Below are 72089 nucleotides of genomic sequence, written 5' to 3'. Positions count from 1 at the left end.
GTTACCCTCACCGTCAGAGGACTACACGTCCTCGCCTTGAGAGGACTACACGTCCTCACCACCAGAGGGCTGCACGCCCTCACCTCCAGAGGATTGCACGTCCTCGCCTTGAGAGGGCTACCCGCCCTCACCTTGGGTACTAGTTACCCTCACCGTTGAGAGGACTACACGTCCTCGCTTTTAGAGGACTACACATCCTCGCCAACAGAGGGCTGCACGCCCTCACCTTCAGAGGACCACATGTCCTCGCCTTGAGAGGGCTACACGCCCTCACCTTGGGTACTAGTTACCCTCACCGTTGAGAGGACTACACGTCCTCGCCTTGACAGGACTACACGTCCTCACCATCAGAGGGCTGCACGCCCTCACCTCTAGAGGACTACATGTCCTCGCCTTGAGAGGGCTACACGCCCTCACCTTGGGTACTAGTTACCCTCACCGTTGAGAGGACTACACGTCCTCGCCTTGAGAGGACTACACGTCCTCACCATCAGAGGGCTGCACGCCCTCACCATCAGAGGACTACACGTCCTCGCCTTGAGAGGGCTACACGCCCTCATCTTGGGTACTAATTACCCTCACCGTTGAGAGGACTACACGTCCTCACCATCAGAGGGCTGCACGCCCTCACCTCTAGAGGACTACATGTCCTCGCCTTGAGAGGGCTACACGCCCTCACCTTGGGTACTAGTTACCCTCACCGTTGAGAGGACTACACGTCCTCGCCTTGAGAGGACTACACATCCTCACCATCAGAGGGCTGCACGCCCTCACCATCAGAGGACTACACGTCCTCGCCTTGAGAGGGCTACACGCCCTCATCTTGGGTACTAATTACCCTCACCGTTGAGAGGACTACACGTCCTCACCATCAGAGGGCTGCACGCCCTCACCTCTAGAGGACTACATGTCCTCGCCTTGAGAGGGCTACACGCCCTCACCTTGGGTACTAGTTACCCTCACCGTTGAGAGGACTACACGTCCTCGCCTTGAGAGGACTACACGTCCTCACCATCAGAGGGTTGCACGCCCTCACCTCCAGAGGACTACATGTCCTCGCCTTGAGAGGGCTACACGTCCTCACCTTGGGTACTAGTTACCCTCACCGTCAGAGGGCTACACGCCCTCACCTTGAAAGGACTACACATCCTCGCCAGCAGAGAGGGCTGCACGCCCTCACCTCCAGAGGACTACACCTCCTCGCCTTGAGAGGGCTGCACGCCCTCACCTTTAGAGGACTACGTGTCCTCATTTTCAGTGTGCTCGACATCCACACCTTAAAAGAATTTAAGGTCCTCTGCCCTTAAATGCTTAACCGAGACTTGCACTCCCGGTTAAGGGACCAGTAGTTTCCTTTTAAACGGTTCCTGGGCCACCCCCTGATATTGGAGGAGGGCCAACTGTGCGAGCACAACCAGAGAGGGAGGCTATCACACAGCTACTATGCATACTGGGGCAAGATTTCACCCGTGCCGCTGCAAAGAGAAGAGTGCGGACCATGCGCACCAACATGACCACTCTTACACAGATATAGATGACATTGCTACTTAGCAACATTCTGCCCAGCGACTGCAATGCCAATCTCCCCCTGCGGAAGTATCAGTTGGTCTGTGCCGTCCCGACATGGGTAAGTATGCATATGGTTCAACTGATTTCTGATACCATTTATTTGTTTGTAGGGATTGCACCCACAAAGACACCTAGTGAACCTGAAGAAGTCCAACAGGGCCCTGGGGTTTCCAGCTCTGGTTACGGGCCTCTATCAGTCCTACAGGGTGCCCGTACCCCCCCGGCAAGGTCACGTCATCATAGGTAAGTCTGCACATCGCTCAACTGATTTCTGATTTCATCTATTGTTTGCAGGGATTGCGCCTGCAAGACACCCAGTGGAACCGAAGAAGTCCAACAGGGTCTTGGAGTTGTCAAGCTCTAATTACGGGTCTCTGTCAGTTCTACGGAGTACCTGTCACCTCCAGCAAGGGCATCAGGCCCCCTACTAATCGAGCTTTCATCAAGAAGTACTGCGCCCCCAGGCAGACGCAGGGCGAGACACCACAGTAGCATTAGGATGGCCGGTAGCGGGCAATAGACACACCGCCATCACCACTAAAGTTCACCTCAGCTCATCCATAAAAAGGTTAGAGCGTTGCCTACGACACATGGCCGACCAATAGGCAACCAAGTCCAAAGCCAAAGGTAAGCAAAGTACTAGGTCAGTGACCGACAAGTCATAAGGCGTCCAGCTAAAGACGTTAAAGAAGCGCTACTAGGAGGCAACCTAGTACCTTTTGAATCTATGCTTGTTATTTGATCACTTTTTATAGTAGGATGCACCTAGTTGCTCATGATCCTGGGGATTTAAATAAAACAAGCGCAAGCTCGGAAGGTAGTCATACCTCACAAAATATATATATGTATGTTTAGGTAGTGAAAATACCTTAGATATGCATGTATGTAAACAAAAAAAAACACTTCACAAAATATATATGTATGTTTAGGTAGAAAGATACCTTAGATATGCATGTATGTAAACAAAAAAATACTTCACAAAATATATATATGTATGTTTAGGTAGAGAGATACCTTAGATGTGCGTGTATGTAAACAAAAAAATACCTCACAAAACATATATATGTATGTTTAGGTGGCAAGATACCTTGGATACGCATGTATATAGCAAAAATACCTCACAAAAATATGCACATGTTTAGGTAGCAAAATACCTCATGAAAAAAAAAGAAAAAAAAAACAAAACAAACAAGAAAAAAAAATAAACAAAAAAATCATGATAAAAATAAAAATAGAAAAGAAAAGAAAATGAAATAGAAAAAGAGAGCAAATAAGAAAAAAAAAGGGGGCAAGTAAGTAAAAAGGTGGAAAAAGAGAAAATAAGTTGTCAAGCTGAAAAACCAACATGCTTTTGAAAAGAGATGATTTCCAACTTTTCTTTGGAAAAATTCACTTATCATAACTAGTTTTTGAAAAAATGTGTATACACCTGAAGGGTGAATGCTGTGAAGATTTTCCCAGACGCCCAAAATGGACTCGGATGAATGCACAAATTGATAAAAGAACATATTTTGGAAACATTGGGTTGACTAAAATAGAGGAAATGAATCCTGAGCCCTAGCATCACATGACCATAAAAATTTGACACTTGAGTGTCCGCATAGGTGCATGCGTGGCCAGTTTTGCATAAAATTTCCAAATCATCATTTTTGCATTTGTGTCATGGAAATAATGTGGGGCATCCCTTTTTATCCTTGAACCAAACCAAACCCTGACATGTATCATGTCTAGCCATTCTACAAGCCTTGAGCCAAAATCCTGACTCACCATAAACCTTACCCTCGGAAGCAAAAAAAAGAAGGAAAGGGAATTTCCAATCAAAGAGAAAGCAAAAAAAGAAGGAAAGGAAATTCCCAATCAAAGAGTGGGAGAAAGAGAAAAAAGAAAAGAAAGGAAATTCCCAATCAAAGAGTGGGAGAAAGAAAAAAGAAAAGAAAGAAAATTCCCAACCAAAGAATGGGAGAAAGTAAAAAAGAAGGAAGCTCCTGGTCAAGGAAAAACAGAAGAAATGTGCAGAGAGGTCTTTGGACCGGACAATATCTGAACAATACAGAATTGTCACCAAATGAACAAAAAAAAAGAAGGAAAGGAAACCACGACCTAAAATGGTCTTCTCCCTTTGATTACCAACCAAAATCCCGTGCGCTAGCGACTTTTTTTTCCTCGCCCCGCACTAAACAAAAAAAACAGAAAAAGAAAAAGCCAGAAAAATCAAAAGCCAAAAACACACAAAAGCCGAAAAAAAACCACCAAAAGAACCCATTCCCAAGGGAAGCCCTATTGATCCATGATCACGCATGTAATTTTTGATTTGATAGGAAATAATTTGCAAAGTCAAGTCATGACATATCTATGGTTCGGAATTAGGATGAAACACTTACCTGTGCGAGATTGATACACTTTGAGTGGATTTATTCTATTTTTGTCGAACCCAGTGTTTCCTCTAAATGGTCATTTAGAAACGAAATGCTAACATCCAAAATCTCATTTATGGTTATGGGAGATTTCATCAGCAGACTCTCCTTCCCCGGTAGACGCATTGTTTTTCACTCAAAAAAGCATATGCTGCTTTAAATCAGTTGGAATATTTGTCTCTTTGCTAAAGCATGTTTGCATTTTAGTGGAGAAAACACCGAGACTTTTTCAAGTCTCACAAGTTATCCAGAACTACGTAGGTCTGAGTTCCTCATTGGAGGATACGTAGGAGCAAGAGCCTCGCTTTTGTCGACCACACCGCCTTTTCTTGCCATGACCCAAGAGCTGGTAGCCCGCGGAGACACCTTACGGTTATCCGCACCTCGTCATTCAGTCACCCCAAGTGTGATTGACGAGCAGAGGCCAATATGGTCATCTGCGCCCTTTCCGGAGATGTCAGCATTTTCCGATGGAGGCTTTTCAAGTCTCACAAATTATCCAGAACTACGTAGGTCTGAGTTCCTCATTGGAGGATACGTAGGAGCAAGAGCCTTGCTTTTGTCGGCCGCCCCATAATCTTTGTCATACTGACCCTGAGGTCATGTGACGTGCACCCTTGTATCATCCAGAGGCGGCGGGCCCGATGATACGCGGAGATACCTTACGGTTATCCGCACCCTTTTGTCATCCAGAGGCGGCGGGCCCGATGACAAGCAGAGACCAAGTTTGGTCATTCGGCACCCTTGTATCATCCAGAGGCGGCGGGCCCGATGATACGCGGAGATACCTTACGGTTATCCGCACCCTTTTGTCATCCAGAGGCGGCGGGCCCGATGACAAGTAGAGACCAAGTTTGGTCATTCTGCACCCTTGTATCATCCAGAGGCGGCGGGCCCGATGATACGCGGAGATACCTTACGGTTATTCGCACCCATTTGTCATCCAGAGGCGGCGGGCCCGATGACAAGCAGAGACCAAGTTTGGTCATTCTGCACCCTTGTATCATCCAGAGGCGGCGGGCCCGATGATACGCGGAAATACCCGAGTGGTTATCCGTATAAACATTCTTTTGCTATCTGTAAGACAGAACGCTTGATAGCATGCAGAGGCTGACATAGTCTTCTGCACCTTTTGTTCCTCCGGGAACAACAAGTCATTTACATGCGGAAATTTCATGGTTGCCCGCGACTCTCGTCAACCGAGAGGAACGAGATTAGTGTCATACACTGATTTTCGGGGACCTTTGCTTGATGACATGCGACCATTCTTTGGTCCTTGTGAGGTGCTTGGCATCCATCATTTGGCAATTTGTGAAATTCTAGGAGCGACAAGTCATGGTCACCCGCGACTCTCGTCAACCGAGAGGAACGAAATTAGTGTCATACACTGATTTTCGGGGACCTTTGCTTGATGACAAGCGACCATTCTTTGGTCCTTGTGAGGTGCTTGGCACCCATCATTAGGCAATTTGTGAAATTTTGGGAACAACAAGTCATTTGCATGTGGAGATTTTATGGTCACCTGCGACTCTCGTCAAATCGAGAGGAACGAAATTAGTGTCTTATCTTTACTTTCCTTTTATCTCCAATAAAAGACAAGTAAAGAGGGGCAACTGTCATACCCTAATTTCGTCCGGGGACCTTTGCTCGATGACGTGCGACCATTCTTTGGTCCTCGTGAGGTGCTTGGCACCCATCATTAGGCAATTTGTGAAATTCCAGGACATGCCGAAAAACCAAAAAAATATTGATGCACAATCCGTAAGTTTCCGTGACACACCGGAAATCAAATGGAAGCATCGTTGCATAATTAAGTGAGGTTCCGTAACATTCCGTAAGTCAAAAAGGGGATGATTATGTAATCCGCAAGGTTCCGTAACATTACGGAAAGAAAACAAGTATCGTTACGAAATTCGTAAGTTTCCGTAACTTTACGAAAAAAGAATCACCAAAAAACAGCAGAGGGGGGTGTACTTAGTAAAAATGGGGGTGCAAATAGCACCCAGGCCCACTTGGGCCCTCAGGAATATTCCTCCAGAAGGCGGTTGCTTCTGGAGGAAGCAACCCTGCTCGCCTGGGCGAGCTGGGCGGCAACCACCTCCCCTATTTTGCTATAAATAGGGGAGGAAGGCAAGAAGGAAGGGGTTCAGCCCCTTAGGCACTTCTCTCTCTTTCGAATTTGCTTGGAAAAATCGTTTCCGTGAAGAAAATCTAAGCCGAGGCGCTTCCGAAACGTTTCCGTAACGTTTTCCGTGAAGAATTTCGCAAAGGTTTCAACCGTTCTTCGACGTTCTTCATTCGTTCTTCATCGTTCTTCGATCTTCAACGGGTAAGTACCTCGAACCAAGCTTTTCGATTCATTCTATGTGCCCGTAGTGGTCCACATTGTGTTTCGTGCATTTTTATTCTCGTTTTGTTTACTTTTTATACCCCCTGTTGACGTGCTTAAGCCATTTTACTTAAGTCATTTCTCGCTTAACTTAAAAATAAAATAAATTTCCACCGAACGTTTGAATTGTATTATCCATTAACTTCGGTTAAAATAAATTCCGACCGTTCGGTCGTGCCGTAACCACGTTGGAAATCAAAAAGAGGTAAAAAATAATATAATAATCAAAAAGACATCTTTTAGTAAAATAAAGCGGAAAATCAAGTGGACGTTTTCTCTTTGGGATTTCTCATTCTTAATCGAATTGATTAATAACTAAAGTGAAACTAAAAGGCTAAAATCAATTCGCCTAGTCAAGCTCGTCCATAAAAAATAGGCTTTTGAAGTTTGTCATTTCATTTCCTCACTAAGTAAAATGGATCATTTTTAAGGTCCAACGCCTTAAAATGATCACCTCTTAAAGTAAAAAAGAATCACTTGATAAAAAAGAACTACGTAGGTCTGATTTTCTCATCCCAAATTGAGGAATACGTAGGAGCAAAGGGAAACACCCTTGTCGACCACAAAAAGAGAAAATATAAAAAGGGTATAAAGGATATAGAGACATAAAAAGGGAACATAAAAAATCAAAGTCATGTTTGCACATTCGATTAAAGGCTGCCGTCCCTTGGGGCGGACGTGTGGGGTGCTAATACCTTCCCCGTGCGTAAATACAACTCCCGAACCTTTCACTAAAAAGTTCGTAGATCGCGTCTTTTCCGGTTTCTCCGACGTTTTCCTCAAATAAACGTTGGTGGCGACTCCGCGCGTATTCCTTTCGTGGAACACGCATCCCGCGAGTCTCGCGTCGCCCTCCCGCCGAAGGGTAGGTTGCGACAGATCTACCTCCAAGAAGAAGGACAACCTTTAATGGTTAAGGAGGAGTGTAAGGAGGTAAGTGTCTCCTCCAAGAGGTTAGCTAAGAAGGAAAGACATTTTGAAATAAAGACAAATATTAAAGAAATTTCCCTTCTTAGACAACCTCCACATTTTCTCCTTTGTAAAAGGACACTTGTTAGCATTGCCACATCTCTTAGGCTTGAGTTTATTCCTCAAGTAAAGGAGTTGTTGGATGAGGGTTTGGTTCGCAAGAGATTAAATCCTTGTGCTTTGTCGGTGCCCAAAATAGGTATTATTAGGCACCAAATCCCTAAAATAGGTGGTGTGATGAATGTTTTGGGTGGTGCAACACTCTTTTGTAAAATCACTCGTGCACCCAACATCTCCATGATTTGTGTACATAGGGACTCATTAGGTAGGTTTGTTCTTATTTTTAGTTTCAATACAAACTTAGGCACTCATATGGGACACCTTAGGTTTGTCATACTTTTTGGTAGGAATAATCAACATGAAAATACAGAAAAAGGTATGCTCTATTGCTTTACTTTTCTTAATTTTTTTAAATTGTGATCAAGGGGTTCCCATGAACCCTAAGAGAATAAATGTCATTCCTGAGTGGCCCGCTCCACCAAGTGTAAGGAAAATTTGGGGCTTCCAAGACTTAACAAGCTTTTACAAAAGGTTTGCCCCATATTTTTCTATACTTGTAGCACCACTCATTGAGTTGGTGAGGAACCATGTTCCTTCATGGGAAGATGCCTAGGAAATGAGTTTTCAGACCTTACCTTACTTCAACATACTAAACACCACTAATACATATGTTTTTGTTCTTTTTACAGGTGTTGAGGAAAAAAGCCCAGAGTTTCAAGAACCTCGGGATTTGAGGTCAAATCCTTTTCAAGGGGGAGGGAATGATGCAATCATACCCCGCAAGGGCATTGGATAGAAAACTCCAAGTAGATTAGGCCAAAGATGCAAGAGAAGGCCCTAGGGTTCTTATGAGCCTTAGGGTAGATTTCGGGCCCATGGGCTAAGTACGAGCCCACTTATCTTTGTAAATATTAGATTAAGGTTTCATTATTTTTGGGCCTTGTATTTAGGGCTCCATAATGTAGGTAGGGTACCTTAGAAATTTAGGATTTTTCAGCCCTTGTATTTTAGGGCACCTAGACTAGTTTTTGTATTAGGGGTAGTTTTGTAATTTCACATGCACTAAGTGGATATTTGATGTGTGTGGTTGGAAATAAATTTAATTGAATTGGTAGAAGCCCAATCCAATTAAATTTTAGAGGGGGAGGTGAGAATTTGCTTACTACACCCCATTGCCACATCATATAGTCACACTTTGTGCATGTCCTTCATGCTTTTCATGCCTCATGACACCTAAGCACACTTAGTGGAGAATCTTGGAATTGATCTTGGATTAGTGGGCTGAACCATAACTAAAATTCACTAATCATAATTAGTGAAATTTTGGCTCCAAAGTTTGGCTCCACAAATTCAATTTCAAATTCAAGTGAAATTTGAATTTCCCTCCAATTTTGTGTGACACTTAGGCTATAAATAGAGGTCATGTGTGTGCATTTTTTTCAACTTTGATGATTTGAATATTAAACTTCAGATTTCAAAGCTCACTTAGAGCACAAAATTTCTTGCTCTTCTCTCCCTCTCCCTCTCCCTTCATTCATCTCCTTCTTCCTCCAAGCTCTTATCCATGGCCTCCTATGGTGGTGAGTTTCTTCTAGACTCATCTTCTCCTTGAAGTGGCGTCTCCTCTCTCTCTGCCTTTGTCCATTTCGCTGCCATTCATCTTCCAAGAAGCTAAGGAATCCATTGATGAAGAAGATCCTAGGCCTACAAGCTCCAATGGAGCTTGCATCAATATCTCTCTTGATGGTCTCTGGAGGTATCATCCCCTTCGAAGAACATATTGCAGCAGTAGGGACTACTAGCACCAATATGTTATCAAAGAGAAAAACTCTAGATGAGGGTTCACTGTAATCAAGCAAGTCGGAGACCTAGCATGATCATAGATTCACCTCCACTCCTTATGTTCCCACGAACCCGGGTATAGGGCCCTTTTTCAAATCCCCGTGTGTGCAAATACTGTTGGGGTTTGTATGCATCAAATGAAAATATTTACCTCATGCATACATTTTAAAACACACTAAAAGCATAAAAGAGTTATATACACAAGAACATAAGGAAAATAAAGGGAAACCAACAAATGAGGATGTCATGATAAAACTTTGCACAAGATTAAATGGCCTAACTCTTAAAAAATGGTCCCCAGCAGAGTTGCCAACAGTCGCAACCTACCCTTCGGTGGGAGGACGACGCGTGACTCGCGGGTGCGTGTTCCAAAGGAGGAAAATGCGCGGAGTCGCCACCAACGTTTATTTGTGGAAAACATCGGAAAAACCAAAGGAAACCGGACATGAAGAATATTCTAGATTCGGGAGTTGTATTTCCGTTTGAGGAAGGTATTAGCACCTCTCACGTTTGTCTCAAAGGACAACAGCCTTAATTTTAGAATTGTGTGAAATTTTGTACCTTAACTTTTATTTCTTTTTTATTTTTGAGGTCGACAAAAGCGGGGCTCTTGCTCCTATGTACCCTCCATCGAAGAGGAAATCAGACCTACGTAGTTCTTTCTAAAGGGGAAATCAAGCGATTCTTTTTACTTGGAAGGAGGTCCTTTAAAGGCGTTGGACCTTAAAATGACCCATTTTTACTTGGTGAGAAAAACTGAGGTATCGAACCTTAAAATCCTTTTTAGTGATTTTTGTGGACGAGCTTGACTTTGCGAGTTGATTTTAGCCTTAGTTTCACTTTAGTTATTAGTCAATTCAATTAAGAAAGAGAAATCCCAAAGAGAAACGTCCGATTGATTTTTTTGGTTTATTTTACTAAAAGATATTTTTTTATTATTATATTATCATTTTACCTCTTTTTGGTTTCCAACGTCGTTACGGCATGACCGAACGGTCGGATTTCATTTTAACAGAAATTAACGGATATTACAAATCAAATGATCGGTGGAAATTTATTTTATTTTTTGATTAGGCGAGAAAATGACTTAAGTAAATGACTAAAGCACATCAAAAGGGGGTACCGAAAGTAAATGAAATGAGAATAAAAGTACACGAAATAAATGGGGACCGCCAAGGGTACATGGAATGAATTGAAAAGTTTGATTTTGGGAACTTACCGGTTGAAGACCGAAGAACGACAAAGAACGAACGACGAACGACGAAGAACGGTTGAAAATCTTCGCGAAATCACCCATGGAAACGTTACGGAAGCGCCTCGGCTTGAATTTTCTTCACGGAAACAATTTTCCTCATTAATTTTAAGTGATTACGAAGTACCAGAAGGGCTGAACCCCTTTCACCTTCACTCCTCCCTCTATTTATAGGAAAATAGGGGAGGAGCTTGCCACCCAGCTCGCCCAGGCGAGCTAGGTTGCTTCCTCCAGAAGCAACCGCCTTCTGGAGGAACATCCTGGAAGGCCCAAGTGGGCCTGGTTGCTATTTGCACCCCTTTTTTTACTAAATACACCCCCTTTGCTTTTTTGGTGATTCTTTTTTCGCAACGTTATGAAACTTTATGAATTTGGTAACGATACTTGTTTTCTTTCCGTAAGGTTACGGAACCTTATGGGTCATGTAATTACTCTTTTTTAGCTTTCGGAATGTTACGGAAACTCACGGATTGCGTAACAATACTTCCTTTTGATTTCCGGCATGTTACGGAATTTCACGGATTGCGTAACAATGCTTCCTTTTGATTTCTGGCATGTCTCGGAACTTCACGTATTGTGCAACAAAGGGTTCCAAGTACCTCGAAGCGGTCAAACAAAGTTTGCATGCCATCAAACAATGGTCCCCATACGAAATTAGGGTATGACAACTTGATACCTAATTTTAGACCATAAACTATCTATAGATCATCATCCATTTCCTGAGCATGATTACTTGACCTCAGAGTGAAAATGTAGATAATGAGGTAAACTAACATTCTGTCCTATGTAGTCAGTGTTAGTCAGTCAATACGACTAACTTTTGTTTAAAAAGACTGTTGTAAATTGTATACAACTCCTCCCATGTATAGTTGTTTTTGGTAATATTGTAATTACTTTTTGATAATTTAGGTAATAGTACTTTGTATCCCAGTTTTGTGTATTTAATGATCATTCCACTTCAATTTCAGGTAAAATAGTCAAGATTGGTGGAGTGCAGATTTCATGAACTCACTAAGCCACTCATCATTTGGCTAAGCGCGTCATCCGCTAAGCGCACCATCTGATGGCTAAGCGCGGGGACAATTTTGGAAGAAGGATGAGTTGTATAGAGGTGCTGAACAAGCACAACTCGCTAAGCGCACTGTCTTCACCTCCAAGTTGAGCGAGTGTGACTAGCGCTAAGCCAGAAGTCACTAACGCGCGCTAAGCGAGCTCATCTTCCGCTAAGTGCGCACCCACCGACAGGATTGTCTATTTAAGATGAAATCACGATTTCTGAGGGGGAGTTGAGTTTTTTTTTAGTGTTTTTGGCTGTGGATAGACTGAGAGAGAACTAAGCTTGAAGATGAAGCCATCTTGCAAAGCTTTGAATGAGATTTTGAGAGTTTGTGAGATTTCTAGAGGTGGAGGAGACATCCCCACTACTTGTATAGCTTCTATCTTTCATCTTCTCTTTTCATTGTTGTAAAGGAAGCTTCCCTGCTCTGGAGAGATAAATCCTCAGTTGGTTCTTCCTATGGGGTACTTGATGTAAATACTTTCATATCTATCTAATGATGTTTTATGTGTTCACTGTGCTATCAGTACTTAATTCTAGTGTGCCTTTGCCTTGATTAGGTAACTGCATGCTTAGTTAGGGTCACTCAACATTGGGAAATGGTTTGATCCTTAGAACCTGATAAGACAGGGCTAGCTTATCGTATTTTCATGAGACATCGGGGTACGGTAACCTAGTTTTTGTTATGTTATGTCTTAATGTGGTCCTGGTTAAGTTTAGTCCAACAAGAGGGATCTGAGGGCGACACTTGAATAGGATTAGGCTAAACATGCACGAGACATCGGGGTTTAGCAGTCCAGGAGTCACGATAGAACACATGAACATTGTGAGGTAGAGAACATCCTTAATAACATCAGTCACCCAATAGGAAGACCAACATGTTGTCTATCTATCTTCACACACCACTACTCACGTGATTTGCTTTTGAATAGTTTAGTTTACATACTTGTCCATACCACACACCAAAATTTCATTCCACGACACTTATTTACTGAACCACAACTTTACCAAGAGTATTCACTTACTGTTTTATACTACTTGCTCGATCTGGTGCACTTGCCGACCATCGAACAAGTTTATGGCGCCATTACCGGGGAACTTTTTCTATTTGGAAAGTTTAGTTCAGTTCATTAAGTGTCCATTTGTTATTCTTTTATTACTTGTGAATACTTGTTTTGTTTACATTTGTTTTCTTCTTGAATTGGATAACCGTTGTTTCTGTCAGTGTTTTGTATGCATAGATCTCCTACAGGTCATTTAGTTCCTCTGGACAGAAATTGAAGCCACTTTAAGAAGGAACCAAGCCGAAAGGAGAAGGAAATTTTTGTAAGACAGGATAGTAGCTTCCATTCTAGAAGAAGAATCTCAATCCTCTGATTCTACATCATCTTATTCACCATCATCAAGGGAATCCACTACAGATTTACCAAAAGCCTTTGTCATGGCTAAAGAACATCAACACAGGGTTACCCTTGAGGATTATTCCAGTAGTTCAGTGCCGCAATTCTTTACAAGTATTGCGAGGCCAGAAGTCCAAGCACATAATATAAACTATCCTCATTCCTTGATTCATCTGATACAGGGGAACCTATTTCATGGATTACCAAACGAGGACCCTTATGCACACTTAGCAACATACATAGAGATTTGTAACACTGTAAAGATTGCAGGAGTGCCAGATGATGCCATCAGGCTTAGTTTATTTTCATTTTCTTTGGCAAGAGAAGCCAAGAAGTGGCTCCATTCATTCAAAGGCAATAGCCTGAAGACGTGGGAGGAAGTTGTTGAGAAATTTCTGAAGAAATACTTTCCTGAGTCAAAGACTGCAGAAGGGAAAGTTGTTATTTCATCATTTCACCAGTTCTCTGATGTGTCCTTGAGTGAAGCATTGGACAGGTTTCAGGGTTTGTTAAGAAAGACTCCCACACATGGATTCTCTGAGCCAATTCAATTGAACATGTTTATAGATGGGCTGAGACCGCAAACCAAGCAGTTGTTAGATGCTTCAGTAGGAGGGAAGATAAAGCTGAAAACCCCTGAAGAGGAAATTGAATTGATTGAGAATATGTCTGCTAGTGATCATGCCATTCTGCAAGATAGAGTACATCAACCCACCAAGAAAATCTTGTTGGAGTTATCATCACAAGATGCTTTGTTGGCACAAAATAAATTGCTTTCTAAGCAACTTGAGATATTAACAGAAACACTTGGTAAGTTCCCAACTAAACTGTCTACTGGTCAACCTTCCCATTTTTCTGTTTTGCAGGTTATAGGTTGTACCATTTGTGGTGAGGCTCATGAATCAGGTCATTGCACTCCCATTGAAGAACACACTCAGGAAGTTCATTACATGGGAAATCAACAGAGGCAAGGATACAACCAAGGAGGATTTTCAGGGTTCCAGCAAGGTCCCTACAATCAGCAAGGGCAATGGAGATCACACCCTGGCAATCAATTCAATAAGGACTAGGGTGGACCTTCCAACAAGCCACCTCAACATGGACCAAATATTTTTCAGAGGACTACCAAACTGGAGGAGACACTAACTCAGTTTATGCAAGTGACCATGTCCAACCATAAGGGTACCGAGTCAGCCCTAAAAAACCTTAAGATCCAGGTGGGTCAATTGGCTAAGCAGTTAGCTGAGAAGTCATTGTTAGATTTCCCTTGCAGTTACTTTTTGGTCCACTTTTTCTTTATACAAATATGTTCAAGGGAAATCCGATTTGCCAGAAAGCACACCGGATCGTCAAGTATTTAAAATTAAAATGGATGAATCTGAGTATCGAACTCAGGGAACTAGTCTAAGACAGGGTTAAATTCAGGAATAAGGCATTGTTGAAAGAAACATTGATAAATGATGATTTAGAACAAAATTAAACTAAGTCTAGTCTAAAAACAGTAAAAATGCAAGTAAAATTAACAGTAGTAGGTAAAGATGTTGGGTCTTTCTAATAAACCAGCTGATGCATATAAAGATGTTTCTCTAATCAATCATGATTTTGTGTTCTATGTTGTAGCCTAAATTACTAAACCTCGATCCCTAGTTAGACTGAATCAATCCAAGCTTCGTCCTCAGATCCCTCTTGTTGGACTAGGCTCAATTTAGACAGCGTTCCTAGGTTTAGACTAACTTAAACTAAGCTTCATCCTCAAATCCCTCTTATTGGACTAGACTCAGCTTAAATAGCTTACGAAAGTTTAGACTAATTTAGCCTAAGCTTTGTCCTCAGATCCCTCTTGTTGGACTAGACTTAGACTAAACAACATTATTGTAACAACATATTGAAAACCAAAACTTAATTCGCATATCCCTCTTGTAAGACTAAGTTTCAATTCTGCTTCATTCAAGTTGTAAGGCAAAAATACATTTCCCAATGCTAAAGTCACCTAACTAGGCACACAAATGGTTGATCTGACCAAGAGCATACAAAATTTAAGCACTGAAAGAAGCATTGAACACAAGAAACACAATCAATTAGATATTAAAATAATTACATTAGTTGTTCTTTAGAAATCCCTAACAAGGGTGTTTAGCCAACCATTACAAAAGAAACCCTAACAATAATGAGCTTACAAAACCTAGGTATCTCTGCAAAAGCTGCTCCTCTTGCTTCCCAAAATAGGCACTGTGGTGTGCTCTGGAATTCTGTACCCTGAGTATTGTAAAAGTTATGTACCCTAATTTTGCAAAAGACAGGCTTTAAATAGGCTCTGAATTTGTGACGTTGTGCTTAGCGCCACCCTCGCGCTTAGCATGCGTAAGTGGATTTGAGCTTAGCGCTAGATGTGTGCTGTGCTTGGCTGAAGACAACTGTTGTGCTTAGCACGTGGCCTTGATATTGATGCTCTTCCAGATTCTTCTATCACGCTAAGCACACTGAAGCTGCGCTTAGTGGTGGATGCACGCTTAGCCCACTAATGAGCTAAGCTCAACTGTCACTTTTAGCACTTCATGACTTGGCCTCTTTTTCACCTGAAATTGCACATATTTCATCATTAAATTCAATGGACATATTCTAGAGACAACTTTAACAATAAAACAAGATTTATTTACAAAATAACCATAAAATTGGGGGAACTATACAAGTTTTGGAACATGTTTTCTATACAAAAGTTAGTCATATAAGACGACTAATAGTCATCCAGCAGCTTTGGAGCAAATACCGAGAAGAATTCCAAAGAAGAGTGCAAAGTTGTTATGACAAGAAGCAGGAAGCTTATGGCGCCTGAGGATGAGGATGTTGTCGCTTTGAAGGAGCAAGTTGCTTTGAAGGACACTACTGACAAAAAGAAGAATGAGGTAAGAGATGAGAGGAGTCAGTGGAGAGAAAAACCAATAATTGTCGGAAGGGAAGAAATAAAAGACAATGAAAAAGAAATAGAGGGAGGAAAATAAAAAGAAAAATTTTAAAAAAATAAAGAAGAGGAAAAGAGTAAGAGTGAAAAAGCAAGAGAAAAGAGTAAAGAAACAGCTTCAGATGAAGGAAAGGAAGTGACATACCCTTTGGTACCTTCCAAGAAAGATAAGGAACGCCACTTGGCGAGATTCCTAGATATTTTCAAGAAACTAGAAATAACTATGCCATTTGGAGAAGCTTTGCAACAAATGCCACTCTACTCAAAGTTTTTAAAAGACATGTTGACAAGGAAGCACAAGTACATTCACCAGGAAAATATAGTTGTGGAGGGTAATTGCAGTGTTGTGATTCAGAAAATTCTTCCACCAAAGCACAAAGACCCTGGGAGTGTTACCATTCCTTGCTCAATAGGTGAAGTCACAGTTGGAAAAGCTCTCATTGACTTGGGAGCCAACATCAATCTGATGCCACTCTCAATATGCAGAAGACTGAGAGAGTTGGAAATCATGCCCACTAGAATGACTTTACAGTTGGCTGACCACTCCATTACCATACCATATGGAGTAATTGAAGATGTTCTGGTCATAGTAAAACATTTTATCTTCCCAGCATACTTTGTTGTAATGGATATCTGTGGAGATAATGACATTCCCTTAATCTTGGGAAGGCCATTTATGTTAACTACAAGGTGCGTAGTTGACATGGGAAGAAAGAAACTAGAAATGGGCTTTGAAGATCAGAGAATTGATTTTGATTTATTTGAAGAAAACAAGCATGTGCCAGAACAAAATGTTTGCTTGCAGGTAAGGGAGGTAGAATAGGAGGTCTTGAAGGTGAGTGCCAAATTTGATATCACCCATTGAGGTACATGCATCAAGCTAATGACGTTAAAAGAGCGCTTCTTGGGAGGCAACCTAGTTTTGATTTCTTTTATTTTGTTTTTCATGCATTGCATAAGTTAGAACTTGCTTGATGATTATTGAAAAAAGGGATATCAACTTATACTGAGTCATAGATACTGGGGGTTGTTTTAAATGTTTTGAGGAAATGGACTAAAAATCACTTAAAAACATTTTCATGAAAATATTCCACTCACTAAGCGCATGCCACCTCGCTGAGCACATCTTCTCCTTGCGCTAAGCGAAGATAGCCTGTGATGCAATCCTACCCTCCAAGGGCATTGGATAGAAGACTCCAAGAAGATTGGGCCAAAGATGCAAGAGAAGACCTTAGGGTTCTCATGAGCCTTAGGGTAGATTTCGGGCCAATGGGCTAAGTATGAGCCCACTTATCTTTGTACATATTAGATTAAGATTTCATTAATTTTGGGCCTTGTATTTAGGGCTCCATAATGTAGGAAGGGTACCCTAGAAATATAGGATTTTTCAGCCCTTGTATTTTAGGGCACCTAGACTAGTTTTTGTATTAGGGGTAGTTTTGTAATTTCACATGCACTAAGTGAATATTTGATTGTGTGGTTGGAAATAAATTTAATTGAATTGGTTGAAGCCCAATCCAATTAAATTTTAGAGGGGGAGGTGAGCATTTGCTTACTACACCCCATTGCCACATCATATAGTCACACTTTGTGAATGTCTTTCATGCTTTACATGCCTCATGACACCTAAGCACACTTAGTGGAGAATCTTGGAATTGATCTTGGATTAGTGGGTTGAACCATTACTAAAATTCACTAATCATAATTAGTGAAATTTTGGCTCCACAAATTCAATTTCAAATTCAAGTGAAATTTGAATTAAAATTCAAATTTCCCTCCAATTTTGTGTGACACTTAGGCTATAAATAGAGGTCATGTGTGTGCATTTTTTCAACTTTGATCATTTGAATATTAAACTTCAGATTTCAAAGCTCATTTAGAGCACAAAATTTTGTGCTCTTCTCTTCCTCTCCCTTCATTCATCTCCTTCTTCTTCCAAGCTCTTATCCATGGCCTCCTATGGTGGTGAACTTCTTCTAGACTCATCTTCTCCTTGAAGTGGCGTCTCCTCTCTCTCTCTTCCTTCTCCATTCCACTACCATTCATTTTCCAAGAAGCAAAGGAATCCATTGATGAAGAAGATCCTAGGCCTACAAGCTCTAATGGAGCTTACATCAGCCTGCGCTAAGCGCTCAAACCCCTGCATCTCAAGCTAATTTGGTTCACTAAGCCGGCCATGGGTGAGCTAAGCCCAATTCAATTCGATCTGAATTGGGCTAAGCAAAAGCCTGCTCACTAAGTGTTAGTCGATGAATACGACTAACTTTTGTGTAATAAATTTGTGCAAATTGTATATAACTCCTACCATTTATGGTTATTTTGTAGTGTTGTAATTACTTTTTGTTAAATATAGGTAATAAGTACTTAGTACTCCCATTTTGTGTATTTAATAATCATTTCCTTTCAATTTCAAGTTAATTAGGCAAGTTTGTGAAGTACTGATTTTGATATGCCCGCTAAGCCAATCCTTCGGCTTAGCGAGCCATCCGCTGAGCACACCACTCTTATGACTGAGTGCGAGGAAGAATCTAGAAGAAGGATGAGTTGGACACACGAGCTAAGCGAGGGCTCATCCCGCTAAGTGCACCGCTGGCATGCATCCACTAAGCGAGAAGCCGGGCGCTAAGCCGAACTTCACTTATGCACGCTAAGCGAGCCAGAGTTGCGCTAAGCTCGCAAGCACCAACAAGGCCACCTATTTAAGCCTGAAATCATAAATGAAAAGATTTTTTGGGCAATTCTCGAAGCTTTTGCATGTTTAGAGATTTGTAGAGAGAGAAAGGTCCAAGTTTCAAAGAGTTATTGAGAGCTTTTGTTGTGCGAAGACTGGCAGAGAACTGAGCTTGAAGAGGAAGCCATCCTGAGAGCATGAAATGAGTCTGTGAGTGATTGTGAGGTTCTAGAGGTGGAGGAGACATCCCCACTACTTGTATTTCTTCAATCCTTCATTTTTCTCTTCTCTTTGTTATAAAGGAAGCTTCCCAGTTATGGAGAGCTAAATCCTTTGTTGGTTCTTCCTTGTAGGTACTTGATGTAAATACCTGTATATCTATTTAATGATGTTTTATGTGTTCTCTGTGCTATCAGTACTTCATTTTAGTGTGTTTTTGCCTTGATCACGTAGATGCATGCTTTGTTAGGATCATTCAACAGTGGAAACTGGTCTGATGCTTAGATCTTGATAGGACAGGGCTAGTTTATCGTATTATCACGAGGGATCGGGGTACAATAACCTAGTTGTTTGTATGTTTGTCTTAATGCGGTTCTGGTCGAGTTTAGTCCAACAAGAGGAATCTGAGGATGATGCTTGATTAGGATTAGGCTAGACTATCACAAGGAATCGGGGTTTAGCATTTCAGGTGACACTATAGAACACATGAGCATTATTAAGTAGGGAATATCCTTATAACATCAGGCACCAAATAGGAAGACCAATACGTTGTCTACTTGTCTTTACACATCATTACTCACGTGATTTTCCTTTTTAATAGATAATTTACATACCTATTTGTCATACCCTAATTTCGTCCGGGGACCTTTGCTCGATGACGTGCGACCATTCTTTGGTCCTCGTGAGGTGCTTGGCACCCATCATTAGGCAATTTGTGAAATTCCAGGACATGCCGAAAAACCAAAAAAATATTGATGCACAATCCGTAAGTTTCCGTGACACACCGGAAATCAAATGGAAGCATCGTTGCATAATTAAGTGAGGTTCCGTAACATTCCGTAAGTCAAAAAGGGGATGATTATGTAATCCGCAAGGTTCCGTAACATTACGGAAAGAAAACAAGTATCGTTACGAAATTCGTAAGTTTCCGTAACTTTACGAAAAAAGAATCACCAAAAAACAGCAGAGGGGGGTGTACTTAGAAAAAATGGGGTTGCAAATAGCACCCAGGCCCACTTGGGCCCTCCGGAATATTCCTCCAGAAGGCGGTTGCTTCTGGAGGAAGCAACCCTGCTCGCCTGGGCGAGCTGGGCAGCAACCACCTCCCCTATTTTGCTATAAATAGGGGAGGAAGGCAAGAAGGAAGGGGTTCAGCCCCTTTGGCACTTCTCTCTCTTTCGAATTTGCTTGGAAAAATTGTTTCCGTGAAGAAAATCTAAGCCGAGGCGCTTCCGAAACGTTTCCGTAACGTTTTCCGTGAGGAATTTCGCAAAGATTTCAACCGTTCTTCGACGTTCTTCATTCGTTCTTCATCGTTCTTCGATCTTCAACGGGTAAGTACCTCGAACCAAGCTTTTCGATTCATTCTATGTGCCCGTAGTGGTCCACATTGTGTTTCGTGCATTTTTATTCTCGTTTTGTTTACTTTTTATACCCCCTGTTGACGTGCTTAAGCCATTTTACTTAAGTCATTTCTCGCTTAACTTAAAAATAAAATAAATTTCCACCGAACGTTTGAATTGTATTATCCATTAACTTCGGTTAAAATAAATTCCGACCGTTCGGTCGTGCCGTAACCACGTTGGAAATCAAAAAGAGGTAAAAAATAATATAATAATCAAAAAGACATCTTTTAGTAAAATAAAGCGGAAAATCAATCGGACGTTTTCTCTTTGGGATTTCTCATTCTTAATCGAATTGATTAATAACTAAAGTGAAACTAAAGGCTAAAATCAATTCGCCTAGTCAAGCTCGTCCATAAAAATAGGCTTTTGAAGTTTGTCATTTCAATTTCTCACTAAGTAAAATGGATTATTTTTAAGGTCCAAAGCCTTAAAATGATCACCACTTAAGTAAAAAAGAATCACTTGACAAAAAGAAAGAACTACGTAGGTCTGAGTTCCTCATTGAGGATACGTAGGAGCAAAAGCCCCGCTTTTGTCGACCACCCCAAGAGATCGTTAATGGTCTAATGCCTTAACGTTTCTCTCCTTTCAAAAACAAGAGATCGTTAATGGTCCAATGCCTTAACGTTTCTCTCCTTTCAAAAACAAGAGATCGTTAATGGTCCAACGCCTTAACGTTTCTCCCCTTTCAAAATCAAAAGACCGTTTAATGGTCCAACACCTTAAATGACCTTTTGTTCAATAAAAACATATTTTGCAAAAAAGACAAAAACAACTTAACTAAACACTTTGTTCCGAAAGAACTACGTAGGTCGGATTTTCTCATCCCAAATTGAGGAATACGTAGGAGCAAAGGGAAACACCCTTGTCGACCACAAAAAGAGAAAATATAAAAAGGGTATAAAGGATATAGAGACATAAAAAGGGAACATAAAAAATCAAAGTCATGTTTGCACATTCGATAAAAGGCTGCCGTCCCTTGGGGCGGACGTATGGGGTGCTAATACCTTCCCCGTGCGTAAATACAACTCCCGAACCTTTCACTTAAAAGTTCGTAGATCGCGTCTTTTCCGTTTTTTCCGACGTTTTCCTCAAATAAACGTTGGTGGCGACTCCGCGCGTATTCCTTTCGTGGAACACGCATCCCGCGAGTCTCGCGTCGCCCTCCCGCCGAAGGGTAGGTTGCGACAGTTGGCGACTCCACTGGGGACTGTTTTTAGAGAGTTAGGCCATTTAATTTTGTGCAATGTTTTACCGTGACTTACCCCTTTGTTGGTTTCCTTTCATTATGTTCTTGTGTATATAAACTCTTTGTTGCTTTTAGTGCGTTTTAAATGTATGCATGAAGTAAATATTTATTCATTTGATGCACACAAACACCAACACTATTTGCACACACTGTGAGTGAAAAAGGGCCCTATACCCGGGTTCATGGGAGCATAAGGAGTGGAGGTGAATCTGTAATCATGCTAGGTCTCCGACTTGCTTGATTACAGTGAACCCTCATCTAGAGCTTTTCTCTTTGAAAACCTATTGTTGCTAGTAGTCCCTACTGCTACAATATGTTCGTCAAAGGGGATGATACCTCTAGAAACCATCAAGAGAGATATAACTACCTTGGGAATTATTGCTAAAAGCCTAGTTAGTTCTCTCCCTTATAGGTCCCTTCAATAGGGGCACGAAGCAAACACGCTGCGTGCCATTTTTCACACTGCCATGCATGAGTATCATATACCCTTTTGCTTATGTTCGGTAAATATTGTCATACTGTGCACATTCCCGCATTGTGTCTTTTGCATAGGCATTGCATATGGGTTCTGTCTTGATCCCTACTGTAAACAAACCAACGGAGGGTCCGTGTCGCCTTCTTAAAAACGTGCGTTGGGGCATTTCGCTACCCCTAGATGTCGTATCTGAGAAGGTGACAAATTCCCCGGACCCCCGTATTCGTAAATTGCATCTGAGTCATATGCATTTCTTCATGCATTCATCCATCCCACCCATGAGATATCGGAGTTTTGATTTGCACCAGCTTTTGTCTCACTTTAGTAAGCATGGGAACAAATCAAACCGGCAAGAGGTTCTACCAAGTCAAGGTCAAAAGCCCAGATACCACCAGCATCAAGGAATTAGGGCGGTTGATGGAACCCCTCCAAATGCAAGCCTTCCGCAAGACTTACGGAAAGATCTTAGAGTTGACCATAGCAGAGGTGTCCATAGAAGCCATTGCATCACTCACCCAATACTACGACCAGCCTTTGAGATGCTTCACATTCGGAGACTTCCAATTAGTACCAACCATTGAAGAATTTGAAGAAATTCTAGGATGTCCTCTCGGGGGAAGAAAACCATATCTTTCCTCCGGATGTCTCCCCTCTTTGAGCAGAATTGCAACTGTGGTCAAGGATTCAGCAAGAGGTTTGGACCGCATAAAACAGACTCGGAACGGCATAGCCGGCCTACCACAGAAGTACCTAGAAGACAAGGCGAGGGGTATGGCCAATCAAGGAGACTGGGTCCCGTTTATGGATGTGTTAGCTTTGCTAATTTTTGGGGTCGTCCTCTTTCCAAACGTGGATGGTTTGGTAGACCTAGCAGCAATCGACGCTTTCCTTGCCTACCACCATAGCAAGGAAAGTCCGGTGGTAGCTGTCTTGGCAGATCTATTTGACACATTTGACCGAAGGTGCGAGAAGAGTAGCGCACGGATCATCTGTTGCTTACCCGCCCTCTGTGTTTGGTTGGTTTCACACTTGTTCCAACAAGACACAAGACATCCATGTCCGCTCCTGAGCCATCGCTCGTGTACTGAAAAGAGGAGAATAGATTGGGACCAGCTCTTGGCCGGGATAGGAGGTAGAACAATCAGTTGGTTCCCCCGATGGAAGGAAGGAAAAGAAGGAGTCCTTTTCTCATGTGGAAGATACCCAAACATTCCGCTGGTAGGAACGAGGGGTTGTATTAACTACAATCCCGCGCTCGCTATAAGACAACTAGGGTACCCCATGAGGGGAGCACCGACGGAAGAAAGCATGTCTCCTTTCCTTGTGAGGGATTTCGGCGCACAAAATTCCAAGACTATACAAAGAATCCATAAGGCGTGGGAAACCCCGTTAAAGAAAGATCAAGAGCTTAGAGGCATTCGTAATGGCATCATTGGTGGGTACCACGAATGGCTGAAAGTTCATATACGAGGTTTAGATTGGCTCGCCAAGTTAAAAGTCGTCAGCAAAAAGAGTTTTGAAGCACCGGAAGAGGACGAAGAAGTCCAAGCTCTCAAAAGCGAGTTAGGAAAGGCAAAACTTGCCAAGGAGAAGTTCAAGTTGGCCGCTACACACGTTCGGAAGGAGTGTGCTGGGTTACGGGAAGAGAATGCAATTACCGCAAGAGCCCTCGAACAAGAGACCAAGAGGGCTCGCAAGGAAGAGTATGGCCGGAACAAATTTCGCGGAGCTCTATGGGGTAGCAATAGTGAACTCAAGTTGCGAAAGGAAGAAAGGGACCAGTCGCGAGCACATAGCATGGTTTTGAAAGAGGAGTTAGTTGCCTGTTCAAGGTCCAAAAGAAGCTTGTCTCAGCGTTTATGCGAGACGGAGACCAACATGCTAGCTATCATCGCCAAGTACCAAGAAGAGTTAGGTCTAGCCGCGGCCCACGAGCATAGAATCGCGGATGAGTATGCTCAAGTATATGCGGAAAAAGAGGCTAGAGGAAGGGTGATCGACTCTTTACACCAAGAGGCAACCATGTGGATGGACCGGTTTGCTCTTACCTTGAACGGGAGTCAAGAACTTCCCCGCTTGTTAGCCAAAGCCAAGGCGATGGCAGACACCTACTCCACCCCCGAAGAGATTCATGGGCTTCTCGGCTATTGTCAGCATATGATAGACTTAATGGCCCACATAATTAGAAATCGTTAGGAAACTTGTATGGTCTCTCAGACCTTGACTGGATACGACTTCTTTTTTGAAATAAAATGAGTTGGTCCCATGTTTCTACTCCAAAAAGCTTGTGCAAATCAAATCACTCCTACATTTTATCTCTAGCATGCATTGTATGTTGGTCTCGTCCTTTGTCACGGGAAGCCGGAAGGTCCATATCACCTTCTTAATTGTACACATGGGGCACTGCGCCCCCAAATGCGCAAGTAAGAAGAGATAATTTTCCGGGCTCTCGTGTCCGTAAAATGCATTCATATCATGCATCGCATAAGCATCTCTTCATAACATCATAATGGACATATCCTGCATTTGTCCGTTATCATATTCCAGCCTCACATTTTGCATGAGTCATGGCATCATCATGCATATGCGTTCAACAAACTTTTTGATCTGCAAAATTGCATACCATTTGTTTTCATGTTTGCTCATCCTTGCGTTTTCCTCTACAAAACAAAAACAAAAAAGGGGGAAGCGTGAAACTTCACACTACATTCTTAGTTTCATGTGTTAGGCACCACGAGCCAACCATATTGGGATCATAAACCCGTTTCACTTTAAAAAATAATTGAACATGGTACCTAATGCATGGTTAACTAGGAAATGGTGTTTCTTCGGGCATCTCAATTTCATAATTACATTTTCCGTGCATAAGCTTAAAGTATGCCCGAGTCATTCATCCCTATGAGATGTTGTCGAAGTATTGGCGATCAGAATTGCCATTCCTTGGATTATAGGGTTGAACCAAGCTCATGCTTTTACAAAAAGGTTCATCAAGTCAAGTTGAAATATGGAAGTAACCGTCTTGCAAAATTGGGGCAAAAGATGAATTGAGTCACATCACTGCTTCGTCTACTGCCAAACATATTTAGGATTATTGATGTCCTTGTTACTTCCAGTTTCACCTTGACAAAGATGTCATGGACCATGTTGAAAATCTAAATTGATTCAACCCCATATCCTGCGTAAAAATTCGCAATACTTCAACTGTACATCATTCGCATGCATCCATGCTTTTCATTGGTTGCATTGCTCGTTGCATTCTTTCCTTGAAAAATAAAATAAAATGAACTTAATCATTGTTATAAAAAAGAAAGGGACACGCTTTACGACGCCCTTACCGAACTCGTGCTAGAGCTAGAATAATGGGTGAAGTAGAGGAGATACAAGAGAAGATGAAGGCCGACATGGAGGCCATTAAAGAGAAAATGGCCACAATGATGGAGGCCATGATGAGCGTGAAGAAGATAATGGAAGCCAATGCGGTTGCAATTGCCGCTACCAGCGTTGTTGCTAAGGTGAACCCGACGTCCCCATCCGGCCTCAAGCAAATGAATCATCCAACCTCAAATATGGTAGGCAAAGATTTAAGAAGTACGGGCGGCCCCCATGATGTGCAAATTCAAAACGAGCACGCCTTCCCGTCATATGGCTTGCCTCTCAACTATACGCCACCCAATGTGGCGTACACTCCCAATAAGAATGTCAATAACTCCACTCCTATACCCATTGAAAGCCAGCAACCCCAAACTGATCATGCACATGTCTCTTAAACCGTGGAAGAGACTCATGAAATTCCCCATCACAATCTAGCCGACTTCGAGCCTTGGCTCAGATATACCACTGAAGGGCAAGCAGTTGGTGGTATACCCCTACAAAACCCTTTGGAAGGCCCTCAGTATCACCCATAACTGCACCTCTTGCATTCCACAGCGGTTAAAAACCCTCATGACTATGGCAGGAATGGGAAAGTTGGATCATCTAGAGGAAAGGCTCAGGGCCATTGAAGGAGGTGAAGATTATGCCTTTGCTAACCTAGAAGAGTTGTTCCTAATACCCAAACATGGTCATTCCCAAGTTCAAGGTGCCGGACTTTGGCAAGTACAAGGGGACTACTTGCTCCAAGAACCGTCTAAAGATGTACTGTCAGAAGATGGGGGCATACGCAAAAGATGAGAAACTGCTGATACATTTTTCCTGAGAAAGTCTTACTAGGACAACTGTCGCCTGGTATACTAACTTAGGAACCTTCTTGAGTCCATTCTTGGAAGGACCTAATGGTTGCCTTCATTAAGCAGTGTCAGTACAATTCTGATATGGCTCCGGATAGGATGCAACTACAAAAAGTGTGCAAAAAGGGGGCACGAATCTTTCAAAGAATACGCCCAAAGATGGAGAGACTTGGCAACTCAAGTAGCACCCCCAAAAACAGAGAAAGAGATTATCACAATGATAGTAGACACGTGACTGGTGTTCTACTATGAAAAGATGGTGGGCTACGCACCCTCAAAAGCTTTGCGGATTTGGTCTTCGCCAGTGAAAGGATCGATGTGGGTCCGAAAAGAGGCAAATTTGATCATCCTACTAGGACGAATGAGAAAACTGGGGCAAATGAAGAGGGTGAGAAAGAGGGAGAAACCCATGCTGTGACTATCATTCCTATACGGCCAAGTTTCCCACCAACCCAACAATGTCATTACTCAGCCAATAACAAACCTCCTCCTTACCCCACCACCCAATTATCCACAAAGGCCATCCCTAAATCAACCACAAAGCCTGTCTACCGCACTTCCAATAACGAAGAGGAAAGTTGGATCATCTAGAGGAAAGGCTCAGGGCCATTGAAGGAGGTGAAGATTATGCCTTTGCTAACCTAGAAGAGTTGTTCCTAATACCCAAACATGGTCATTCCCAAGTTCAAGGTGCCGGACTTTGGCAAGTACAAGGGGACTACTTGCTCCAAGAACCGTCTAAAGATGTACTGTCAGAAGATGGGGGCATACGCAAAAGATGAGAAACTGCTGATACATTTTTCCTGAGAAAGTCTTACTAGGACAACTGTCGCCTGGTATACTAACTTAGGAACCTTCTTGAGTCCATTCTTGGAAGGACCTAATGGTTGCCTTCATTAAGCAGTGTCAGTACAATTCTGATATGGCTCCGGATAGGATGCAACTACAAAAAGTGTGCAAAAAGGGGGCACGAATCTTTCAAAGAATACGCCCAAAGATGGAGAGACTTGGCAACTCAAGTAGCACCCCCAAAAACAGAGAAAGAGATTATCACAATGATAGTAGACACGTGACCGGTGTTCTACTATGAAAAGATGGTGGGCTACGCACCCTCAAAAGCTTTGCGGATTTGGTCTTCGCCAGTGAAAGGATCGATGTGGGTCCGAAAAGAGGCAAATTTGATCATCCTACTAGGACGAATGAGAAAACTGGGGCAAATGAAGAGGGTGAGAAAGAGGGAGAAACCCATGCTGTGACTATCATTCCTATACGGCCAAGTTTCCCACCAACCCAACAATGTCATTACTCAGCCAATAACAAACCTCCTCCTTACCCCACCACCCAATTATCCACAAAGGCCATCCCTAAATCAACCACAAAGCCTGTCTACCGCACTTCCAATAACGAAGACCACCTTTAGCACAAACCAAAAAAACACCAACAAAAAGGAATTTTGCAGCAAAAAGCTTGTAGGGTTCACCCCAAATTCCGTTGTCATATGCTAAACTTGATCCCATATCTACTTGATAATTCAATGGTAGCCATAACCCTAGCCAAGGTTCATCAACCTCCATTTCTCCGAGAATACGACTCGAACGCAATGTGTGCTTGTCACGGAGAAGCCTCGGGGCGTTCCATTGAGCATTGTAGGGCTCTGAAGTGTAGGGTGCGAGGTCTAATTGATGCTGGCTGAAATTTGAGGAGAATCGTGTGTAAATCCTGACATTGACAAGAGATGCCACACATGGGGCAATTTTGAAAGCTGTTGTTAGATGTCTCTAATGACTCACCAGGATTTTCAACTTTCACCGGAATGTGGGTGCAAGCCATTGGTCTGTTTGCTCAAGCGACCTGCGCTCCTGAGTGTTGACTTCCAAGACTGTTCAATCAGAGATTACTCGTCTTGCACGTTGGTGGGGGTGCCGTAAAAAAACGAGTAAAGTTCAAAACAAACAAGTTTCAAAATAAAATAAAATAAAAGTGTTCAAAAAAAAAAAAAAAAACATTTGATTGACTGTGCTTTCAAGACGTTCATGTGACCTCATTTTATCATCCTGGAAAGTTTGTCTTTTTAGAGAGAAGTGAGTTATCAAGAATAGGATGTTGGACAAATGGCCTCAGTTACCTTGAGAAGAAGAGGGGATTGAATTAAGATACGAATATTATTCCCCAATTAAACTTTCACTCTCTTCGGATTAACAATGCACATAGGGACAACCCTTCCCTTGTGTTCAAGAATCCCCTACAACAAGAGACCCACGGTCTCTTAATCCCTTTTCAGAAATAAGAAGAAGAGAAGAAGAGGTCTCTCGTAAAAGAGGTAGATTGTAAAATGAAGATCAATCAAAAATTCCTTATTGAATAAGCAAGTGGTTGACCAAGGAATCTTTTTGAGAGGATAAGACATTTCAGTTCAGAAAAACTCTTGATCTTTCGAGAGGATAAAACTGTTTGGGCAATGAAAACTCTCTTTAAAACATTTGAATGGCCATTCATAAAACATTTGAATAGATATGTCTCTTGGAAATTATTTTCTGAAAATCCCCTCTGGTAATCAATTACAAGACTTATGTAAACGATTACAGGTTTTAAAAATTTGAATTAAAACATTTTCAACTGCTGGTAATCGATTACCAGAGAGCAAATCTCAATTTGAAATGATAGAATTCTTTGGTCAAACCTTTTGTTTTTCAATTTGGAAACTTCTTCCTATGATTCTAGAGATCAAATTGATCATATATCTTGGATTCTTGTCTTGAATAAAACTTAGAAGCATTTGATCCTTTAGCATCATCAAGACATCAAAACATCTTGCTTCTACATAGGAGTCATTTGACTTAATCCATCAACTGAAAGATCCTTCAACTATTTCTCGTCCTTGGAAAATTCTTTTTGCAAGAATCAACTGCTTCTTTCATTCTTCCTCACTACGAGGTCGTGAAAACAAGACAACACTTGGTACCTCTAAGCCCTACACTGGGGCAACGAAAGGCACCATGCAAAAACCTCAAGCGAACCTAGGGGCAGATTAGCAGTTCTCACCCAATAGGTTCCCTCCTACAAGGTCATGACGAAAGGCAACGATTGGTACCTCAAAGCCTTACACTGGGGCAATGAGGGGCACCGTGCATGAGCCTCAAGTGAACATAGGGGCCGGTCAAAAGTTCACACCCGTCGATGTTTTTAAACAAGAAAAAAAGGGAGACAAGCCCTGGAATTTCAATAGATTGATTAAGCATCAAACGGCTCCATTCCCGTCACTCCAAAACGGTCAAGTGACTAAATCAAACAGAACATACACTCTGAGGGAGTTCCCAGAGAGATTTGCAAAAAGATAGGATGAGGTTGCATGAATTATCACCTCTTTCAAAAGGACAGTCAATCTGTGTTTTCCAAAAAAAAATTAAATCAAAATCAAAATCACAAAATAGGGAAAGAATGTCATGAACATTGTACAACTTTCCATTACATTGCATTGTTTCAAATGAAGTCCGCATTTACCAAATTTCACGACAAAGGTTGCATGCATCTGCATCCCTAAAAATCATGTTAACTGCATAGATTTCCTACATCTAATGTCCAAATCTTGTGGATTTGGGATGACCGGCCCTCTCGATGAGTCGATCTCTTGCTTTCTCATAAGGGTGGACCTTGGGTACTAGTTACCCTCACCGTTGAGAGGACTACACGTCCTCGCCTTGAGAGGACTACGCGTCCTCACCATCAGAGGGCTGCACGCCCTCACCATCAGAGGACTACACGTCCTCGCCTTGAGAGGGCTACACGCCCTCATCTTGGGTACTAGTTACCCTCACCGTTGAGAGGACTACACGTCCTCGCCTTGAGAGGGCTACACGCCCTCACATTGGGTACTAGTTACCCTCACCGTTGAGAGGACTACACGTCCTCGCCTTGAGAGGACTACACGTCCTCACCATCAGAGGGCTGCACGCCCTCACCTCTAGAGGACTACATGTCCTCGCTTTGAGAGGGCTACACGTCCTCACCTTGGGTACTAGTTACCCTCATCGTTGAGAGGACTACACGTCCTCGCCTTGAGAGGACTACGCGTCCTCACCATCAGAGGGCTGCACGCCCTCACCTCTAGAGGACTACATGTCCTCGCCTTGAGAGGGCTACACGCCCTCACCTTGGGTACTAGTTACCTTCACCGTTGAGAGGACTACACGTCCTCACCATCAGAGGGCTGCACGCCCTCACCTCCAGAGGACTATACGTCCTCGCCTTGAGAGGGCTACACGCCCTCACCTTGGGTACTAGTTACCCTCACCGTCAGAGGACTACACGTCCTCGCCTTGAGAGGACTACACGTCCTCACCACCAGAGGGCTGCACGCCCTCACCTCTAGAGGACTATAAGTCCTCGCCTTGAGAGGGCTACACGCCCTCACCTTGGGTACTAGTTAGCCTCACCGTTGAGAGGACTACACGTCCTCGCCTTGAGAGGACTACACGTCCTCACCATCAGAGGGCTGCACGCCCTCACCTCCAGAGGACTACATGTCCTCGCCTTGAGAGGGCTGCACGCCCTCACCTTGGGTACTAGTTACCCTCACCGTCAGAGGACTACACGTCCTCGCCTTGAGAGGATTACACGTCCTCACCACCAGAGGGCTGCACGCCCTTACCTCCAGAGGACTATAAGTCCTCGCCTTGAGAGGGCTACACACCCTCACCTTGGGTACTAGTTACCTTCACCTTCAGAGGACTACACGTCCTCGCCTTCAAAGGGTCATGTACCTTCAACTTCAGAGGACTACACGTCCTCGCCGTCAAAGGGTCATGTGCCTTCACCTTTGTAGGGCTACATGCCCTCACCTTTAGAGGACTACACGTCCTCACCTTTAGAGGACTACACGTCCTCGCCATCAGAGGACTACATGTTCCCCATTTTCAAAGGGGGGCATGCCCTCACCTTCAGAGGATTGCACGTCCTTGCCATCATAGGACTACACTCCCTCGCCTTTGAAAGGCGACACGTCCTGAACTTCAGAGGGCTATACGCCCTCGCCTTTAGAGGACTACGCGTCCTCACTTTCAGTGGGCTCCATATCCACACCTTAAGATAATTTAAGGTCCTCTGTCCTTAAATGCTTAACCGAGACTTGCACTCCCGGTTAAAGGACCAGTAGTTTCCTTTTAACGGTTCCTGGGCCACCCCCTGATATTGGAGGACGGCCAACGGTGCGAGCACAACCAGAGAGGGAGGCTATCACACAGCTACTATGCATACCTGGGCAAGATTTCACCCGTGCCGCTGCAAAGAGACGAGTGCGGATCATGTGCACCAACATGACCACTCTTACACAGATATAGATGACATTGCTACTTAGCAACATTTTGCCCAGCGACCGCAATGCCAATCTCCCCCTGCAAAGGTATCAGTTGGTCTGTGTCGTCCCGACATGGGTAAGTATGCATATGGTTCAACTGATTTCTGATACCATCTATTGTTTGCAGGGATCGCACCCACAAAGACACCCAGTGGACCTGAAGAAGTCCAACAGGGCCCTGGGGTTTCCAGCTCTGGTTACGGGCCTCTGTCGGCCCTACAGGGCGCCCGTTCCCCCCAGCAAGTTCATGTCGTCGTGGCATAGGTAAGTATGCACCTCCCCCAACTGATTTCTGATGTCATCTATTGTTTGTAGGGATTGTGCCCACAAGACACCTAGTGGACCCGAAGAAGGCCAATAGGGTCTTGGAGTTGCCAGCTCTAAATACGGGTCTCTGTCAGTTCTAGGGAGTACCTGTCCCCTCCAGCAAGGGCATCAGGCCCCCTACTAATCGAGCTTTCATCAAGAAGTACTGCGCCCCCAGGCAGGCGTAGGGCGAAACACCACAGCAGCATTGGGATGGCCGGTAGCGGGCAATAGACACACCGCCACCACCTCTAGAGTTCACCTCAGCTCATCCGCAAAAAGGTTAGAGCGTTGCCTACGACACATGGCCGACCAGCAGGCGACCAAGTCCAAAGCCAAAGGTAAGCAAAGTACTAGGTCCGTGACCTACAAGTCATAAGGCGTCCAGCTAAAGACGTTAAAGAAGCGCTACTAGGAGGCAACCTAGTACCTTTTGAATCTATGCTTGTTATTTGATCACTTTTTATAGTAGGAGGCACCTAGTTGCTCATGATCCTGGGGATTTAAATAAAACAAGCGCAAGCTCGGAAGGTAGTCATACCTCACAAAATATATATATGTATGTTTAGGTAGTGAAAATACCCTAGATATGCATGTATGTAAACAAAAAAAATACTTCACAAAATATATATGTATGTTTAGGTAGAGAGATACCTTAGATGTGCGTGTATGTAAACAAAAAATACTTCACAAAATATATATATGTATGTTTAGGTAGAAAGATACCTTGGATATGCATGTATATAGCAAAAATACCTTACAAAACATATATAGGTATGTTTAGGTAGCAAGATACCTTGGATATGCGTGTATATAGCAAAAATACCTCACAAAAATATACACATGTTTAGGTAGCAAAATACCTCATGGAAAAAAAAAACAAAAAAACAAACAAGAAAAAGAAATAAACAAATGATAAAAAAGGAAAAGAAAAATAAGTTGTCAAGCTGAAAAACCAACATGCTTTTGAAAAGAGATGACTTCCAACTTTTCTTTGGAAAAATTCACTGATCATAACTAGTTTTTGAAAAAATGTGTATACACCTGAAGGGTGAATGCTGTGAAGATTTTCCCAGACGCCCGAAATGGACTCGGATGAATGCACAAATTGATAAAAGAACATATTTTGGAAACATTGGGTTGATTTAAAATAGAGGAAATGAATCCTGAGCCCTAGCATCACATGACCATGAAAATTTGACACTTGAGTGTCCGCATAGGTGCATGCACGACCAGTTTTGCATAAAGTTTCCAAATCATCATTTTTGCATTTTGTGTCATGGAAATAATGTGGGGCATCCCTTTTATCCTTGAGCCAAACCAAACCCCGACATGTATCATGTCTAGCCATTCTACAAACCTTGAGCCAAAATCCTGACTCACCATAATCCTTACCCTCGGAAGCAAAAAAGAAAAGAAGGAAAATTTCCAATCAAAGAGAAAGTCAAAAAGAAGAGAAGGAAAATTTCCAATCAAAGAGAAAGTCAAAAAGAAAAGAAAGGAAATTCCCAATCAAAGAGTGGGAGAAAGCAAAAGGAAAAGAAAGAAAATTCCCAACCAAAGAATGGGAGAAAGTAAAAAAGGAAGGAAAGAAAGTTCTTGATCAAAGAAACTAGAAGAAATGTGCAGAAAGGTCTTTTAACCAGACAATATCTGAACAATACAGAATTGTCACCAAATGAACAAAAAGAAGGAAAGGAATCCACAACCTAAAATGGTCTTCTCCCTTTGATTACCAACCGAAATCCCGTGCGCTAGCGACCTTTTTTTCTCGCCCCGCACTAAACAAAAACAGAAAAAGAAAAAAAGCCAGAAAAATCAAAAGCCAAAAACACACAAAAGCCGAAAGAAGAAACCACCAAAAGAACCCATTCCCAAGGGAAGCCCTGTTGATCCATGATCACGCGTGTAATTTTTGATTTGATAGGAAATAATTTGCAAAGTCAAGTCATGACATATCTATGGTTCGGAATTAGGATGAAACACTTACCTGTGCGAGATTGATACACTTTGAGTGGATTTCTTCTATTTTTGTCAAACCCAGTGTTTCCTCTAAATGATCATTTAGAAACGAAATGCTAACATCCAAAATCTCATTTATGGTTATGGGAGATTTCATGAGCAGACTCTCCTTCCCCGGTAGACGCATTGTTTTTCACTCAAAAAAAAAGAGAGCATATGCTGCTCTAAATCAGTTGGAATATTTGTCTCTTTGCTAAAGCATGTTTGCATTTTAGCGAAGAAAACACTGAGACTCTTTCAAGTCTCACAAGTTATCCAGAACTACGTAGGTCTGAGTTCCTCATTGGAGGATACGTAGGAGCAAGAGCCTCGCTTTTGTCGACCATACCGCCTTTTGTTGCCATGACTCAAGAGCTGGTAGCCCGCGGAGATACCTTACGGTTATTCGCACCCTTTTGTCATCCAGAGGCGGCGGGCCCGATGACAAGCAGAGACCAAGTTTGGTCATTCTGCACCCTTGTATCATCCAGAGGCGGCGGGCCCGATGATACGCGGAGATACCTTACGGTTATTCGCACCCTTTTGTCATCCAGAGGCGGCGGGCCCGATGACAAGCAGAGACCAAGTTTGGTCATTCTGCACCCTTGTATCATCCAGAGGCGGCGGGCCCGATGATACGCGGAGATACCTTACGGTTATTCGCACCCTTTTGTCATCCAGAGGCGGCAGGCCCGATGACAAGCAGAGACCAAGTTTGGTCATTCTGCACCCTTGTATCATCCAGAGGCGGCGGGCCCGATGATACGCGGAGATACCTTACGGTTATTCGCACCCTTTTGTCATCCAGAGGCGGCGGGCCCGATGACAAGCAGAGACCAAGTTTGGTCATTCTGCACCCTTGTATCATCCAGAGGCGGCGGGCCCGATGATACGCGGAGATACCTTACGGTTATTCGCGCCCTTTTGTCATCCAGAGGCGGCGGGCCCGATGACAAGCAGAGACCAAGTTTGGTCATTCTGCACCCTTGTATCATCCAGAGGCGGCGGGCCCGATGATACACGGAGATACCTTACGGTTATTCGCACCCTTTTGTCATCCAGAGGCGGCGGGCCCGATGACAAGCAGAGACCAAGTTTGGTCATTCTGCACCCTTGTATCATCCAGAGGCGGCGGGCTCGATGATACGCGGAAATACCCGAGTGGTTATCCGTATAAACATTCTTTTGCTATCTGTAAGACAGAACGCTTGATAGCATGCAGAGGCTGACATAGTCTTCTGCACCTTTTGTTCCTCCGGGAACAACAAGTCATTTACATGCGGAAATTTCATGGTCGCCCGCGACTCTCGTCAACCGAGAGGAGCGAAATTAGTGTCATACACTGATTTTCGGGGACCTTTGCTTGATGACATGCGACCATTCTTTGGTCCTTGTGAGGTGCTTGGCATCCATCATTAGGCAATTTGTGAAAATTCTAGGAGCGACAAGTCATGGTCACCCGCGACTCTCGTCAACCGAGAGGAACGAAATTAGTGTCATACGCTGATTTTCGGGGACCTTTGCTTGATGACAAGCGACCATTCTTTGGTCCTTGTGAGGTGCTTGGCACCCATCATTAGGCAATTTGTGAAATTTTGGGAACAACAAGTCATTTGCATGTGGAGATTTTATGGTCACCTGCGACTCTCGTCAAATCGAGAGGAACGAAATTAGTGTCTTATCTTTACTTTCCTTTTATCTCCAATAAAAGACAAGTAAAGAGGGGCAACTGTCATACCCTAATTTCGTCCGGGGACCTTTGCTCGATGACGTGCGACCATTCTTTGGTCCTCGTGAGGTGCTTGGCACCCATCATTAGGCAATTTGTGAAATTCCAGGACATGCCGAAAAACCAAAAAAATATTGATGCACAATCCGTAAGTTTCCGTGACACACCGGAAATCAAATGGAAGCATCGTTGCATAATTAAGTGAGGTTCCGTAACATTCCGTAAGTCAAAAAGGGGATGATTATGTAATCCGCAAGGTTCCGTAACATTACGGAAAGAAAACAAGTATCGTTACGAAATTCGTAAGTTTCCGTAACTTTACGAAAAAAGAATCACCAAAAAACAGCAGAGGGGGGTGTACTTAGAAAAAATGGGGTTGCAAATAGCACCCAGGCCCACTTGGGCCCTCCGGAATATTCCTCCAGAAGGCGGTTGCTTCTGGAGGAAGCAACCCTGCTCGCCTGGGCGAGCTGGGCGGCAACCACCTCCCCTATTTTGCTATAACTAGGGGAGGAAGGCAAGAAGGAAGGGGTTCAGCCCCTTTGGCACTTCTCTCTCTTTCGAATTTGCTTGGAAAAATTGTTTCCGTGAAGAAAATCTAAGCCGAGGCGCTTCCGAAACGTTTCCGTAACGTTTTCCGTGAGGAATTTCGCAAAGATTTCAACCGTTCTTCGACGTTCTTCATTCGTTCTTCATCGTTCTTCGATCTTCAACGGGTAAGTACCTCGAACCAAGCTTTTCGATTCATTCTATGTGCCCGTAGTGGTCCACATTGTGTTTCGTGCATTTTTATTCTCGTTTTGTTTACTTTTTATACCCCCTGTTGACGTGCTTAAGCCATTTTACTTAAGTCATTTCTCGCTTAACTTAAAAATAAAATAAATTTCCACCGAACGTTTGAATTGTATTATCCATTAACTTCGGTTAAAATAAATTCCGACCGTTCGGTCGTGCCGTAACCACGTTGGAAATCAAAAAGAGGTAAAAAATAATATAATAATCAAAAAGACATCTTTTAGTAAAATAAAGCGGAAAATCAATCGGACGTTTTCTCTTTGGGATTTCTCATTCTTAATCGAATTGATTAATAACTAAAGTGAAACTAAAGGCTAAAATCAATTCGCCTAGTCAAGCTCGTCCATAAAAATAGGCTTTTGAAGTTTGTCATTTCAATTTCTCACTAAGTAAAATGGATTATTTTTAAGGTCCAACGCCTTAAAATGATCACCACTTAAGTAAAAAAGAATCACTTGACAAAAAGAAAGAACTACGTAGGTCTGAGTTCCTCATTGAGGATACGTAGGAGCAAAAGCCCCGCTTTTGTCGACCACCCCAAGAGATCGTTAATGGTCTAATGCCTTAACGTTTCTCTCCTTTCAAAAACAAGAGATCGTTAATGGTCCAATGCCTTAACGTTTCTCTCCTTTCAAAAACAAGAGATCGTTAATGGTCCAACGCCTTAACGTTTCTCCCCTTTCAAAATCAAAAGACCGTTTAATGGTCCAACACCTTAAATGACCTTTTGTTCAATAAAAACATATTTTGCAAAAAAGACAAAAACAACTTAACTAAACACTTTGTTCCGAAAGAACTACGTAGGTCTGATTTTCTCATCCCAAATTGAGGAATACGTAGGAGCAAAGGGAAACACCCTTGTCGACCACAAAAAGAGAAAATATAAAAAGGGTATAAAGGATATAGAGACATAAAAAGGGAACATAAAAAATCAAAGTCATGTTTGCACATTCGATTAAAGGCTGTCGTCCCTTGGGGCGGACGTATGGGGTGCTAATACCTTCCCCGTGCGTAAATACAACTCCCGAACCTTTCACTTAAAAGTTCGTAGATCGCGTCTTTTCCGGTTTTTCCGACGTTTTCCTCAAATAAACGTTGGTGGCGACTCCGCGCGTATTCCTTTCGTGGAACACGCATCCCGCGAGTCTCGCGTCGCCCTCCCGCCGAAGGGTAGGTTGCGACACTATTCATAGTCCACACATATCTTTTCATACTAGAGACCTATTCACTGAATATAGCTTTACCAAATAACACAAGTTCCCCGAGAGTTTGATACTCGGTTCTTACTGTTTTATACTACTTGCACGATCCGATGCACTTGCCAGGTTCGACCACTAAGCGCATCATGTTTGTTGGCTAAGCGGGGTGTACCTATGCTAAGTGTTGGACATGTGAGGCCTCAGTTATCTGAAGAAGGGGTGAATTAATTTCCCACTAACAAACTTTTAACCCCCTTCTAAATGAGATAGCCTCAGAATGCAGAAGAAGCAACAATCAATTTAATAATGTTCTTTAAACATGCAAGACAAAATTGATTGCAACAAAATAAATGAGATAAGGGAAGAGAGAATGCAAACATAGTTTTATACTAGTTTGCCAAAGTTCGTTGCCTAAGTCCAGTCCTCAAGCAACCCACTTGAGATTTTTCTTTCTCTTTGTAAAACCCTTTTACAAAGTCTGAACCACACAGGGACAACCCATCCCTTGTGTTTAGAATTCCTTACAACTTAAGAGACCCTCGGTCCCTTTAACAATCTCTTTGTATAAGAAGAAAGAAGAGGAATTCTCTCTTGAAGAGAAGGATATTACAATTGAAGTCCATGGATGAACTCTTAATGGATTTGCAAGTGTTTGCCCAAGAGTTTCTTTTAAGAGAGCATTTGGCAATGAAGTTCTCTTGGAAAATCTCTCTCATTTCCTTTTAAGAGGATAAGACATTTTGATCAAGCAATAACAACAAAAAATATCCATTTGTATATAGTTTTTACTCCCCCCTTGTTTTGCAATGATTGCTTATATGAGACATTTGAAGATTTCATATATAAAAAGCTGTCTCATAAAGATTTCATATATCTTTTATCTATCTCTCCCCCTTTGTCAACATCAAAATCAAATCGTGAATAGAGCGGAGAAAAATGTTACCACTCGTTGCAATGTATGAGAATCAAGTAATGCCAAAAGGCATTTAAACAATCATTCAATATTAATCAAGCAAAAACAAGTACAATAACACATCAATCAAACACAATCAATCAAATATACAATCAAAAGCAATCAACAAAACACAATAAAAAACAATTATCAAAGACAATCAAAACTCAATAAAAAACAATCATCAAACACAATTAATCTGTAGAAGCAAGCTTCATGATGATGAACCAAGTTGATTCAAGTAGTTTTAATGATGACAAAGATGATGACAAAAATCCCAAAGAATGATTTCAAGATTGAGTCAACAAGTTCAAGATCAAGATTAATTTCAAGTTTCATGAGAAGAAATCAGGAAGATTCAAGAATCAAGAGAAGTTTGATTTCAAGATTCAAGAGAAGATGAATTCAAGATTCAAGAGAAGAAATCAAGAAGACTTCACAAGGGAAGTATTGAAAAGATTTTCCAAAAAAACAAACATAGCACAATTTTTTTTTCAGAAGAGTTTTTCTCAAAATTTTCTAAGTTACCAGAGTTTTTACTATCTGGAAATCGATTACCAGTAGCAAAGTTTGATTTCAAAAGCTTTTAACTGAATCTGCAACATTCGAATTGATTTCAAAATGTTGTAATCAATTACAAGATATTGGTAATCGATTACCAGTGTATCTGAACATTGAAATTCAAAATCAATTGTGAAGAGTCATATCCTTTCATAAAAAGCTTTGTGTAATCGATTACATGGTTTTAGTAATCGATTACCAGTGACAAGTTTTGAATTAAAAGTCAAGAGATGTAACTCTTCCAATGGTTTTCAGGTTTTCTCAAGGTTATAACTCTTCCAATGGTTTTCTTGACCAGACATGAAGAGTCTATAAAAGCAAGACCTTAACTTGCATTTCAATTAACTTTTCCAGTTTACTTTTGAATATCTTCTTCTTCTTCTTCTTCCTTTGCCAAAAGCTTTCAAAAGTTTGCTGGTTTCCAAAACCTTGCTCTTTCACAGAAAACAAAAGTGTGCTATTCAGCTTTTTCATTCTCTTCTCCCTTTGCCAAAAAGAATTTGCCAAGGACTAATCACCTAAATTCTTTTTGTGTCTCTCTTCTCCTTTTTCCAAACAAACGAAGGACTAACCACCTGAATTCTTTTCTGTCTCCCTTCTCCCTTTTCAAAGAATTCAAAACGACATAGTCTGAGAATTCTTTTGATTCTTCCCTTTCCCTTAAACAAAAGATTTCAAAGGACTAACCGCCTGAGATATCTTTTGTTTCCCCTTCACAAAGTTTCAAAGGACTAACTGCCTGAGAACTTTGTCTTAACACATTGGAGGGTACATCCTTTGTGGTACAAGTAGAGGGTACATCTACTTGGGTTGTTGTAACTGAGAACAAGAGAGGGTACATCTCTTGTGGATCAGTTCAAGTGGAGGGTACATCCACTTGGTTGTTCAAAGAGAACAAGGGAGGGTACATCCCTTGTGGATCTTTGCTTGTAAAGGATTTTACAAGGTTGAAAAGAAATCTCAAGGACCGCAGGTCGCTTGGGGACTGGATGTAGGCATGGGTTGTTGCCGAACCAGTATAAAACTCTTGTGTTTGTCTTCTTCTTCCCTATACTCTTTAATTTCCGCTGTGCACTTTAATTATCGCTTTTAGTTTTGGTTAAGTTTCTATTTATATTCTTTACTTTCTTAACTTTGTAGTAAAAGCCTAATTGAATTTAGTAACATTAAGAAGGATAGATTTTTAATTAGTAAAGGTTCATTAATAAATAATTCAACCCCCCCTTCTTAATTATTCTGAGACCACTTGATCCAACAAGTGGTATCAGAGCAGGTATCTTGTAGAAAGTTTAACCACTTCAAGATTCATGGCCTCTTCAAATTCTTTGTTTCCTGAAGGAAATTCCATCCATAGGCCACCTATCTTCAATGGTGAGGGTTACCACTATTGGAAAACCCGTATGCAGATTTTCATTGAAGCCATAGATTTAATTATTTGGAAAGCAATAGAAATAAAACCTTACATACCCACCGTAGTAGATGTAAGTACTATCACCACAACACAAAAATCTAGAGACAAGTGGACAGAAGAAGATAGAAGAAGAATCTAGTATGATCTTAAAGCCAAAAACGTTATTACTTCAGCCCTAGGATTAGATGAGTATTTTAGAGTGTCAAATTTCACAAATGCCAAGGAGATGTGGGATACTCTCCAACTTACACATGAAGGCACCACTAATGTGAAAAGATCTAGAGTCAATACCCTGACACATGAATATGAATTGTTTAAGATGAACCCTAATGAAAACATCCATAGCATGCAGAAAAGATTCACACATATAGTCAACCATCTTGCCTCTTTAGGAAAATTCTTCCCTAATCTAATTAATAAAGTTTTAAGATGCTTAAGTAGGGAATGACAGCCCAAGGTAACTGCTATTTCTTAAAGTAAAGATCTTTCCTCTATGTCTCTTGCTACTTTGTTTGGAAAATTGCAGGAACATGAAATGGAACTCCAACGTCTTAATCAAAATGAAGAAATCGAAAAAAAAGAAAAGAAGTATAGCACTTAAAGCCTCTTCATCAATGCAAGAAGAAAATGAAGAAGAAGAATCAAAAGATGAAGAAGACATCTCACTCTTTGTGAAGAAGTTTCAAAAATTTGTCAAGAAAAGAAGAATTGAAAAGCGTCAAAACTTCAACAATGGAAGAAGATCTCAAGAAGACTCTCAAATTCTTAGATGCTACAAATGCAACCAACTTGGTCACATCAAAGAAAATTGTCCCTCAAATGAGGAATGGCCTAAAAAAAGTGATAAGAAAAGGTATGAAGAAAGAAAGACCAAGAAGGCATACATTGCATGGGATGACAATGACTCATCCGATGGTTCAAAGAAGGAAATCAACCTTCTAACCAAGGACTATGAGAGTGGTGAGAACATCTCTCAAGAAGATTAAGCAAAAATTAAAAGTATGACTTCTATCTTTGAAGATCTAGATACTTTAATCATGAAAAAGGTACCATCAAAACCACTCTCTTTTTTAATTTTATTGTGATTGAAATCTTTCTTTCAATTAATTTGATTATGATGACTAACAAAATTTTTATTTGTTTGTCTTGATTGATTGAAATTATGAGTATGTGTTTATATGTTTTTTGATTGAGTTAATTCTCTTTCTCAAAGCATGAAGTTTTTTTTATATAATATCTATGATCTTTATTCTTCAATACTTGTGTTGATTATTTTGATATAATTGAATATATATGTTTCTTTTAAATAATTATGCATGATTTTGAATGTGATATGTGAATTACTTGATTAAGGTTATTTCATAAAGTATTTTCAAAATTTAATGTTATATATATTTTCTTTAAGAAGGTATTTTGATATTCATTCAAATCCATTTTCCCTTAAAAGTCATTCAGCATTTAGTTTTGGCTGAAATGCTCTATGGTAATCGATTATAGTAATAGTGTAATCGATTACATGCAGTTAAGAAGGGTGTAATCGATTACCAAATACTGTAATCGATTACAATGCATCCCTGCTCCTATATATTCAGATTTCAAAATCTGAAAACTACAACTCCTCATTTTCTCGCGAAACCCTCGTTCCCAATTCTTCTTTCTACCATATCTCACTCATTTCTTGTCCAAATGACTCCCCACAAAGACCAAACTTCATCTTTTTTCATTCTCTTTCACTTGAACCGATTTAAATTTCAAATAACTCCCTCAAATGGAGGAACCATCAAAGAAGCGAAATGGTTCTTTGAGTCGAAGCCAACGACATTCCGAGACTCAAGAAACGCAGATTCCCTCCTCCATTTCCTCTTCCTCATTGTTCTCATCAGAAGAACAACGGATACAGTACACAAATCTTTTCTCTTCTCGTTCCATTATTGATCCAAAATTCATAGACATGGATTTCTTTTCCAATGAGAGTTTTGAATGCATTCAGGCATTTGAGAACTCCAATCTCATTCCTTTCATGTCTTTAAAATTGCATGTTTATTCTGAATTAGTTAAAGCCTTCTATTCCAACCTTGAAATTCAAGAAGGCACTTTGATTTCTGAAGTTTGTGGGATAAAAATGGTCATTGACCAATCCCTATTCTATGACTTGACCCAATTGTTTAGTGAAGGTGTACCATTTGAAGGTACACTGAATGATGATTGGAAATTTGATTTCTCTGTGCATGATGCCCGCCGGTTGGTTTGCACCAACCAAGCGGATATAACCGGAAGGCTTATTTCCGGTTCATTGGCTTTTGAAAGTCGCATCCTTCATTATCTCATTGTGCGTATTTTGCTTCCAAGATCTTCAAACCTTGCACAGGTTTCTGAGGAAGATCTTATTGTCATGTGGGTTTTTCATACAGGCCGACAAATTGATTGGGCACACTTAGTCCGATATCGCATGCATAAGGCATTGCGATTAAATGCTCCATTGCCATATCCACACCTAGTTACTCTTTTCCTTCAACACTTTAACATCCCTCTTGATTTTGAACCCTATGTTCCAATCAAGAGATCCTTCTTAATCGGTGCCGCTATGATTGCATCTTTTGGTTACCGTAAAGAGCATGATGGCTCTTGGGTAAAAAAGGGTGCTCAACTCATTGATGAAGAAGGACACTTACCAGTTGGAGAAGATTTCTCTCTTCTTCAAAGAATTTAGGACAGGTTCGATGGTCTTCAAACCTTTGTTGGTGAAAGGTTTGATGCTCTGGAGTTACAAGTGGACATGCGATTTGATGAGATGGATTCAAGGATCACCAAGATTGAAGGAGATGTCTCTTACATCTGCACATGCTTTGATCTACCACCACCGCTACCACCATCATCTTAGACTTTATAAATATTTAGTATTATTAGTACTTTGATTTCTAGCCGTGTATTTGGCTATATTGTTATGACATTTGAACATTTATTATTTCTTTTAATATTTCCCTAGTATGACTGAATTTTTGTGAATTATGTTATATGACTATGTGGTTTATATATTAATTTGGGTTATTCATGTTTTTGCTTCATGATTGGTTTAGATTTTTTAATGAATGTCTTGTGTATGATTAGTCATTTATGTATGTTTTATATTGGTTACGCACTTTGGCTTTTTGTTGATGCCAAAGGGGGAGAGAAAATAGGGAATTAAATCAAGAATTCACATAACTAAATAACTTAATTTCAAGTGAAGCTTAAACTCAAAAATAAAGGGGGAGAATATGGAGAATTAAGTGAGTGATCGACTAAGAAAAAGAATGTGTATGTGTTTCTTGATTTCAGGGTTGTCATCATCAAAAAAGGGGAGATTGTAGAAGCAAGCTTCATGATGATGAATCAAGTCGATTCAAGTAGTTTTAATGATGACAAAGATGATGACAAAAAGCCCAAAGAATGACTTCAAGATTCAGTCAACAAGTTCAAGATCAAGATTAATTTCAAGTTTCATGAGAAGAAATCAAGAAGATTCAAGAATCAAGAGAAGTTTGATTTCAAGATTCAAGAGAAGATGAATTCAAGATTCAAGAGAAGAAATCAAGAAGACTTCACAAGATAAGTATTGAAAAGATTTTTCAAAAAACAAACATAACACAGTTTTATTTTTCAAAAACGTTTTTCTCAAAATTTTCTAAGTTACCAGAGTTTTTACTCTCTAGTAATCAATTACCAGTTTCCTGTAATCGATTACCACTAGCAAAGTTTGATTTCAAAATCTTTTAACTGGACTTGCAATGTTCCAATTGATTTCAAAATGGTGTAATCGATTACAAGATATTGGTAATCGATTACCAGTGTATCTGAACGTTGAAATTCAAAATCAATTGTGAAGAGTCATATCCTTTCATAAAAAAGCTTTGTGTAATTGATTACATGGTTTTGGTAATCGATTACCAGTGACAAGTTTTGAATGAAAAGTCAATAGATGTAACTCTTCCAATGGTTTTCAAGTTTTTCTCAAGGTTATAACTCTTCCAATGGTTTTCTTGACCAGACATGAAGAGTCTATAAAACCAAGACCTTGACTTGCATTTCAATTAACTTTTCCAATTTACTTTTGAATATCTTCTTCTTCTTCTTCTTCTTCCTTTGCCAAAAGCTTTCAAAAGTTTTCTGGTTTCCAAAACCTTGTTCTTTCATAGAAAACAAAAGTGTGCTATTCATCTTTTTCATTCTCTTCTCCCTTTGCAAAAAAGAATTCGCCAAGGACTAACCGCCTGAATTCTTTTGTGTCTCCCTTCTCCCTTTTCAAAGAATTCAAAATGACACAGTCTGAGAATTCTTTTGATTCTTCCCTTTCCCTTAAACAAAAGATTTCAAAGGACTAACCGCCAGAGATATCTTTTGTTTCCCCTTCACAAAGTTTCAAAGGACTAACCGCCTGAGAACTTTGTCTTAACACATTGGAGGGTACATCCTTTGTGGTACAAGTAGAGGGTACATCTACTTGGGTTGTTGTAACTGAGAATAAGAGAGGGTACATCTCTTGTGGATCAGTTCAAGTGGAGAGTACATCCACTTGGTTGTTCAAAGAGAACAAGGGAGGGTACATCCCTTGTGGATCTTTGCTTGTAAAGGATTTTACAAGATTGAAAAGAAATCTCAAGTACCGTAGGTCGCTTGGGGACTGGATGTAGGCACGAGTTGTTGCCGAACCAGTATAAAATGTAGACAAAGGATCAAGCTGAATGTTTTGATGATGCCAAAGGATCACATGTTTCTCAAAGCTTTATTCAAGACAAAGAAATTAAAGATATTCGAGATGGATGATCAAGACAGTCTCTAGAGTCTTAGGAAAGGTATATTAAATAGGAAAAAAGGAATTCCTAATTGAAGTAGCAAAAGGTTTTGCCAAGAAATTTAAGTTAAAAAGTCTTTTCAAGAGATTTACTCTCTGGTAATCGATTACCAGTGGCCAAAAATGATATACAACAGCCATTAAAATTTGAATTCAAAATTTGCACTATGTAATCGATTACACATATATGGTAATCGATTACCAGAAGTTATTGAACGTTTTAATTCAAATTTTAAAGCTTGTAATCGATTACACACATACTGTAATCAATTACCAGAGGAGATTTTCAGAAAATATTCTCAACTGTCATATCTTTTCATTTGGTTCTTGAATGGCTATCAAAGGCCTATATATATGTGACTTGAGACACGAATTTGCTAAGAGTTTTCAGAACAAAAAGATCTTATCCTCTTAAAAAGCAAAATCGTTTTATCCTCTTACAAATTCCTTGGCCAAAACACTTGTGATTCGATAAGGAATTATTTGAGTGCTCAAATTGTTCAATCTATCTCTTTCAAGAGAGATTTCTTCTTCTCTTCTTCTTTATTCTGAAAAAGGATTAAGAGACCGAGGGTCTCTTGTTGTAAAAGAATTCTAAACACAAAGGAAGGATTGTCCTTGTGTGTTTAGGACCTGTAAAAGGAATTTACAAGATAGTGGAACTCTCAAGCGGGTTGCTTGGGGACTGGACGTAGGCACAAGGGTGTGGCCGAACCAGTATAAATCTGAGTTTGAACTTTCTCTTCCCTTAAACTCCTTTATTTATTATTGTTTTATATTCATATTCAAATTGTTCTATTTGAATCAATATTTAAGAAGTTTATTATTAAGGGAATTCATAATGAGGATCTCATAAACAAAGTGTTAAGATGTTTAAGTAGAGAATGGAAACCTAAAGTAACGGCCATTACTGAATCAAGAGATTTATCTAACATGTCTCTTGCCACTCTATTTGGAAAGTTACAGGAACACGAGATGGAATTATTGAGATTACGCCAACATGAAGAAAATGACAAGAAAAAGAAAGGAATTGCTCTTAAAGCATCATCTTCAATCCAAGAAGAAAGTGATAAGGAAAATGATCTAGATGATGATGATGATCTAAGCCTTTTTGTAAAAAGATTCAACAAGTTTCTTAAAGTAAGAGGAAATCAAAGGCGACCCAATTTTAAATCTAAGAGAAGGACAGAAACTTCATCCTCTACTCTAAAATGCTTTGAGTGCAATCAACCTGGACATCTGAGGGTTGATTGTCCCATCTTCAAGAAAAAGATGGAGAAGTCTGAAAAGAAAAATCTTAGTGAAAAGAAATTGAAGAAAGCATACATCACATGGGATGAAAACGATATGGAATCTTCTGAAGATTCAGAAAATGAAGAGATAAATCTCTGCCTTATGGCTAAAAGTTATGAAAGTGATAAAGAGGTAACATCTTCAAATAACTTATCTATTTCTTTTGATGAATTACAAGATGCATTTGCTAATCTGCATAAAGAGTCAATTAAACTTGCAAAGTTAGTTTCATCTTCTAAGAAAACAATTTCAAATTTAGAAAATGATATTTCAAAATAAAACAAAGAATTAGATTATCTTAGAAATGAAGTCTCAATTTCTAAAACAAATGAAAAAGTTCATATCTCTACTATTTTTGACAAGAAAATATCAGATTCTTGTAGTTGTTGTGAAAAATATGAAAAAGAAATTAAAGAGTTGAAAAACTCACTTGCAAAATTTTCTTATAGTAAAAATAATTTAGATGTCATATTAGGAAAACAAAGATATGTTTCCAATAAGGCTGGACAAGGGTATAAATCTGAAAAACAACAAAAGTTTCATAAAAACTTCTCTACTTCCACACAAAAATATAATTCTAGTTCTATCACTTGTTTTTACTGTGGAAGAAAAGGGCATGGCATATCTACTTGCTACTTTAAGAAAAATTACAGCAACATTAAAATGATATGGGTCCCAAAAGGATCCTCATTTTATACTAACACACAAGGACCCAATATAGTTTGGGTACCTAAGTCAAAAACTTGATTATGTAGGTGTCTTTGAGGAAGAAGTGGTACATAGATAGCGGATGCTCAAAACATATGACTGCAGATGCACCAAAGTTTACACATATCTCTCCAAAGAAAAGCGGGCATGTAACATATGGTGACAACAATAAAGGTAGAATCCTTGGAGTTGGTAAAATAGGTACAAATTCTTCAAACTCCATTGAAAATGTTCTACTTGTTGAAGGTCTTAAGCACAACCTGCTTAGTGTTAGTCAGTTATGTGACAAAGGCTATCTAGTATCATTTGATTCTCAAAAATGTCTTATAGAACATAAGCATGACATTAATATAAAGCATGTAAGACATAGAGTCAACAATGTTTACATGATAGACTTAAGCCTAAAACTAGAAAACAATCATTGTTTTCTTAGCAAAGATGATGATCCATGGTTATGGCATAAAAGAGTTGCTCACATAAACATGGATCACTTAAATAAATTAATTTCAAAGGATTTAGTAGTTGGTTTGCCTAAATTGAAATTTGAAAAAGATAAACTATGTGATGCATGTCAAAAGGGCAAACAAACTAGAGTCTCATTCAAACCTAAAAATATTGTTTCAACTACTCAACCCTTACAATTATTGCACATGGATTTATTTGGTCCATCTAGAACCATGAGTTTTGGAGGAAATTACTATGCCCTTGTTATAGTTGATGATTTCTCTAGATATACTTGGACATTATTTATTACTCATAAAAGTGATGCATTCCAAGCATTTAGAAAACTTGCTAAAGTTATACAAAACAAGAAAAATCTTAAGATTGCATCCATTAGAAGTGATCATGGGGGTGAGTTTGAAAACAAAGATTTTGAATCATTTTGTGAAGAACATGGTATTGAACACAATTTTTCTGCACCTAGAACCCCTCAACAAAATGGAGTTGTTGAGAGGAAAAATAGGTCATTGGAAGAAATTGCTAGAACTTTATTAAATGATACTTTTCTACCAAAATATTTTTGGGCTGAAGCAGTCAATACTGCATGTTACATCATGAATAGAGCCTTAATAAGACCCATTTTAAAGAAAACCCCATATGAGTTATATAATGGTAGAAAACCCAACATTTCACATCTACATGTTTTTGGTTGCAAATTCTTTGTGCTTAATAATGGTAAAGATAATCTAGGAAAATTTGATGCAAAATCTGATGAAGGCATCTTTCTTGGATATTCATTACAAAGCAAAGCATATAGGATATATAATAAAAGAACTATGAATATTGAGGAATCCATTCATGTTACCTTTGATGAATCTAATGCTATCTTGTCCAGAAAGAATATGCTAGATGATATTGCAGATTCTTTAGAACAAATGCATATTCATGGACAAGATTCTAAAGGAAATGGTAAAGGAAACAATGAAGATCCTCCCAAAGAAGTCAAATCCAATGATGAACTTCCAAAAGAATGGAAAGCTTCAAAAGATCATCCCCTTGAAAACATTATTGGTGATATCTCAAAAGGGGTAACAACTAGACACTCTCTTAAAGATTTATGCAATAATATGGCTTTTGTATCTATGATTGAACCTAAAAATATAAAAGAAGTCGTAGTAGATGATAACTGGATCATTTCCATGCAAGAAGAACTGAATCAGTTTAAAAGAAACAATGTGTGGAAACTAGTAGAAAAACCTGAAAATTATCCTGTCATAGGAACAAAATGGGTTTTTTAGAAATAAATTAGATGAACATGGCATAATTATTAGAAATAAGGCTAGGTTAGTAGCAAAAGGGTATAATCAAGAAGAGGGAATAGACTATGAAGAAACATATGCTCCAGTTGCAAGATTAGAAGCCATTAGAATGCTCTTAGCATATGCATCCATAATGGATTTTAAGCTCTATCAAATGGATGTTAAAAGTGCTTTTCTAAATGGCTTAATTCAAGAAGAAGTATATGTTGAACAACCCCCAGGTTTTGAAATCCCGGATAAACCAAATCATGTTTATAAATTGCAAAAGGCTTTTTATGGTTTGAAACAAGCCCCTAGGGCGTGGTATGAATGTTTAAGCAATTTTCTCCTAGAAAAAGAATTTTCTAGAGGAAAAGTGGATACCACATTGTTCATAAAGAGAAAGCATAATGATATTTTGTTGGTTCAAATATATGTTGATGATATAATTTTTGGATCCACTAATGATTCATTGTGCAAGGAGTTTTCCCTTGATATGCAAAGTGAATTTGAAATGTCAATGATGGGAGAACTAAATTACTTCCTGGGATTACAAATCAAGCAAACTCAAGGAGGTATATTCATCAACCAAGCCAAGTATTGCAAGGAATTGATCAAAAGATTTGGGATGGAAAGTGCAAAAACACATGGCTACACTGATGAGCACTAGCTGTTACTTAGATAAAGATGAATCTGGTCAGTCTATAGACATGAAACAGTATCGAGGTATGATTGGATCTCTTCTCTATTTATCTGCTAGTAGACCTGATATTATGTTTAGTGTATGCATGTGTGCTAGGTTTCAATCCAACCCCAAACAATCACATTTGAGTGCAGTAAAGAGAATCATGAGATATCTATTAGGTACAATCAATTTAGGATTATGGTATCCTAAGAACTCAACATGTAACTTAATAGGATATTCTGATTCTGACTTTGCCGGATCTAAAACTGATAGATAAAGCACAAGTGGAACTTGTCAATTCATTGGATCTGCTCTTGTCTCATGGCATAGTAAGAAACAAAATAGTGTTGCTTTATCCACTGCTGAAGCGGAATATATCTCTGCCGGCAGTTGTTGTGCACAAATTTTATGGATGAAGCAACAATTATCTGACTATGGTATCCTTCTTGATCGCATACCTATTAGGTGCGATAATACTAGTGCCATAAATCTATCCAAAAACCCTGTACAACATTCTAGAACGAAACATATAGAAATTAGGCACCATTTTCTAAGAGACCATGTTCTAAAGGGAGATTGTTTGCTAGAGTTTGTTGATACAAAGAATCAGCTTGCTGATATCTTTACAAAAACTCTCCCAAAGGATATATTCTTTTCAATAAGAAGAGAATTAGGTCTTTTAGACTTTAGTGATTTGGATAGGTAAAGTTTATGATTGATTGATTGTGTTTTGATTAAGTATGACGCTTGTTTCTGTTTAATTTATTTTACTTTTCTTGTTGGTATAATTAACTCTTAAGATAGTATAAGTTTTTAGACTTAGAAATAAGTTTTCTTTTAGGGAAAGGCTATTGTGTTGTTCTGGTAATCGATTACATGAATACTGTAATCGATTACACTAGAACAGATGGCCTGTAATCGATTACAGTCTTCATGTATTCGATTACCAGTAGGCTGCCTCCACCTGTAATCGATTACCATTACTTGTAATCGATTACAATGCGTCCTGGTCTATAAATATCACATTTTTTAGAAACCCCTGCGCAGCCTCTTCCTCCTTGCGATGTCCCTCCATTCCCAAACCTTCCTACCTTACTCATTTCTTCATCAAATCGACTCTCGTAACTTGCAATCTTCTTCTTTTTCATTTTTCTTTTGATTTCACCGATTGCAATCTGCAAAAACTCCATCATATGGCAGAATCATCAAAGAAACGTAAGGGTTCATCCACCTCCGCTTCGGCTTCAAGAGCTCATCGTTCCGGAACCACCAGCGCATCCACAGCACCAATTCCACCCTCCTTATCCTCTTCCACACTGTTTTCTTCCGAAGAACAGCAGATACGGTACTCAAACCTTTTCTCATCTCGTTCCATTATCGACCCTAAGTTCATAGATATGGATTTCTTTTCTACTGAAAGTTTTGATTGCATTCAAGCATTTCAGAACTTAGGTCTCATACCCTTCATATCATTACAATTGCCTGTTTATCCTGAATTGGTTAAAGCTTTTTATTGTAACCTTGAAATTCAGGAAAGCACTTTGATTTCTGAGGTTTTTGGGATAAAAATGGTCATTGACCAATCCCTTTTCCATAACTTAACCCAATTGTCCAGTGACGGTGTACCATTTAAAGGTACACTGAATGACGATTGGAAATTTGATTTCTCAGCATATGATGCCCGCCAGTTGGTTTGCACCAACCATGCGGATATGACTGGACGCCTTCTTGCTGGTTCATTGGCTTTTGAAAGTCGCATCCTTCATTATCTCATTGTGCGTATTTTGCTTCCACGATCTTCCAACGTTGCCCAGGTTTCTGAGGAAGATCTTGTTATCATGTGAGCCTTTCATACCGGGCGTCAGCTTGACTGGGCACACTTAGTCAGATATCGCATGCATAAGGCATTGCGATTAAATGCTCCATTGCCATATCCACACCTTGTCACTCTCTTTCTTCGCCATTTTCAAATTCCTCTTGATTCTGAACCTTATGTTCCAATCAAGAGATCTTTTTTAATTGGTGCTGTTGTGATTGCCTCCTTTGGTTACCGCAAAGAGCATGATGGCTCTTGGGTCAAAAAGGGTACTCAACTCGCTGATGATGAAGGCAACCTACCAGTTGAAGATAATTCCTCTCTTCTTCGAAGGATTTTGGACAAGTTCGATGGTCTTCAGACTTTTGTTGGTGACAAGTTTGATGCCATGGACTTGCAAGTCGACATGCGGTTCGATGCCATGGATTCAAGGATCACCAAGGTTGAAGATGTCTCCTTCATCCGTACTTGCTTTGATCCACCACCACCGCCTCCATCATCATCTTAGCTTATTTTTTTATTATGATTAAGTATTATTAGTACTTTGTTTTATCGCCGTGTATTTGGCTTTTTGTTGCTCTAGTTATCATAATCTTGTACTTCTATTATATTTCTCGACTTTGTTTGGTTGGTTATGACAATGTATGGACTTATTTTGGTTTAATGTTTGGCTCTGTTTAGATATTGATTGTTTTGATTAGTTCTTTTTGATGTTGCCAAATGGGGAGAGAACTTGGGTTAGAAATCAATTAAAATCAATTAGAAATCTATCATTAAAATCAATCCTTAAAGTTAGGCATACATGCCAAAAGATAGGGGGAGTAAGGGTTGTGTGAACGTGCTATCATCTTGTATATAGCTTGTCTTGATTTCAGGGATTGTCATCATCAAAAAGAGGGAGATTATAGACAAAGGATCAAGCTGAATGTTTTGATGATGCCAAAGGATCACATGTTTCTCAAAGCTTTATTCAAGACAAAGAAATTAAAGATATTCAAGATGGATGATCAAGACAGTCTCTAGAGTCTTAGGAAAGGTATATTAAATAGGAAGGGAATTCCTAATTGAAGTAGCAAAAGGTTTGGCCAAGAAATTTAAGTTAAAAAGTCTTTTCAAGAGATTTACTCTCTGGTAATCAATTACCAGAGGATGTAATCGATTACCAGTGGCCAAAAATGATTTACAACAGCTATTAAAATTTGAATTCAAAATTTTCATTGTGTAATCAATTACACATATATGGTAATCGATTACCAGCAGTTATTGAACGTTTTAATTCAAATTTTAAAGCTTGTAATCGATTACACACATATTATAATCGATTACCAGAGGAGATTTTCAGAAAATATTCTCAACTGTCACATCTTTTCATTTGGTTCTTGAATGGCTATCAAAGGCCTATATATATGTGACTTGAGACACGAATTTGCTAAGAGTTTTCAGAACAAAAAGATCTTATCCTCTTAAAAAGCAAAATCGTTTTATCCTCTTACAAATTCCTTGGCCAAAACACTTGTGATTCGATAAGGAATTATTTGAGTGCTCAAATTGTTCAATCTATCTCTTTCAAGAGAGATTTCTTCTTCTCTGCTTCTTTATTCTGAAAAGGGATGAAGAGACCGAGGGTCTCTTGTTGTAAAAGAATTCTAAACACAAAGGAAGGATTGTCCTTGTGTGCTTAGAACGTGTAAAAGGAATTTACAAGATAGTGGAACTCTCAAGCGGGTTGCTTGGGGACTGGACGTAGGCACAAGGGTGTGGCCGAACCAGTATAAATCTGAGTTTTCACTTTCTCTTCCCTTAAACTCCTTTATTTATTATTGTTTTATATTCATATTCAAATTGTTCTGTTTGAATCAATATTTAAGAAGTTTATTATTAAGGGAATTTATAACTTGATAGAATTTTAATTGGGGAAATAGTTTGTAATATCTTAATTCAACCCCCCCCCCCCCCTTCTTAAAATATCTGAGGCCACTTGTCTAACATAAAACTCTTTTGTTTTTCTTCTTCTTTCCTACACTCTTTAATTTCCACTGTGCACTTTAATTATCGCTTTTACTTTTGGTTAAGTTTCTATTTCTGTTCTTTACTTTCTTAACTTTGTAGTAAAAGCCTAATTGAATTTAGTAACATTAAGAAGGATAGATTTTTAATTAGTAAAGGTTCATTAATAATTAATTCAACCCCCCTTCTTAATTATTCTGAGGCCACTTGACCCAACATGATCAAATATAAAGTATAATCAATCTATCAAACTATCAAACATTGAATATCAATCTAGCAAAAAACAAACACATCAATCAAAAAACACAATCAATCAATCATTAAATACAATCAATCAAATTCAATCACAATCATCAAGGACAATCTAAACTCAAGTAGAAAACAAGCATAAAAAGTAATCAATCAAAGACAAGTGACCTGTTGGTATCATTCAATATCACTTGTTGGGCTTGTTGGTTAAGTGGCCTTTGTTGTCTCCATAAATCACATATTCACTTTTCTTGAGATTCACTTTTCTTGGGGAGAAATATGGTCTTTGTTTGTTGTCTTCATAAATTACATATCCACTTATCTTGGGGAGAAATATGAATAAACTTTGATGCATGCCATGTGTTTGGAGAAATTTCTATCAATGTATCGACTTTGCTCTTCTTTATTTTCATAGTCTTTTATCATGATACCTAGACTTATGATATTATTCTCTGAATCACTTGAAGAATTTATGACATTATCTTCCCAAGTGATGTATCCTTTCTTTTCTTCCTTCTCTTCGAAATTCCTCTTGTCAGATCTTTCATTCTTCTTTTGAAAACAGGACAATTGAATCTCATGTGCTCAGATTGATCGCATTCTCCATTTTGGGGCTAAGGAGGAATCTTCTTCTTTCTTCTTTCATCATCATCTTCTTTCTTCTCTAGTTTTTTTTATGTAGTTTCATTTCTCTCTACCATTGTAGAAATAAAGGAATCAAATTCAATGGCTTCCCATATCTTTAAATATATGGCTTCTTTAAAGATATGCATTCGGGTTTTCCAATAATGGTAACCCTCTCCATTGAACATAAGAGGCCTATTAATAGATTTTCCCTCGGGAAATGGAAAGTTGGATGAGGCCATATCTATTCTTGAAGTTTTTAAACTTTAGACAAGAATCCTGCTCTGATACCACTTGTCGGAAATGTGCGGCCTCAGTTATCTTAAGAAGGGGTGAATTAATTTCCCACTAACAAACTTTTAACCCCCTTCAAAATGAGATAGGCTCGGAATGCAGAAGAAGCAACAATCAATTTAATAATGTTCTTTAAACATGCAAGACAAAATTGATTGCAACAAAATAAATGAGATAAGGGAAGAGAGAATGCAAACACAGTTTTATATTGGTTCGACAAAGTTCGTTGCTAACATCCAGTCCTCAAGCAACCCACTTGAGATTTTCCTTTCTCTTTGTAAAACCCTTTTACAATGTCTGAACCACATAGGGACAACCCATCCCTTGTGTTCTGAATTCCTTACAACTTAAGAGACCCTCGGTCCCTTAAACAATCTCTTTGTATAAGAAGAAAGAAGAGGAATTCTCTCTTAAAGAGAAGGATATTACAATTGAAATCCATGGATGAACTCTTAATGGATTTGCAAGTGTTTGCCCAAGAGTTTCTTTTGAGAGAGCATTTGGCAATGAAGTTCTCTCAGAAAATCTCTCTCATTTCCTTTTGAGAGGATAAGACATTTTGAGCAAGCAAAACTCTCATTAAATTTCATGCCCAAGTCACCTATTTATAGGCCTTTGATGGCCATCCACAAATCCAATCAAAAGATGTGACTGTTGGCAGATTTTCTGAAAACTCTCCACTGGTAATCGATTACAATTGTGCAATCGATTACACAGTTATAATTTGAAGGGTCATGACTTTTGAATTTGAATTTCAGGAGTTTCATTGTTGGTAATTGATTACAGACATATGGTAATCGATTACATGTTCAAAATTCAAATTCAAAACCCTTTTCAACATCTCTTTTTCATTCTTCCCTTCTGGTAATCGATTACCAGAGCCTTGTATGACTTTGAAACATTTTTTTTAGGCAAGGCTTGATCTTTAGTGATGAAACAAGGTTTTATTTGTTGAAGCAATCTTGAATTAATCTTGATGCAAATGCTTATCCTTTGAAGCGGCCTTGTTTGATTCTTCTTTGGCATCATCAAAATTCATGTATTCATACATTCACATTCTCCCCCTTTTTAATGATGACAATCAAGTGATTTCTTTTCGACATCATCAAAACAATGCATGATCCACATTGTTCCCCTTTTTGATGATGACGCTCATTATCAAGCAAATTCTTTTTGACATCATCAAAACCTGCATGATTTACACTAAGCCCAATTCCTTGTGGACTGAATAGCGCTAAGCCATCAACCACTCGCTAAGCGCGTGCCCCTTCTATATCTAGGATGTATTATATTCTCTAAGCCGGCCTTGAGTCTGGCTTAGCAAGAGTTGCAGGATTTCTTATCTGCACAACTCGCAGAACGTGTTGTTTTGCGCTAAGCCCAACTCTAAAAAACAAAAATATTTTTGAATTTCAAGTTAGGTTGAGCCTATTGGGCCGCTAAGCGAGATCATCGAGAGAAACCAAACATCTCTCTCTCACTCAGCGAGCACACCTTGCACAACGAGTGCATCGAAATTTGCTTAAGTTCAGTGTAACTACTCACAGCAGTTACACTGCATCTATTCTCCAAAATTTTGTGTTCTCTCTCTTTATATCACATTTCCTGCTTTCATGTTTTTGAGCTCAAAATATGCATCTTTGGACTATATTCGCATAATCTCTTCACATCAAGTAAGTTATCTGACTTTAGCTTTTTGTTTTCTTGTTGATAGTTTAGGATAGAAAATCTTGGGTTAGCAATTTGAATTTCTAGGGTTGGAATGTTAGTAGAATAGGTAAAAATTGTAACTTTGTTAAGATTTTTGCAATGTAGGCAGTTTAAATCAGCTTGCATGTTTAATTATAGGGCTTTGAAGGCCTATTATAGGCCTTAAGAAGAAGTTGAAAAACTTCTTCTGCGTTTTTTTTTTCTGGAAAACGCGATAAACTCGCTAAGCGCATCTGATGCGCTAAGCAAGTTCATAAAAAATGCTTAAATTTATGAATTTCCAGATGAACTCGCTAAGCGACAGCTGCGTATGCTAAGTGAGTTCATCTTTTTAGATGAATGTTCATCAGCTGATATGAACATGGCTTAGCGACAGCTGTGTGCGCTAAGCCACAGAGCCTTCAATGAGACAACACTAGGGCTAAGTGATGTGTCATTATTTTCTCCTATTTCTTAAGCCTTTTTGTCACCAATTTAATTACTGATTAACTCTAATTGTCAAATTTATTATTCAATTTTATCAATTGGGCCCACTTGACTAATTTGGTGTTTTTAATTCTATTTCAGGATAATTATAAGCAATTGGGCCGAACCAGATTGGACTTGAAGAGACAAGACAATTTTATTAGATTTCGTCTAATTTCACTTTATGGAGTTCAGTTTACATTTAATATTTTTATTTCATTTTAGGCCAAAAATAATGTAATAGGGCCCAATGACTTTGAATGACCCTTATAAATAGCAGCCTTGGGATTCGTGTAAGGGCTATTATGAGAAAGGCTATTCTATTATTCCATTATTCAGAGCATAGGTGTCGCAACCTACCCTTCGGCGGGAGGGCGACGCGTGACTCGCGGGATGCGTGTTCCACGAAAGGAATACGCGCGGAGTCGCCACCAACGTTTATTTGAGGAAAACGTCGGAAAAACCGGAAAAGATGCGATCTACGAACTTTTAAGTGAAAGGTTCGGGAGTTGTATTTACGCACGGGGAAGGTATTAGCACCCCACACGTCCGTCCCAAGGGACGGCAGCCTTTAATCGAATGTGCAAACATGACTTTGATTTTTACGTTCCCTTTTATGTCCTTATATCCTTTATACCCTTTTTATATTTTTTCTTTTTTGTGGTCGACAAGGGTGTTTCCCTTTGCTCCTACGTATTCCTCAATTTGGGATGAGAAAATCAGACCTACGTAGTTCTTTCGGAACAAAGTGTTTGGCTAAGTTGTTTTTTATCTTTTTGCAAGATATATTTTGATTGAACAAAAAGGTCATTTGAGGTGTTGGACCATTAAATGATCTTTTGATTTTGAAAGGAGAGAAACGTTAAGGTGTTGGACCATTAACGATCTCTCGGGGTGGTCGACAAAAGCGGGGCTTTTGCTCCTACGTATCCTCAATTGCGATGAGGAAATCAGACCTACGTAGTTCTTGCAAAAGCGGTAAAGTCACATGTTGATTTTATGCTTTTGAACGGTCCATGTTAACCGATAAAAGCAAAGAGGACCGTTTAAGGCGTTGGGCCTTAAAACGGTTTTTAGTGATTTTTCGGACAAAACTTGATTTGTGAGTCTATTTTAGTCTTAGTTTCACTTTGGTTATTAATCAATTCATTCAAGGAAACTTCCAAAGAAAAACGTCCGATTGATTTTTTTAATTTATTTTATTCAAAGATATTTTGATTATTTTATTATTATTTTTCAAGATATTTTGATTATTTTATTATTATTTTACTTTTTTGGTTTAACCGAGGTTATAGCGTGAACGATCGGTTAGATTTCGTTTTAACAGTGATTAAACGAGATTACAACACAAGTGATCGGTTGAAATTCATTTTATCATTTATTAGACGAGAAAACGGCTTAAATAAATGGTTAAAGCACGTTAAAAACGGAAGAAAAGAAAATTGAAAGTAAACGAAATTAAAGTGAAAGTACACAAAACAAGAAATGAATTGAAAGTTTTGAATTCGAAAACTTACCCGTTGAAGAACGAAGAACGAACGAAGAACGGATGAAGAACGGTGAAGAACGATGAAGAATTTCCACAGAATCGCTTACGGAAGCGTTTCGGAAGCACCTCGGCTTAGATTTTCTTCACGGAAACGATTTTTCCAAGCAAATTCGAAAGAGAGAGAAGTGCCAAAGGGGCTGAACATTTTGAAACAGCTCCCCCCTCCCCTATTTATAGAAAAAAGGGAGGTGCTTGCCGCCCAAAGACTTAATGAAGAAGATTTCTAAGCGCACCCGAATTACTAAGTTCACCTCCCTTTTCGTATTTTACGGAAAAGTTACGAAAGCCTTACGGAACTGTTTTCGAATTTGATTTTCATCTTTTTTCTCTTCCCTTTCACCAATGTTAAGTGGAATATGCTTACCCAAGGTTTTCGGAAATTTTACGGAAGTATTACGGAAGCCGCGGAAGCCCCGAAAACCATTTTTCAAAAACGTGGAGGAGCTTGCCGCCCAGTTGCTTCCTCCTTAAGCAACCCAACTTCCAAAATGTTCTAGAAGGGCCTAGATTTGAATTGCTATTTACACCCCTATCTTGATAAGTTCACCCCCTTACCTTTTTTGGTGATTCTTTTTTCGTAAAGTTACGGAAACTTACGAATCTCGTAACGATACTTGTTTTCTTTCCATAATGTTACGGAACCTTGCGGATTACATAATCATCCCCCTTTTGACTTACGGAATGTTACGGAACCTCACTTAATTATGCAACGATGCTTCCATTTGATTTCCGGTGTGTCACTGAAACTTACGGATTGTGCATCAATATATTTTTTTTGGTTTTTCGGCATGTCCTGGAATTTCACAAATTGCCCAATGATGGATGCCAAGCACCTCACAAGGACCAAAGAAAGGTCGCATGTCATCAAGCAAAGGTCCCCGGACGAAATTAGGGTATGACAGTTGCCCCTCTTTACTTGTCTTTTATTGGAGATAAAAGGAAAGTAAAGATAAGACACTAATTTCGTTCCTCTCGATTTGACGAGAGTCGCGGGTGACCATAAAATCTCCACATGCAAATGACTTGTTGTTCCCGGATTTTCACAAATTGCCTAATGATGGGTGCCAAGCACCTCACAAGGACCAAAGAAAGGTCGCATGTCATCAAGCAAAGGTACCCGGACGAAAATTAGTGTATGACACTAATTTCGCTCCTCTCGGTTGACGAGAGTCGCGGGTGACCATGACTTGTCGTTCCCGGATTTTCACAAATTGCCTAACGATGGGTGCCAAGCACCTCACAAGGACCAAAGAAAGGTCGCATGTCATCAAGCAAAGGTACCCGGACGAAAATTAGTGTATGACACTAATTTCGCTCCTCTCGGTTGACGAGAGTCGCGGGTGACCATGAAATTTCCGCATGTAAATGACTTGTTGTTCCCGGAGGAACAAAAGGTGCAGAAGACTATGTCAGCCTCTGCATGCTATCAAGCGTTCTGTCTTACAGATAGCAAAAGAATGTTTATACGGATAACCACTCGGGTATTTCCGCGTATCATCGGGCCCGCCGCCTCTGGATGATACAAGGGTGCAGAATGACCAAATTTGGTCTCTGCTTGTCATCGGGCCTGCCACCTCTGGATGACAAAAGGGTGCGGATAACCGTAAGGTATCTCCGCGTATCATCGGGCCCGCCGCCTCTGGATGATACAAGGGTGCAGAATGACCAAACTTGGTCTCTGCTTGTCATCGGGCCCGCCGCCTCTGGATGACAAAAGGGTGTGGATAACCGTAAGGTATCTCCGCGTATCATCGGGCCCGCCACCTCTGGATGATAAAAGGGTGCAGAATGACCAAATTTGGTCTCTGCTTGTCATCGGGCCCGCAGCCTCTGGATGACAAAAGGGTGCGGATAACCGTAAGGTATCTCCGCGTATCATCGGGCCCGCCGCCTCTGGATGATACAAGGGTGCAGAATGACCAAACTTGGTCTCTGCTTGTCATCGGGCCCGCCGCCTCTGGATGACAAAAGGGTGCGGATAACCGTAAGGTATCTCCGCGTATCATCGGGCCCGCCGCCTCTGGATGACAAAAGGGTGCGGATAACCGTAAGGTATCTCCGCGTATCATCGGGCCCGCCGCCTCTGGATGATACAAGGGTGCAGAATGACCAAATTTGGTCTCTGCTTGTCATCGGGCCCGCCGCCTCTGGATGACAAAAGGGTGCGGATAACCGTAAGGTATCTCCGCGTATCATCGGGCCCGCCGCCTCTGGATGATACAAGGGTGCAGAATGACCAAACTTGGTCTCTGCTTGTCATCGGGCCCGCCGCCTCTGGATGACAAAAGGGTGTGGATAACCGTAAGGTATCTCCGCGTATCATCGGGCCCGCCGCCTCTGGATGATAAAAGGGTGCAGAATGACCAAATTTGGTCTCTGCTTGTCATCGGGCTCGCAGCCTCTGGATGACAAAAGGGTGCGGATAACCGTAAGGTATCTCCGCGTATCATCGGGCCCGCCGCCTCTGGATGATACAAGGGTGCAGAATGACCAAACTTGGTCTCTGCTTGTCATCGGGCCCGCCGCCTCTGGATGACAAAAGGGTGCGGATAACCGTAAGGTATCTCCGCGTATCATCGGGCCCGCCGCCTCTGGATGATACAAGGGTGCAGAATGACCAAATTTGGTCTCTGCTTGTCATCGGGCCCGCCGCCTCTGGATGACAAAAGGGTGCGGATAACCGTAAGGTATCTCCGCGTATCATCGGGCCCGCCGCCTCTGGATGATACAAGGGTGCAGAATGACCAATCTTGGTCTCTGCTTGTCATCGGGCCCGCCGCCTCTGGATGACAAAAGGGTGCGGATAACCGTAAGGTATCTCCGCGTATCATCGGGCTCGCCGCCTCTGGATGATACAAGGGTGCACGTCACATGACCTCAGGGTCAGTATGACAAAGATTATGGGGCGGCCGACAAAAGCAAGGCTCTTGCTCCTACGTATCCTCCAATGAGGAACTCAGACCTACGTAGTTCTGGATAACTTGTGAGACTTGAAAAAGTCTCCACCAGAAGATGCCTACATCTCCGGAAAGGGCGCAGATGACCATATTGGCCTCTGCTTATCAATCACACTCGAGGTGCGGATAACCGTAAGGTGTCTCCGCGGGCTACCAGCTCTTGGGTCATGGCAACAAAAGGCGGTGTGGTCGACAAAAGCGAGGCTCTTTCTCCTACGTATCCTCCAATGAGGAACTCAGACCTACGTAGTTCTGGATAACTTGTGAGACTTGAAAAAGTCTCGGTGTTTTCTCCACTAAAATGCAAACATGCTTTAGCAAAGAGACAAATATTCCAACTGATTTAGAGCAGCATATGCTTTTTTGAGTGAAAAACAATGCGTCTACCGGGGAAGGAGAGTCTGCTGATGAAATCTCCCATAACCATAAATGAGATTTTGGATGTTAGCATTTCGTTTATAAATGACCATTTAGAGGAAACACTGGGTTCGACAAAAATAGAAGAAATCCACTCAAAGTGTATCAATCTCGCACAGGTAAGTGTTTCATCCTAATTCCGAACCATAGATATGTCATGACTTGACTTTGCAATTTATTTCCTATCAAATCAAAAATTACATGTGTGATCATGGATCAAATAGGACTTCCCTTTGGAATGGGTTCTTTTGGGGAGTTTTTCGGCTTTTGATTATTTTTTTGCCTTTTCCTTTTCTGTTTTGGTTTAGCGCGAGGCGAACAAGTCACCGACGCACAGGATTTTGGTTGGTAATCAAAGGGAGAAGACCACTTTAGGTCATGGTTTCCTTTTCTTTCTTTTGTTCATTTGGTGACAATTCTGTATTGTTCAGATATTGTCTGGTCAAAAGACCTTTCTGCATATTTCTTCTAGTTTCTTTGATCAAGAACTTTCTTTCCTTCCTTTTTTTACTTTCTCCCATTCTTTGGTTGGGAATTTTCTTTCTTTTCTTTTTGCTTTCTCCCACTCTTTGATTGGGAATTTCCTTTCTTTTCTTTTTGCTTTCTCCCACTCTTTGATTGGGAATTTCCTTTCTTTTCTTTTTGCTTTCTCCCACTCTTTGATTGGGAATTTCCTTTCTTTTCTTTTTGCTTTCTCTTTGATTGGAAATTTTCCTTCTTTCCTTTTTGCTTTCTCCCAGGGTAAGGATTATAGTGAGTCATGATTTTGGCTCAAGGTTTGTAGAATGGCTAGACATGATACATGTCGGGGTTTGGTTTGGCTCAAGGATAGAAGGGGTGCCCCACATTATTTCCATGACACAAATGCAAAAATGATGATTTGGAAACTTTATGCAAAACTGGTCATGCATGCACCTATGCGGACACTCAAGTGTCAAATTTTTATGGTCATGTGATGCTAGGGCTCAGGATTCATTTCCTCTATTTTAGTCAACCCAATGTTTCCAAAATATGTTCTTTTATCCATTTGTGCATTCATCCAAGTCCATTTCGGGCGTCCGGGAAAATTTCACAGCATTCACCCTTCAGGTGTACACACATTTTTTTTCCAAAAACTAGCTATGATCAGCGAATTTTTCTTCAAAGAAAAGTTGGAAGTCATCTCTTTTCAAAAGCATGTTGGTTTTTCAGCTAGACAACTTATTTTTCTTTTTTCTCTCTTTTTTTTCTTCTCTTTTTTTTTATTTGTTTATTTCTTTTTCTTGTTTGTTTTTTTTTCTTCTCTTTTTTTTTCATGAGGTATTTTGCTATATACATGCATATCCAAGGTATCTTGCTACCTAAACATACATATATATGTTTTGTAAGGTATTTTTGCTATATACATGCATATCCAAGGTATCTTTCTACCTAAACATACATATATATTTTGTGAAGTATTTTTTGTTTACATACATGCATATCTAAGGTATCTTTCTACCTAAACATACATATATATATTTTGTGAAGTGTTTTTTGTTTACATACATGCATATCTAAGGTATTTTTCTACCTAAACATACATATATATATTTTGTGAAGTGTTTTTTTGTTTACATACATGCATATCTAAGGTATTTTTCTACCTAAACATACATATATATATTTTGTGAAGTGTTTTTTTGTTTACATACATGCATATCTAAGGTATTTTCACTACCTAAACATACATATATATGTTTTGTAAGGTATGACTACCTTCCGAGCTTGTGCTTGTTTTATTTAAATTCCCAGGATCATGAGCAACTAGGTGCATCCTACTATAAAAAGTGATCAAATAGCAGGCAGAAATTTAAAAGGTACTAGGTTGCCTCCTAGTAGCGCTTCTTTAACGTCTTGAGCTGGACGCCTTATGACTTGTCGGTCACTGACCTAGTACTTTGCTTACCTTTGGCTTTGGACTTGGTCGCCTATGGGTCGGCCATGTGTCGTAGGCAACGCTCTAACTTTTTTGTGGATGAGCAGAGGTGAACTCTAAAGGTGGTGGCGGTGCGTCTATTGCCCACTATCGGCCATCCTAATGCTACTGTGGTGTCTCGCCCTGCGTCTGCCTGGGGGCGCAGTACTTCTTGATGAAAGCTCGATTAGTAGGGGGCCTGATGCCCTTGCTGGAGGTGACAGGTACTCCGTAGAACTGACAGAGACCCGTAATTAGAGCTTGACAACTCCAAGACCCTGTTGGACTTCTTCGGGTCCACTGGGTGTCTTGCAGGCGCAATCCCTGCAAACAATAGATGAAATCATAAATCAGTTGAGCGATGTGCATACTTACCTATGATGACGTGACCTTGCCGGGGGGGTACGGGCACCTTGTAGGACTGATAGAGGCCCGTAACCAGAGCTGGAAACCCCAGGGCCCTGTTGGACTTCTTCAGGTTCACTGGGTGTCTTTGTGGGTGAGATCCCTGCAAACAAATAAATGGTATCAGAAATCAGTTGAACCATATGCATACTTACCCATGTCGGGACGACACAGACCAACTGATACTTTTGCAGGGGGAGATTGGCATTGCGGTCGCTGGGCAAAATGTTGCTAAGTAGCAATGTCATCTATATCTGTGTAAGAGTGGTCATGTTGGTGCGCATGATCCGCACTCGTCTCTTTGCAGCGGCACGGGTGAAATCTTGCCCCGGTATGCATAGTAGCTGTGTGATAGCCTCCCTCTCTGGTTGTGCTCGCACAGTTGGCCGTCCTCCAATATCAGGGGGTGGCCCAGGAACCGTTAAAAGGAAACTACTGGTCCCTTAACCGGGAGTGCAAGTCTCGGTTAAGCATTTAAGGACAGAGGACCTTAAATTATCTTAAGGTGTGGATATGGAGCCCACTGAAAGTGAGGACGCGTAGTCCTCTAAAGGCGAGGGCGTGTAGCCCTCTGAAGTTCAGGACGTGTCGCCTTTCGAAGGCGAGGGAGTGTAGTCCTATGATGGCAAGGACGTGCAATCCTCTGAAGGTGAGGGCATGCCCCCCTTTGAAAATGGGGAACATGTAGTCCTCTGATGGCGAGGACGTGTAGTCCTCTAAAGGTGAGGACGTGTAGTCCTCTGAAGGTGAGGGCATGTAGCCCTACAAAGGTGAAGGCACATGACCCTTTGACGGCGAGGACGTGTAGTCCTCTAAAGTTGAAGGTACATGACCCTTTGAAGGCGAGGACGTGTGGTCCTCTAAAGGTGAGGGCGTGTAGCCCTACGAAGGTGAGGACATGTAGTCCTCTGAAGATGAGGGTAACTAGTACCCAAGGCGAGGGCAAGTAGTCCTCTCAAGGCGAGGACGTGTAGTCCTCTAGAGGTGAGGGCGTCCAGCCCTCTGATGGTGAGGACATGTAGCCCTCTGATGGCGAGGGCGTGTAGCCCTCTGAAGGTGAGGACACGCAGTCCTCTGATGGCGAGGGCGTGTAGCCCTCTGAAGGTGAGGACATGCAGTCCTCTGAAAGTGAGGACACACAGTCCTCTTAAGGTGAGGGCGTGCAGCCCTCTGTTGGCGAGGAGTGTAGTCCTCTGAAGACCAGGGTACTAGTACCCGAGGGTCCATCCTTATGAGAAAGCAAGAGATCGACTCATCGAGAGAGCCGGTCATCCCAAATTCAAAAGATTTGGACATTTAGATGTAGGGAATCTATGTAGTTAACATGATTTTGAGGGATGCAAATGCATGCAACCTTTGTTGTGAAATTTGGGTAAATTCGGACTTTATATGAAACAATGCAATGTAATGGAAAGTTGTACAATGTTCATGGCATTCTTTCCTTATTTTGTGATTTTGATTTTGATTTGATTTTTTTTTTTTTTTTGGAAAACACAGATTGACTGCCCTTTTGAAAAAGGTGATAATTCATGCAACCTCATCCTATCTTTTTGCAAATCTCTCCGGGAACTCCCTCAGAGTGTATGTTCTTTTTTATTTAGTCACTTGACCATTTTGGAGTGACGGCAATGGAGTCGTTTGATGTTTAATCAATCCATTGAAATCCTAGGGTTTGTCCCCTTTTTTTGTTAAAAACATCGATGGGTGAGAACTTTTGATCGGCCCCTATGTTCAGTTGAGGCTCATGCACGGTGCCCCTCATTGCCCCAGTGTAAGGCTTTGAGGTACCAATCGTTGTCTTTCGTCATGACCTTGTAGCTGGGAACCTATTGAGTGAGAACTTCTAATCTGCCCCTAGGTTCGTTTGAGGTTTATGCATGGGGCCTTTCATTGCCCCAGTGTAGGGCTTAGAGGTACCAATTGTTGTCTTGTTTTCACAACCTCGTAGTGAGGAAGAATGAAAGACGCAATTGATTCTTGCAAAAAGAATTTTCCAAGGACGAGAAATAGTTGAAGGATTATTCAGCTGATGGATTAAGTCAAATGACTCCTATGTAGAAGCAAGATGTTTTGATGTCTTGATGATGCTAAAGGATCAAGTGCTTCTAAGTTTTATTCAAGACAAGAATCCAAGAAGTCAAGATATATGATCAAGTTGATTTCTAGAATCTTTTGGAAGAAGTTTCCAAATTGAAAAAACAAAAGGTTTGACCAAAGAATTCTATCATTTCAAATTGAGATTTGCTCTCCGGTAATCGATTACCAGCAGCTGAAAATGTTTATAATAGTCACTAGAAATTTGAATTCAAAATTTATAATGTGTAATCGATTACACATGGATGGTAATTGATTACCAGCAATTTATTCAAATTTTAAAGCCTGTGATCTATTACACAAGTCTTGTAATCGATTACCAGAGGAGATTTTCAGAAAATAATTTCCAAGAGTCACATCTATTCAAATGGTTTATGAATGGCCATCAAAGGTGACTTGGAACCTCGAATTTAAAGAGAGTTTTCATTGCCCACAAAGTTTATCCTCTCTAAAGATTAAGAGTTTTTCTGAACTGAACTGTCTTATCCTCTCAAAAAGATTCCTTGGTCAACCACTTGCATATTCAATAAGGAATTTTGATTGGTCTTCATTGTACAATCTATCCCTTTTAAGAGAGATTTCTTCTTCTCTTCTTCTTACTTCTGAAAAGGGATTAAGAGACTGAGAGTCTCTTATTGTAGAGGATTCTTGAACACAAGGGAAGGGTTGTCCCTGTGTGGTTCAGACTTTGTAAAAGGAGTTTTACAAAGAGAGTGGAAAATCTCAAGTGGGTTTCTTGAGGACTGGACGTAGGCGCGGGAAGTGGCCGAACCAGTATAAATCAAGTTTGCATTCCTCTCTTCCTTTAAACTTCTTTTATTGTTATTTATCTTTTGCTTTAAAGAAGTTTATTTTGATTTGTCTTTTGAGTAATTCATGTTAAGGGTGCATTGTTAATCCAAAAAGAAAGAGTGATAGTTCAATTGGGGAATAGTCTTTGCATCTTAATTCAACCCCCCTTTTTCTTAAGGTAACTGAGGCCATTTGTCCAACATCCTATTCTTGACAACTCGCTTCTCTAAGAAGACAAACTTTCTGGAATGATAAAATGAAGTCACATGAACGTCTATATTTTTACTTGAAAACACAGTCAATCAAATGCCTTTTTATTTTTTTTTATTTTGAAACTTATTTGTTTTGAACTTTACTCGTTGTTTTACGGCACCCCCACCAACATGCAAGACGAGTAATCTCTGATTGAACAGTCTTGGAAGTCAACACTCAGGAGCGCAGGTCGCTTGAGCAAATAGACCAATGGCTTGCACCCACATTCCGGTGAAAGTTGAATAAGCAAACATGCGTTTGTGAGAGGATGAGGGACAAGGATGTCCATTTTATCCATATCATTTAGCATTGTAACTGTGGTTTATAATAATGGCATAAACTTGAAAATCCTGATGAGTCATAACAACAGCTTCCAGAATTGCCCCATGTATGGTGTTGCTTGTCAATGTTATGATTCAACAAGCGATTCTCCTCAAATTTCAGCCAGCCCGTATCAATTAGACTTCACACTTTATGCTTCGGGGTCATACAATGCTCAATGGAATGCCCCAGGGCTCCTCCACGATAAGCACACGTTGCGTTCGAGTCGTATCCTCAGAAAAATGGAGGTTGAGGAACCTTGGTTGGGGTTATGGCTACCATTGAATTATTGAGTGGATATGGGATCAAGTTTAGCATATGACAACGGAATTTGGGGTGAACCCTACAGGCTTTTTGCTGCAAAATTCCTTTTTGTTGGTGTTTTTTTTTGGTTTGTGCTAAAGGTGGTCTTCGTCATTGGAAGTGCGGTAGACAGGCTTTGTGGTTGATTTAGGGATGGCCTTTGTGGATAACTGGGTGGTGGGTAAGGAGGTGGTTTGTTATTGACTGAGTAATGACATTGTTGGGTTTGGTGGGAAACTTGGCCGTATAGGAATGGCAGTCACAGCATGGGTTTCTCCCTCATCCTCACCCTCTTTATTTGCCCCAGTTTTCTCATTCGTCTAAGCAGGATGATTAAATTTGCCTCTTTTCAGATCCACTTCGATCCTTTCACTGGCGAAGACCAAATCCGCAAAGCTTTGAGGGTGCGTAGCCCACCATCTTTTCATAGTAGAGTATCGATAATGTGTCTACCATCACGATCATCGTCTCCCTTTCCATCATTGGGGGTACCACCTGGGCCGCCAGATCCCTCCACCTTTTGGGCGTGTTCTTTGAAAGATCCGTCCCCCTTTTTGCAAATGTTCTGTAGTTGCATCCTATCCGGAACCATATCAAAATTGTACTGATACTGCCTAACAAAGGCAACCATTAGGTCCTTCCAAGAATGGACTCGGGAAGATTCCAAGTTAGTGTACCAGGTAACAGCTACCCTAGTAAGACTTTCTTGGAAGGAATGTATTAGCAATTCCTCATCTTTTGCGTATTCCCCCATCTTCTGACAATACATCTTTAGATGGTTCTTGGGACAAGTAGTCCCCTTGTACTTGTCAAGGTCCAGCACCTTGAACTTGGGAGGGGTGATGATATTGGGTTCTAGGAACAACTCTTTTAGGTTAGTAAAGGCATAATCTTCACCTCCTTCAATGGCCCTGAGCCTTTCCTCTAGATGATCCAACTTTCCCATTCCTGCCATAGTCATGAGGGTTTTTAACCGCTGTGGAACGTGAGGGTTGTGGTTGTGGATGATATTGAGGGCCCTCCAAAGTGTTTTGCAGGGGTATACCACCAACTGCTTGCCCTTCAGCAGCATATCCGAGGCAAGGCTCGAAGTTGGCTAGATCGTGGTGGGGAATTTCATGTGTCTCCTCCATGGGTCGAAAGACATGTGCATGATCAGATTGAGGTTGTTGGCTCTTAATGAGTATGAGAGTGGAGTTATTGACATCCTCATTGGGAATGTACACCACATTGGGTGGTGTATAGTTTGGGAGGCAAACCATATGGCGGGAAGGCGTGCTTGTTTTGAATTTGCACATCATGGGGTCATCCGTACTTCCCAAATCTTTGCCTACCATATTTGAGGTTGGATGATTCATTTGCTTGAGGCCAGATGGGAGCATCGGGTTCACCTTAGCGACAGCGCTAGTAGCGGCAACTATAACCGCATTGGCTTCCATTATCTTCTTCATGCTCATCATGGCCTCCATCATTGTGGCCATTTGCTCTTTCATGGCCTCCATGTCGGCCTTCATCTTCTCTTGCACCTCCTCTGCTTCACCCATTACTCTAGCTCTAGCACGAGTTCGGTAAGGGTGCCGTAAAGCGTGTCCTTTTCTTTTTGATAACAATGATGAAGTTCATTTTATTTTATTTTATTTTATTTTTCAACGAAAGAATGCAATGAGCAATGCAACCAATGAAAAGCATGGATGTAAGCGAATGATGTACAGTTGAAGTATTGCGAATTTTTACGCAGGATATGGGGTTGAATCAATTTAGATTTTCAACATGGTCCATGACATCTTTGTCAAGGTGAAACTGGAAGTAACAAGGACATAAACAATCCTAAATATGTTTGGTAGTAGACGAAGCAGTGATGTGACTCGATTCATCTTTTGCCCCAATTTTGCAAGACGGTTACTTCCATATTTCAACTTGACTTGATGAACCTTTTTGTAAAAGCATGAGCTTGGTTCAACCCCGTAATCCAAGGAATGGCAATTCTGATCGCCAATACTTCAACAACATCTCATAGGGATGAATGACTCGGGCATACTTTAAGCTATGCATGGAAAATGTAATTATGAAATTGAGATGCCCGAAGAAACATCCTTTCTTAGTTAAACATGCATTAGGTACCATGTTCAATCATTTTGTTTTTAAGTGAAATGGGTTTATGATCCCAACATGGTTGGCTCATGGTACCGAATATATGCAACTAAGAATGCAGCGTGAATTTTCGTACTTCCCTTTTTTTTTGTTTTTGTTTTGTAGAGGAAAATACAAGGATCATGTATGAGCAAACAAAAAGTATGTTGAACGCATATGATGATGCAATGACTCATGCAAAATGTGAGGCTGGAATATGATAACGGACAAATGCAGGAACGATATGTTCATTATGATATTATGAAGAGATGCTTATGCGATGCATGATATGAATGCATTTTACGGACACGAGAGCCCGGAAAATTATCTCTTCTTACTTGCGCATTTGGGGGCGCAGTGCCCCATGTGTACAATTAAGAAGGTGATATGGACCTTCCGGCTTCCCGTGACAAAGGACGAGACCAACATACAATGCATGCTAGAGATAAAATGTGGGAGTGACTTGATTCGCACTGATTTTTGGAGTAAAAACGTGGGATAAACTCATTTTTTTCAAAAAGTTATAACTAGTCAAGATCTGAGCGACAATACAAACTTCCTAGCGGTTTCTAATCATATGGTCCATTAAGTCTATCATATGCTGACAATAGCTGAGAAGTCCATGGATCTCCTCGGGGGCGGAGTAGGTGTCCGCCACTGCTTTGGCCTTGGCTAGCAATCGGGGAAGTTCTTGACTCCTGTTCAAAGTAAGAGCAAATCAGTCCGTCCACATTGTTGCCTCTTGGTGCAATGAATCAATTACCCTTTCCCTTTTCGACGCACGAGCGGTGACCTTGTAGCGGATAGACGGGCCTACCTTCTTGGAGAAAAAAGGTGTGAAACCAGCCACACATAGAGAGCCAGTGCACAACAAACAATTCTTGCGCTGCTCTTTTCACATCCCCGGTCGAACGTGTCATACATGGCCAAAATGGCGATGACCGGGCTTTCCTTGCCATGATGAAAGGCGAAGAAAGCTTCAATCGCTGCTAGGTCCACTAACCCTTCCATATTCGGAAAGAGGACAACTCCAAAGATAAAAAACGCCAAGATGTCAATAAAAGAAAGCCCATTCGCCTTGATTTTCCGAGGCCTTTTCCCTTTCCTCCAAACACTTCCTTGGTACTCCGACTACTCCATTTCTGTTTTTCTTTAGACGTTCCAACTCTTGTGCTGAGATTTTCACTACCTTGGCAACTCTTGTCGTGGAGGGATAGAACCCAAAGAAAAGATATGGCTTCCTTCCTCCCAGTTGGCATCCCAGGATTTCTTCCAACTCTTTCACAGTCGGCACTAGCTGGAAGTCCTCAAATGTGAAGCACCTTAGGGGCTGGTCATAATACTGGGAAAGGGATGCAATCGGTTCCATGGAGACTTCTACCCTAGCTAGGTCCCAAATCTTACCATAGGCTTTGCGAAAGGCTTACCGTTGAAGTTGACCCATTAATTGCCCCAACTCTCCTAAACTAGTGACCTCTAAGCTCTTGATTTTGACTTGATAGAACCTCTTTTTAAGCGAAGGCTTTTGACTTGATCCCATGTTTTACTAAAGTGAAATAAAATCTAGTGCGAATCAAAACTCTGACATCTATCATGGGTGGAATGGATGAATGCATGAAGAAATGCATATGACACAGATGCAATTTACGAATATGGGAGCCCGAGAAACTGTCTCCTTCTTAGATACAACGTCTAGGGGTAGCAAAGTGCCCCAACGTATGTATTTAAAACGGTGACACGGACCCTTCGTTGGTTTGTTTACAGAGGGGATCAAGACAGAACCCATGTGCGATGCATATGCGAAAGACGCAACACGGGAATGTACATAGTATGACAATACTCACTGAATATAAGTAAAAGGGTATATGACACTTATGCATGGCAGTGTGAAAAATGGCACGCAGCGTGTTTGCTCCGTGCCCCTATTTAAGGGACCTATAAGGGAAAGAGCTAACTAGGCTTTTAGTAATAACCCCCAAGGTAGTCATATCTCTTTTGATAGTTTCTAGAGGTATCATTCTCTTCGAAAAACATATTGCAGCAGTAGG

The sequence above is a fragment of the Glycine soja genome, unplaced genomic scaffold (genome assembly GCF_004193775.1).
Source record: "Glycine soja cultivar W05 unplaced genomic scaffold, ASM419377v2 tig00104075_1_pilon_1_211038, whole genome shotgun sequence".
Lineage (NCBI taxonomy): Eukaryota > Viridiplantae > Streptophyta > Magnoliopsida > Fabales > Fabaceae > Glycine > Glycine soja.
This window is presented reverse-complemented; position numbering follows the sequence as displayed.